Raw genomic sequence first — 70,719 nt, 5'->3', positions numbered from 1 at the left:
AATCGGTCTGGTCCTTGCGGCAGGAGAGGGAACAGCTGCCCAGTCTGCATGGGATATGGGGACCCAGAGCCTGCCCGTTCTGCTTGTTCTGACTGCCTCTCCTGCCACCAACAGCCAGCCAGAGCCACTGGGTGTAACCTGGGCAGGCACTGGGCTCCCATCGTCAACACTCCCCCCCAAATGCCCTGTGCTGCGACATGCGACAAAGGAGCCAGCCAGCAGATGGGACTGCAACATCAGGGAGCATCTTATGCTCTGGCCGGCGCCCTGCAATCCTAGGCTTTAACAACCCACCGTGCACCAAGCATCCCCTTCGACTGGTGGAAAACATCCTCCAACCCTGCAGCGTGACAGATCGGGGTGGGCGATTCAGTCAGTCTCCACCTGATGCTTCTGCCGCTATGCCCCGATCAGCTTTAGTGGCTGCAGCTGCTGCCAGCAGGAGGGGCCATTCCCCCCTGCCTGGGTTTTCCTGTCTGTCTCTCCATCTCGTGGCAACCCAGAGCAGTACAAGGTCTATGGAGTCTTCTCCCCCCAGTGACACCCTAGTCTTGCCACCCAACCCCCACAGGGGCCAAGCCCCACCCCACTGCAGGGCCATGGCCCCAGCCATTTTTGCAGCCCCCTCCGCCCACCCAGAAGGCGCCCACTCACCGGCACGGAAGGGCTGAGGCACACACAGCTCCTGCTGCTGCCATGGCCTCTTCCGCCGACTCTTCCCTGGGGGAGGTTTTGTCTCCTCCCAGGCGCGCCTGGGCTCTGGGGGGCCCTCCTCAGCCATCCTACAAGAAGCCAGGACAAGGCATTGCTTGTGAGTGACGAGAGGCGATTGCCCCGTTCAGCAGCAGGGCCAGCCCTGTTATTTCTGTCCCACCAGCACCTCCAGATGCCAGCTGAGCTCAGGGCCCTGTTGCACCAGGTGCTGCAGACAATGGCTGGGCTGTAGGGCTCAGACTCTAACTAGCCAAGGCAGCCAGCAGGGAAACAAGGGAAGGGATGTGCTCAAAGTCACCCAGGATTAGAACCCAGGTCTCCGAACTCCCAGGCCAGCAGCCCATCCCACAGGCCAAACGGCCTCCTCTGGGTCACTCCCACCTCTCCTTCTCCTGGTTCACAAGCTGCACAGCAGACAGGCTGGATCCAACCACTCAGGATTCTTCCTGCCCAATGAAATGACCCTGATCCCTTCCCCCAGGAATATTGGGGCCGTGGCAGTTTGCAGGTGGGTGAGGCCAGCGGGGTGGGGGAGCTGGGGCGGGCTCGTGAGCAGCAGGAGTTGCTCAGACACACCCGTGAAGGGGCAGAAGCAGAAGGCAGGAGAGCGGCAGGGAGGCTGGTACCTTCTCATCTAACCTCGGTGTGGTTGGCGATGCAATGGAAAAGCAGAGGCGGGCAATAGAAGATTCTCCTACCTGGAGTCAGGAGTGGGCAGAAGCTGGCGTGTATATGGGCCACCCACTTTCTGCTGCCGGTGGCGGAGCTGAAATGGCTGGCTCAGCTTTCCCAGGGGCACGTGCCAGCTCTCGCTCTGCCAGAGCCAAGCCTGGCAGTGAGGGGATGAGGCGGTGCCAGCCAGCAGGGGGCGTGTCACAATGGGCAGGCGAGTCACAAGCCAGCCAATGTGTGACTGCCCAGCCATGGGATGCCCCAGCCCAGACTAGTTCTGGCCTCGCCGGGGCTTTAGAGCTTCTCCTTCCCCACTGGGTTCATGGGAGGGACCTTCCGCTCCCCACAGTCACAGACGTTAGGCAGGAAGGGACCGCTGGGCTCATCTAGTCCCAGCTCCTGCAGACCCCAGGCCAGAGCCCCTCCCGGCGTCCATACAGCTGGAGCCAGGGGGGGGTCTCCGGATCCCCGAGTGGGAGAAGCAGTTCCATCCCGGTTCCTCCTCATTGTGACAGCGCAGAACAGGGGTTCCCGAACTCTCACCTCCCCCAGCTCCCAGCCCACGCGGGCGGCTCTTTGCGCCTGCCCAAGCTGCTGGGCGCCTTGGCCGTAGGATGTAAAATGGCCCCATCTCTGCTTCCCATCCCACCGCGGCAACAACACGGAAACTGCTTTCATAGCACCCCCCTACCCCCCCGCAGAACTGAGTCTCAGGTCTTGCTAGCCGCTCAGTGCCATGGCAGCCCCAGGAGATGATGGCTGCGGGAGTCTCAGCCCAGGGGGAGGCAGTGACTCCTAGAAGCAGGGAGAGCAGCAGCACCAGAGATCAGGGAGGTCTGGCAATGCCAGTGGCTGGCTGGGGTCTGACAGCCCAGGTACCCAGAGAAGACTGTCAAAGGCCAAACCCCTCTCACCACCGGCTCTGTAGCTCCCCCTTGCTTTTGGTCTGTCTTAGGCACCATCCTGGCCCTCATCCCCGTGGCATCAGAGCACTGCCCAACCTCGATTGCATTTATTCTAACCGCCCCCTGCAGGGCAGGGCCTGGCTGCTACCCCGACTGAACAGACAGGGAACTGCAGCACAGAGGGAATAAGGGATTTGCCCGAGGCCACACAGAGCATCTGTGGCAGAGCTGGGAAATGACCATGGGTCTCCGGGGTCCCAGGCTGCCACCTTCTCTTCCAACCTCCTGCCCCCTTTGTCCCTGGTTCAGTGTGAACTGTGAGAGCTCTCTGGGGCACAGGAGCTGGCTGGTGCCCAGATGGAACTACATTGCCTATTGCACATATCTCGCTTTTCCCGAACATTGAGTCTGCTGCTACAACCATACCAGGGCCTGCCAGGATCCTTGCAGCTGGTCAGTGCTAAGTTTTGAACTGTGCTAAGTAGGGAAGACAAAATAGATCTTCCATCACTAGCGCAGCTCTGTGTTACTGGGGACTCACTGCTGGCTCAACCCAACCAGCCCTCCTCACACGGAGCCGGTAAATCCTCCAGCCCTGCTGTTCTCCTTTGTATTTCGGCAGTGCCCAGAGGGCTCAGTCCCGGATCAGGGCCCTGCAGTGCTAGACATTGTACACACACAGCCCGATTCCCCCCACGCTGGGTCTCCTGAATGGCTCCTGCCCGAAGGCGGGACGGCTCTATTCCTCACCCAATGTCTCCTGCTGGCAGAGATGCTCTGAGAGACGTCTACGCTCTGGGTCTCTGGGCTTCCCGGGCTGGGAGGCAAGCGTGGCTGTCTCCGGGCGGTTCTGCTGACTCTCCAGCAGCTGCACTTCAGGTGTCCTAATGCAGCCCTAGTCCTCTCCAGCGCTCAGGGGCACTGTCCTGGCATCGGACTGTCCTGGTAAATAGAACAATGGCTCCTGGCAACCTGAGAATGCCTGTTCCCCCGGCAACCTCAGTGCCATTTCCTATGGAAGTGATGGTGTCAGTAAAGGTGATGGAGGTGGTCAGGCCTAGTGGTTGGAGCTGGACTCAGGGGGCGGGGCAGGGCATGGGTGGAGCAAGGCTGGAGCGAGACCAGGGCTGGAGTAGGACTAGGAACAGGGCTGGAGCAGGCTCAGCCTGTTGCCTATGTCAGGCAGGAGCGAGTTCCTGGCCCTGGAGTGATGTTGAGCAGACTGAGCTGCTGCTGTGAGACTGATATACCTGCTCTGGGAGTCACAAGGCCAGTTCCTGGCTTGTGGATTGGCTGGAGCCCAGCACAGGAGGGAATCAGCACCTTACAGATGGCTCCCGGGACGCTTGGCTCCCGGCCCCGCTGGGTATTGACATGCCAGGTGCAGGGGGCGAAGTGCAGCGCCAGGGAGGAGATTGGGGAGGCAGGAGCACTGAGGTGGGGCTGAGCGGGCAGGTGCTGAGGCGCTGCGGCTGGCTGGCCAGCAGAGAGGAGGAGCAGCAGCTCGGCTCTGGAGGGCCCAGCTGCAGCTCCACACAGGTGCCTGCCAGAGCCTGGCAGGCGTCTGGCTGAAGTGGCACTTTGTGATCTGGCACGGGCGGGAGCTAGCTCCCCACATCTGAACGCTCCGCAGCGCCGGTGGATTCAGATCCAAACCAGGATCTGGCTCCAAATTCACAGCTGGCCCCTTCCCCCGATCTGGAGCGGCCCGCACCGTGTGGGGGTGGTTGATTTCACAAGAGAGGGGGCTTCCCACAGACTCTCCAACTCCCTCACTGTGACAAAGTGGGACTGTTCTTAATGTTTCCTCTGAATACTGTAGGGGTGCCTCAGTTTCCCCTATGCATTTCTTAAGTCTCTAGGTGGGGGGATAAAGGCCAGTGTGCATAAATGGCCAACACTCTGTCTCCTGGCAACTAATGTCCGGGGCCCTTCCCCCCTGCAAGGGGATAGCTAAAGGTGTTGGAGAACAAAGATCAGGTGACCTCCTGGCCCGGGAAAGAGACAAAGGCCAGAGAGAAGGGGCTGGAGAGTTTCAGTTTGGAGCTGCCTGGGGACGAGGAGTGAAGTGCAGATGTGGGTGTCTGGCTCACTGCCCCCCAACTCCCTCACTGTGACGAAGTGGGACTGTTCTTAATGTTTCCTCTGAATACTGTAGGGGTGCCTCAGTTTCCCCTATGCATTTCTTAAGTCTCTAGGTGGGGGGATAAAGGCCAGTGTGCATAAATGGCCAACACTCTGTCTCCTGGCAACTAATGTCCGGGGCCCTTCCCCCCTGCAAGGGGATAGCTAAAGGTGTTGGAGAACAAAGATCAGGTGACCTCCTGGCCCGGGAAAGAGACAAAGGCCAGAGAGAAGGGGCTGGAGAGTTTCAGTTTGGAGCTGCCTGGGGACGAGGAGTGAAGTGCAGATGTGGGTGTCTGGCTCACTGCCCCCCAACTCCCTCACTGTGACGAAGTGGGACTGTTCTTAATGTTTCCTCTGAATACTGTAGGGGTGCCTCAGTTTCCCCTATGCATTTCTTAAGTCTCTAGGTGGGGGGATAAAGGCCAGTGTGCATAAATGGCCAACACTCTGTCTCCTGGCAACTAATGTCCGGGGCCCTTCCCCCCTGCAAGGGGATAGCTAAAGGTGTTGGAGAACAAAGATCAGGTGACCTCCTGGCCCAGGAAAGAGACAAAGGCCAGAGAGAAGGGGCTGGAGAGTTTCAGTTTGGAGCTGCCTGGGGACGAGGAGTGAAGTGCAGATGTGGGTGTCTGGCTCACTGCCCCCCAACTCCCTCACTGTGACGAAGTGGGACTGTTCTTAATGTTTCCTCTGAATACTGTAGGGGTGCCTCGGTTTCCCCTACGCATTTCTTAAGTCTCTAGGTGGGGGGATAAAGGGGCACTTGGTAGACATGCGCCGCCCAGCCAGGAGCTCGGGGAAGGCTCGGTGTGGCTGGCGATGCAATGGAAAAGCAGAGGTGGGCAATAGAAGATTCTCCTACCTGGAGTCAGGAGTGGGCAGAAGCCAGCGTGTATATGGGCCACCCACTTTCTGCTACCAGTGGCGGAGCTGAAACGGCCGGATCAGCTTTCCCAGCGGCACGTGCCAGCTCTCGCTCTGCCAGAGCCTAGCCTGGCAGTGAGGGGATGAGGCTTTGGCAGCCAGCAGGGGGCGTGTCACAATGGGCAGGCGAGTCACAAGCCAGCCAATGTGTGACTGCCCAGCCATGGGATGCCCCAGCCCAGATTACTTTTGGCCTGGCCGGGGCTTTAGAGCCTGTTCTTCCCCACCCAGAGCAGACTGTCAAAGGCCAAACCCCTCTCACCACCGGCTCTGTAGCTCCCCCTTGCTTTTGGTCTGTCTTAGGCACCATCCTGGCCCTCATCCCCGTGGCATCAGAGCACTGCCCAACCTCGATTGCATTTATTCTAACCGCCCCCTGCAGGGCAGGGCCTGGCTGCTACCCCCACTGAACAGACAGGGAACTGCAACACAGAGGGAATAAGGGATTTGCCCAAGGCCACGCAGAGCATCTGTGGCAGAGCTGGGAAATGACCATGGGTCTCGTGGGTCCCAGGCTGCCACCTTCTCTTCCATCCTCCTGCCCCCTTTGTCCCTGGTTCAGTGTAAGCTGTGAGAGCTCTCTGGGGCACGGGAGCTGGCTGGTGCCCAGATGGAACTACATTGCCTATTGCACATATCTCGCTTTTCCCGAACATTGCGTCTGCTGCTACAACCATACCAGGGCCCGCCAGGATCCTTGCAGCTGGTCAGTGCTAAGTTTTGAAATGTGCTAAGTAGGGAAGACAAAATAGATCTTCCATCACTAGCGCAGCTCTGTGTTACTGGGGACTCACTGCTGGCTCAACCCAACCAGCCCTCCTCACACAGAGCCTGTAAATCCTCCAGCCCTGCTGTTCTCCTTTGTATTTCGGCAGTGCCCAGAGGGCTCAGTCCCTGATCAGGGCCCTGCGGTGCTAGACATTGTACACACACAGCCCGATTCCCCCCACGCTGGGTCTCCTGAATGGCTCCTGCCCGAAGGCGGGACAGCTCTATTCCTCACCCAATGTCTCCTGCTGGCAGAGATGCTCTGAGAGACGTCTACGCTCTGGGTCTCTGGGCTTCCCGGGCTGGGAGGCAAGCGTGGCTGTCTCCGGGCGGTTCTGCTGACTCTCCAGCAGCTGTACTTCAGGTGTCCTAATGCAGCCCTAGTCCTCTCCAGCGCTCAGGGGCACTGTCCTGGCATCGGACTGTCCTGGTAAATAGAACAATGGCTCCTGGCACCCTGAGAATGCCTGTTCCCCCGGCAACCTCAGTGCCATTTCCTATGGAAGTGATGGTGTCAGTAAAGGTGATGGAGGTGGTCAGGCCTAGTGGTTGGAGCTGGACTCAGGGGGCGGGGCAGGGCATGGGTGGAGCAAGGCTGGAGCGAGACCAGGGCTGGAGTAGGACTAGGAACAGGGCTGGAGCAGGCTCAGCCTGTTGCCTATGTCAGGCAGGAGCGAGTTCCTGGCCCTGGAGTGATGTTGAGCAGACTGAGCTGCTGCTGTGAGACTGATATACCTGCTCTGGGAGTCACAAGGCCAGTTCCTGGCTTGTGGATTGGCTGGAGCCCAGCACAGGAGGGAATCAGCACCTTACAGATGGCTCCCGGGACGCTTGGCTCCCGGCCCCGCTGGGTATTGACATGCCAGGTGCAGGGGGCGAGGTGCAGCGCCAGGGAGGAGATTGGGGAGGCAGGAGCACTGAGGTGGGGCTGAGCGGGCAGGTGCTGAGGCGCTGCGGCTGGCTGGCCAGCAGAGAGGAGGAGCAGCAGCTCGGCTCTGGAGGGCCCAGCTGCAGCTCCACACAGGGCGTCTGGCTGAAGTGGCACTTTGTGATCTGGCACGGGCGGGAGCTAGCTCCCCACATCTGAACGCTCCGCAGCGCCGGTGGATTCAGATCCAAACCAGGATCTGGCTCCAAATTCACAGCTGGCCCCTTCCCCCGATCTGGAGCGGCCCGCACCGTGTGGGGGTGGTTGATTTCACAAGAGAGGGGGCTTCCCACAGACTCTCCAACTCCCTCACTGTGACAAAGTGGGACTGTTCTTAATGTTTCCTCTGAATACTGTAGGGGTGCCTCAGTTTCCCCTATGCATTTCTTAAGTCTCTAGGTGGGGGGATAAAGGCCAGTGTGCATAAATGGCCAACACTCTGTCTCCTGGCAACTAATGTCCGGGGCCCTTCCCCCCTGCAAGGGGATAGCTAAAGGTGTTGGAGAACAAAGATCAGGTGACCTCCTGGCCCGGGAAAGAGACAAAGGCCAGAGAGAAGGGGCTGGAGAGTTTCAGTTTGGAGCTGCCTGGGGACGAGGAGTGAAGTGCAGATGTGGGTGTCTGGCTCACTGCCCCCCAACTCCCTCACTGTGACAAAGTGGGACTGTTCTTAATGTTTCCTCTGAATACTGTAGGGGTGCCTCAGTTTCCCCTATGCATTTCTTAAGTCTCTAGGTGGGGGGATAAAGGGGCACTTGGTAGACATGCGCCGCCCAGCCAGGAGCTCGGGGAAGGCTCGGTGTGGCTGGCGATGCAATGGAAAAGCAGAGGCGGGCAATAGAAGATTCTCCTACCTGGAGTCAGGAGTGGGCAGAAGCCAGCGTGTATATGGGCCACCCACTTTCTGCTACCAGTGGCGGAGCTGAAACGGCCGGATCAGCTTTCCCAGCGGCACGTGCCAGCTCTCGCTCTGCCAGAGCCTAGCCTGGCAGTGAGGGGATGAGGCTTTGGCAGCCAGCAGGGGGCGTGTCACAATGGGCAGGCGAGTCACAAGCCAGCCAATGTGTGACTGCCCAGCCATGGGATGCCCCAGCCCAGATTACTTTTGGCCTGGCCGGGGCTTTAGAGCCTGTCCTTCCCCACCCAGAGCAGACTGTCAAAGGCCAAACCCCTCTCACCACCGGCTCTGTAGCTCCCCCTTGCTTTTGGTCTCTCTTAGGCACCATCCTGGCCCTCATCCCCGTGGCATCAGAGCACTGCCCAACCTCGATTGCATTTATTCTAACCGCCCCCTGCAGGGCAGGGCCTGGCTGCTACCCCCACTGAACAGACAGGGAACTGCAACACAGAGGGAATAAGGGATTTGCCCAAGGCCACGCAGAGCATCTGTGGCAGAGCTGGGAAATGACCATGGGTCTCGTGGGTCCCAGGCTGCCACCTTCTCTTCCATCCTCCTGCCCCCTTTGTCCCTGGTTCAGTGTAAGCTGTGAGAGCTCTCTGGGGCACAGGAGCTGGCTGGTGCCTAGATGGAACTACATTGCCTATTGCACATATCTCGCTTTTCCCGAACATTGAGTCTGCTGCTACAACCATACCAGGGCCCGCCAGGATCCTTGCAGCTGGTCAGTGCTAAGTTTTGAAATGTGCTAAGTAGGGAAGACAAAATAGATCTTCCATCACTAGCGCAGCTCTGTGTTACTGGGGACTCACTGCTGGCTCAACCCAACCAGCCCTCCTCACACAGAGCCTGTAAATCCTCCAGCCCTGCTGTTCTCCTTTGTATTTCGGCAGTGCCCAGAGGGCTCAGTCCCTGATCAGGGTCCTGCGGTGCTAGACATTGTACACACACAGCCCGATTCCCCCCACGCTGGGTCTCCTGAATGGCTCCTGCCCGAAGGCGGGACGGCTCTATTCCTCACCCAATGTCTCCTGCTGGCAGAGATGCTCTGAGAGACGTCTACGCTCTGGGTCTCTGGGCTTCCCGGGCTGGGAGGCAAGCGTGGCTGTCTCCGGGCGGTTCTGCTGACTCTCCAGCAGCTGTACTTCAGGTGTCCTAATGCAGCCCTAGTCCTCTCCAGCGCTCAGGGGCACTGTCCTGGCATCGGACTGTCCTGGTAAATAGAACAATGGCTCCTGGCACCCTGAGAATGCCTGTTCCCCCGGCAACCTCAGTGCCATTTCCTATGGAAGTGATGGTGTCAATAAAGGTGATGGAGGTGGTCAGGCCTAGTGGTTGGAGCTGGACTCAGGGGGCGGGGCAGGGCATGGGTGGAGCAAGGCTGGAGCGAGACCAGGGCTGGAGTAGGACTAGGAACAGGGCTGGAGCAGGCTCAGCCTGTTGCCTATGTCAGGCAGGAGCGAGTTCCTGGCCCTGGAGTGATGTTGAGCAGACTGAGCTGCTGCTGTGAGACTGATATACCTGCTCTGGGAGTCACAAGGCCAGTTCCTGGCTTGTGGATTGGCTGGAGCCCATCACCGGAGGGAATCAGCACCTTACAGATGGCTCCCGGGACGCTTGGCTCCCGGCCCCGCTGGGTATTGACATGCCAGGTGCAGGGGGCGAGGTGCAGCGCCAGGGAGGAGATTGGGGAGGCAGGAGCACTGAGGTGGGGCTGAGCGGGCAGGTGCTGAGGCGCTGCGGCTGGCTGGCCAGCAGAGAGGAGGAGCAGCAGCTCGGCTCTGGAGGGCCCAGCTGCAGCTCCACACAGGGCGTCTGGCTGAAGTGGCACTTTGTGATCTGGCACGGGCGGGATCTGGCTAGCTCCCCACATCTGAACGCTCCGCAGCGCCGGTGGATTCAGATCCAAACCAGGATCTGGCTCCAAATTCACAGCTGGTCCCTTCCCCCGATCTGGAGCGGCCCGCACCCTGTGGGGGTGGTTGATTTCACAAGAGAGGGGGCTTCCCACAGACTCTCCGACTCCCTCACTGTGACAAAGTGGGACTGTTCTTAATGTTTCCTCTGAATACTGTAGGGGTGCCTCGGTTTCCCCTATGCATTTCTTAAGTCTCTAGGTGGGGGGATAAAGGCCAGTGTGCATAAATGGCCAACACTCTGTCTCCTGGCAACTAATGTCCGGGGCCCTTCCCCCCTGCAAGGGGATAGCTAAAGGTGTTGGAGAACAAAGATCAGGTGACCTCCTGGCCCGGGAAAGAGACAAAGGCCAGAGAGAAGGGGCTGGAGAGTTTCAGTTTGGAGCTGCCTGGGGACGAGGAGTGAAGTGCAGATGTGGGTGTCTGGCTCACTGCCCCCCAACTCCCTCACTGTGACGAAGTGGGACTGTTCTTAATGTTTCCTCTGAATACTGTAGGGGTGCCTCAGTTTCCCCTATGCATTTCTTAAGTCTCTAGGTGGGGGGATAAAGGCCAGTGTGCATAAATGGCCAACACTCTGTCTCCTGGCAACTAATGTCCGGGGCCCTTCCCCCCTGCAAGGGGATAGCTAAAGGTGTTGGAGAACAAAGATCAGGTGACCTCCTGGCCCGGGAAAGAGACAAAGGCCAGAGAGAAGGGGCTGGAGAGTTTCAGTTTGGAGCTGCCTGGGGACGAGGAGTGAAGTGCAGATGTGGGTGTCTGGCTCACTGCCCCCCAACTCCCTCACTGTGACGAAGTGGGACTGTTCTTAATGTTTCCTCTGAATACTGTAGGGGTGCCTCAGTTTCCCCTATGCATTTCTTAAGTCTCTAGGTGGGGGGATAAAGGGGCACTTGGTAGACATGCGCCGCCCAGCCAGGAGCTCGGGGAAGGCTCGGTGTGGCTGGCGATGCAATGGAAAAGCAGAGGCGGGCAATAGAAGATTCTCCTACCTGGAGTCAGGAGTGGGCAGAAGCCAGCGTGTATATGGGCCACCCACTTTCTGCTACCAGTGGCGGAGCTGAAACGGCCGGATCAGCTTTCCCAGCGGCACGTGCCAGCTCTCGCTCTGCCAGAGCCTAGCCTGGCAGTGAGGGGATGAGGCTTTGGCAGCCAGCAGGGGGCGTGTCACAATGGGCAGGCGAGTCACAAGCCAGCCAATGTGTGACTGCCCAGCCATGGGATGCCCCAGCCCAGATTACTTTTGGCCTGGCCGGGGCTTTAGAGCCTGTCCTTCCCCACCCAGAGCAGACTGTCAAAGGCCAAACCCCTCTCACCACCGGCTCTGTAGCTCCCCCTTGCTTTTGGTCTCTCTTAGGCACCATCCTGGCCCTCATCCCCGTGGCATCAGAGCACTGCCCAACCTCGATTGCATTTATTCTAACCGCCCCCTGCAGGGCAGGGCCTGGCTGCTACCCCCACTGAACAGACAGGGAACTGCAACACAGAGGGAATAAGGGATTTGCCCAAGGCCACGCAGAGCATCTGTGGCAGAGCTGGGAAATGACCATGGGTCTTGTGGGTCCCAGGCTGCCACCTTCTCTTCCATCCTCCTGCCCCCTTTGTCCCTGGTTCAGTGTAAGCTGTGAGAGCTCTCTGGGGCACGGGAGCTGGCTGGTGCCCAGATGGAACTACATTGCCTATTGCACATATCTCGCTTTTCCCGAACATTGAGTCTGCTGCTACAACCATACCATGGCCCACCAGGATCCTTGCAGCGCCGGTGGATTCAGATCCAAACCAGGATCTGGCTCCAAATTCACAGCTGGCCCCTTCCGCCGATCTGGAGCGGCCCGCCCCTGTGGGGGTGGTTGATTTCACAAGAGAGGGGGCTTCCCACAGACTCTCCAACTCCCTCACTGTGACGAAGTGGGACTGTTCTTAATGTTTCCTCTGAATACTGTAGGGGTGCCTCAGTTTCCCCTACGCATTTCTTAAGTCTCTAGGTGGGGGGATAAAGGCCAGTGTGCATAAATGGCCAACACTCTGTCTCCTGGCAACTAATGTCCGGGGCCCTTCCCCCCTGCAAGGGGATAGCTAAAGGTGTTGGAGAACAAAGATCAGGTGACCTCCTGGCCTGGGAAAGAGACAAAGGCCAGAGAGAAGGGGCTGGAGAGTTTCAGTTTGGAGCTGGCTGGGGATGAGGAGTGAAGTGCAGATGTGGGTGTCTGGCTCACTGCCCCCCAAAATGGACCCAGCTGAGGGGTCCTGTTCTCTGTACCTACAAGCTGTTTTAGACCATGTTTCTATCATCTAATAAACCTCTGTTTTACTGGCTGGCTAAGAGTCACGTCTGACTGCGAAGTGGGGGTGCAGGACCCTCTGGCTTCCCCAGGATCCCACCTGGGCGGACTCCCTGTGGGAAGCGCAAGGAGGGGCAGAGGATGCTGAATGCTCCAAGGTCAGACCCAGGAAGGTGAAAGCCCTTTGAGCTTCTGGCCCAGAAGACAGTCTGCTCACAGAGAGGAGACTTCACCAGAGTCCTGACTGGCTTCATAGGGAGCAGCTCCAGAGCATTGTCTGGGGACTCCATGACACACACCTCTCATGCTTCTTCCCATTTGCCTTTAATCACCCCCACATGGCCCATGTTGGCCACCAGCTACCTCCCTGTCTGGACCCTTACTTGGCCCCATCATGGCAGTGGCTGAGCACGCGGGTGTTGTTGTATTTAGCCTCTCAACCCCCGGCATGGAGCAGGGACGTGCTGTCCCTAGTTTGCTGTGGCCCAGAGCGACAGGGACTCACCTGATCTCACACAGAAGACTTACAGCAGAGCTGGGAACTGAACACCGCTCTCCTGAATCCCAGCCCAATGCCTCATCTACCAGCCTGTGTCGCCTTCCCGTGCCCTGCCACCAGCCCCGCCAAACCCTCCTCCCTGTCTCTGTCCCCTCCGGACTGGACTGGTGTTACCCCTTCTGTCTGGCCACCGCAGACTCCCTCCTGTGCGCATGCCACTGCCCACTTCCTCACTGGCACCAGGCTAGACAGCTGGCACCGGGGCACTTGGTAGACGTGCGCCGCCCAGCCAGGAGCTTGGGGAAGGCTCGGTGTGGCTGGCGATGCAATGGAAAAGCAGAGGCGGGCAATAGAAGATTCTCCTACCTGGAGTCAGGAGTGGACAGAAGCCAGCGTGTATATGGGCCACCCACTTTCTGCTACCAGTGGCAGAGCTGAAACGGCTGGATCAGCTTTCCCAGCGGCACATGCCAGCTCTCGCTCTGCCAGAGCCAAGCCTGGCAGTGAGGGGATGAGGCTTTGGCAGCCAGCAGGGGGCATGTCACAATGGGCAGGCGAGTCACAAGCCAGCCAGTGTGTGACTGCCCAGCCATGGGATGCCCCAGCCCAGATTAGTTTTGGCCTGGCCGGGGCTTTAGAGCCTGTCCTTCCCCACCGGGGTCATGGGAGGGACCTGTGATGGGTTGGATCACAGAAACCCCCCGGGAGCTGCCACCTGATGTGCCAAGACTACCTCTGCTCCTGTTTTCCCTGCCAGCTCAGGACTCCAGCTGAGCCCTGTGTTGCTGAGCCAGACACTCCTGTCTGCTCCAACAAAGACCCAGGGTCTGAATTACTTGCACCAAAGCTGCAGGTTTACCTGAAAGCAGCTCACAGAAGTGTGCTTGTCTTTAGCACTCAGATGCCCAACTCCCAATGGGGTCTAAACCCAAATGAATCCGTTTTACCCTGTATAAAGCTTATGCAGGTTAAACTCATAAATTGTTCGCCCTCTATAACACTGATAGAGAGATATTCATAGATTCATAGATTCTAGGACTGGAAGGGACCTCGAGAGGTCATCGAGTCCAGTCCCCTGCCCGCATGGCAGGACCAAATACTGTCTAGACCATCCCTGATAGACATTTATCTAACCTACTCTTAAATATCTCCAGAGATGGAGATTCCACAACCTCCCTAGGCAATTTATTCCAGTGTTTAACCACCCTGACAGTTAGGAACTTTTTCCTAATGTCCAACCTAGACCTCCCTTGCTGCAGTTTAAGCCCATTGCTTCTTGTTCTATCCTTAGAGGCTAAGGTGAACAAGTTTTCTCCCTCCTCCTTATGACACCCTTTTAGATACCTGAAAACTGCTATCATGTCCCCTCTCAGTCTTCTCTTTTCCAAACTAAACAAACCCAATTCTTTCAGCCTTCCTTCATAGGTCATGTTCTCAAGACCTTTAATCATTCTTGTTGCTCTTCTCTGGACCCTTTCCAATTTCTCCACATCTTTCTTGAAATGCGGTGCCCAGAACTGGACACAATACTCCAGCTGAGGCCTAACCAGAGCAGAGTAGAGCGGAAGAATGACTTCTCGTGTCTTGCTCACAACACACCCGTTAATACATCCCAGAATCATGTTTGCTTTCTTTGCAACAGCATCACACTGTTCACTCATATTTAGCCTGTGGTCCACTATAACCCCTAGATCCCTTTCTGCCGTACTCCTTCCTAGACAGTCTCTTCCCATTCTGTATGTGTGAAACTGATTTTTTCTTCCTAAGTGGAGCAATTTGCATTTGTCTTTGTTAAACTTCATCCTGTTTAACTCAGACCATTTCTCCAATTTGTCCAGATCATTTTGAATTATGACCCTGTCCTCCAAAGCAGTTGCAATCCCTCCCAGTTTGGTATCATCCGCAAACTTAATAAGCGTACTTTCTATGCCAATATCTAAGTCATTAATGAAGATATTGAACAGAGCCGGTCCCAAAACAGACCCCTGCGGAACCCCACTCGTTATGCCTTTCCAGCAGGATTGGGAACCATTAATAACAACTCTCTGAGTACGGTTATCCAGCCAGTTATGCACCCACCTTATAGTAGCCCCATCTAAATTGTATTTGCCTAGTTTATCGATAAGAATATCATGCGAGACCGTATCAAATGCCTTACTACAGTCTAGGTATACCACATCCACAGCTTCTCCCTTATCCACAAGACTCGTTATCCTATCGAAGAAAGCTATCAGATTGGTTTGACATGATTTGTTCTTTACAAATCCATGCTGGCTGTTCCCTATCACCTTACCACCTTCCAAGTGTTTGCAGATGATTTCCTTAATTACTTGCTCCATTATCTTCCCTGGCACAGAAGTTAAACTAACTGGTCTGTAGTTTCCTGGGTTGTTTTTATTTCCCTTTTTATAGATGGGCACTATATTTGCCCTTTTCCAGTCTTCTGGAATCTCTCCCGTCTCCCATGATTTTCCAAAGATAATAGCTAGAGGCTCAGATACGTCCTCTAGTAGCTCCTTGAGTATTCTAGGATGCATTTCATCAGGCCCTGGTGACTTGCAGGCATCTAACTTTTCTAAGTGATTTTTAACTTGTTCTTTTATTTTATCTGCTAAACCTACCCCCTTCCCATTAGCATTCACTATGTTAGGCATTCCTTCAGACTTCTCGGTGAAGACCGAAACAAAGAAGTCATTAAGCATCTCTGCCATTTCCAAGTTTCCTGTTACTGTTTCTCCCTCTTCACTAAGCAGTGGGCCTACCCTGTCTTTGGTCTTCCTCTTGCTTCTAATGTATTGATAAAAAGTCTTCTTGTTTCCCTTTATTCCTGTAGCTAGTTTGAGCTCATTTTGTGCCTTTGCCTTTCTAATCTTGCCCCTGCATTCCTGTGTTGTTTGCCTATATTCATCCTTTGTAATCTGTCCTAGTTTCCATTTTTTATATGACTCCTTTTTATTTTTTAGATCATGCAAGATCTCGTGGTTAAGCCAAGGTGGTCTTTTGCCACATTTTCTATCTTTCCTACCCAGCGGAATAGCTTGCTTTTGGGCCCTTAATAGTGTCCCTTTGAAAAACTGCCAACTCTCCTCAGTTGTTTTTCCCCTCAGTCTTGATTCCCATGGGACCTTACCTATCAGCTCTCTGAGCTTACCAAAATCCGCCTTCCTGAAATCCATTGTCTCTATTTTGCTGTTCTCCCTTCTACCCTTCCTTAGAATTGCAAACTCTATGATTTCATGATCACTTTCACCCAAGCTGCCTTCTACTTTCAAATTCTCAACGAGTTCCTCCCTATTTGTTAAAATCAAATCTAGAACAGCTTCCCCCCTAGTAGCTTTTTCAACCTTCTGAAATAAAAAGTTGTCTGCAATGCAGTCCAAGAATTTGTTGGATAGTCTGTGCCCCGCTGTGTTATTTTCCCAACATATATCTGGATAGTTGAAGTCCCCCATCACCACCAAATCTTGGGCTTTGGATGATTTTGTTAGTTGTTTAAAAAAAGCCTCATCCACCTCTTCCACCTGGTTAGGTGGCCTGTAGTAGACTCCTAGCATGACATCACCCTTGTTTTTTACCCCTTTTAGCCTAACCCAGAGACTCTCAACACTTCCGTCTCCTATGTCCATCTCTACCTCAGTCCAAGTGTGTACATTTTTAATATATAAGGCAACACCTCCTCCCTTTTTCCCCTGTCTATCCTTCCTGAGCAAGCTGTATCCATCCACACCAACATTCCAATCATGTGTATTATCCCACCAAGTTTCAGTGATGCCAACAATGTCATAGTTGTATTTCTTTATTAGCACTTCCAGTTCTTCCTGCTTATTACCCATACTTCTCGCATTTGTATATAGGCATCTAAGATACTGGTTTGATCTTTCCTCCCAGTTTTGTCCTGACCCTCCTTTCTCTCTGCCAATATAGCCCACACTCCCTCTCGTTTCCGACCCATCTCCCAGGTCTCCATGTTCCCCACTTACCTGCGGGCTTTGCTCACCTGTCCCCGTCGAACCTAGTTTAAAGCCCTCCTCACTAGGTTAGCCAGTCTGTGTCCAAATAGGGTCCTTCCCGTCCTCGAAAGGTGAACGCCATCTCTGCCTAGCAGTCCTTCCTCAAATAGCATCCCGTGGTCTAGGAAGCCAAAGCCCTCCTGGCGACACCATCTTCGCAGCCAGGCATTCACCTCCATGATGCATCTGTCTCTGCCCGGGCCCCTACCTTTGACAGGAAGAATCGAAGAGAATACCACCTGCGCTCCAAACTCCTTCACCCGTACTCCCAGAGCCCTGTAGTCACTCTTGATCCGCTCAGTGTCACACCTCGCAGTATCATTTGTGCCCACATGGATGAGTAGCATGGGGTAGTAGTCAGAGGGCTGGATAATCCTCGACAATGCCTCCGTAACGTCTCGGATACGGGCTCCCGGCAGGCAGCATACCTCCCGAGATGAAATGTCAGGGCGACAGATGGGCGCCTCCGTCCCCCTCAGCAGAGAGTCTCCGACCACCACTACCCTACGTTTCCTATTCGCAGTGGTGGCAGCAGACCTCCCAGCCTTAGGGGTACGAGGCTTCTCCTCCTTTACTGTAGGGGGTGATGCCTTCTTTCCTGTATCAAGAAGAGCATAACGGTTACCTATTACCACAGCGGGAGGGTTCGGAGCAGGGGTGGAGCACTGCCTGCTGCCAGAAGTAACCAGCTGCCAGTGTCCACCCTGAGCCATCTCCTCCTCCACCAGTGGTGTATCAGCAGTCCTGTGGACTGGGACAGCTACCTCAGCTGTCTCCACATGGACACTGTCCAGGAATTGCTCGTGGATTCGGATGCTTCTCAACCTAGCCACCTCCTCCTGTAGCTCTCCCACCTGCTGCCTGAGAGATTCCACCAGCAGGCACCTTTCACATTGGATGGTCCCCCCAGCCTGGATATCAGTAAGTGGAAATTGCAAGTTACAGTCTCTGCAAAACCACACCAGGATCTGGGTAGAAGCATCCATGCTTAGGCGCTCTGTCTGGCTACAGGCGTAGGTGGAGGAGACAGAAGCAGTGCTGGCACAGGTGTTGCGGGTCTTCCTAACCATCGTAAGCCTCCCTCTGTCAAACTCCCGTCTGCAGCCCCCTGTCTGCCGAAAGGGTTGTTTAAGCAAGAAGTTTTAGGTTTTAAGGGGAATAAAGGGAAAACAGATAGAACCGGCAAGGGACCCGCGCCCCTTCCCACTCCCCTTGCGAAACTCCCTTGCGAAACTCCCTGTTAGCAGCCCCTGTTCACAAAAGCTCCCTGGTCGCTTGTGCGCTGCTTTATAAAGCCCTGGCCTGTATGAATGCCCTGCCCACTGATTAAGGCTCAGCCAATTACCAGAGTAGGGTTACCATACGTCCGGATTTTCCCGGACATGTCCGGCTTTTTGGGCTCCAAATCCCCGTCCGGGGGGAAATCCCAAAAAGCCGGACATGTCCGGGAAAATCCGGACATGCGGGGCCGGCGGTGCTGAGCCGGGGGCCGGTGGTGCTGAGCCGGGGACCGGGCCGGCGGTGCGGTGCCGGGCCGGCGGTGCCGAGCTGGGGGCCGGGGGCCGGGCCGGGGACCGGCAGTGCTGGGCGGGCCGGGGGTGCTCAGCCGGGGGCCCGGGGGCCGGCAGTGCTGGGCGGGCCGGGGGTGCTCAGCCGGGGGCCCGGGGGCCGGGCCGGGGACCGGCAGTGCTGGGCGGGCCGGGGGTGCTCGGCCGGGGGCTGGCCCGGGACCGGCACCCCAGAGCCCGAGCCGACCCAGGCTGGAGATGCCGGGGGGGCCAGACTGGGCCGCGCCTCCTCCCCCCACACCCCTCTTACCTGCTTCAGGCTTCCCGCGAATTAAATGTTCGCGGGAAGCAGGGGAGGGGGCAGAGTTGGGGCGGGGACTTTGGGGAAGGGGCGGAGTTGGGGCGGGTGCGGAGGCGGGGCTGGGGGCGGGGCCGGGGCCCCGTGGAGTGTCCTCCTTTTGGAGGCTCAAAATATGGTAACCCTAGTTCTGGCCCACTCAAGGTAGCATTTGCTCAAAGGTCAGGCCGGTTGCTTGGTAGGGGGTTAATTGTAACCGTGCTTTGTGAGCATGCTGGGGGTGTACGGAGTGGGGTTTGGGAGTGTTGGGGCGCTGGGGGGACATGTGCCCCATTACAGGTATACATGGCACCTGGACTCCACCCTCGCTTCACAATGCTCAGAAGGCAGGTTGCTTATGCGGTGCCCAGTGGAGCTTGCTCCCTGTCATGCCCCAGAGAACCTGGCTATAAAAGCCAGCAAATTTCCAGGCCTGGTGTGATTTAGGCTGCAGCTAGAGACAGGTTTATGATGCATGCTGCTGCTGCTGCCGCCAGGGCTGAGCTGATGCTCTCAAAGGGCTTCGCCGGAGTCATAAATGGAGAGAAGCCAGGAGGGAACCCTGCCCCCACAGGATCCCAAACGGCTGTATTGGTTTAACTTGGCTGCATTTCCTGCCAGCAAAAGGGGCCAGGCTGGCACCCCTCGGCACTTCAGCCACAGACGAGTTAAGACCCCAGCATGCAGCAGGTTAGGACCAGAATTAGGGACAGAGCTCCTGGCTCCCAGGCCCCTGCTCCAACCACTAGGTAATACTTCTCTAGGGAGTATCTGGGAGGGAACTACATAGAGTAAATCCCCAAATGGCAGAGGCACAGAGAACAGTCCCAGGCTCCTTCCATCCTTGCGGGACAAAAGGCAGCGCATGCAGTGGGCGAAGCAGGGGACTAGGAGTTCCTGGGTTCAGTTTCCATTTCTGCCGCTGACTTTGGGTGTGACTCCAGGCGGGTCGCTCGATCCCTGTGTCCCTCCTTTAACTCCTCTGGAGAAGGGGAGAAAAACCCGAGGGAAGGGCGGGTTTCGTTCTCTGTAACAACTCATGAGCGCTTTCCCTCTGCAGATCTCCACGCAGGGCAGCACCGTTATTTCCAGGGAGCAAATGAGGGAAACGAGATGGTGGGGAAGGGACTTGAGTTTTTCAAGGCCCGAGAGCCTGGGATGGAAGGGCTACGGGAGGCTGATGATGGTGATTGACAGTGAAGTGTGGGGTGAAATATACAGACTGCCAGCATGTCCACCTCGGGCACGCGACTAAAATTAAGGCAGCAGAGGATCATCTTTAGCAGCCATTGGCCTCCTTGTCAGCTGATTACGGCAGGTCTAGGCAGCAGGCGGATGCTGAACGGCCAGGAGATTTTATCCACGGGGCGAAGGGGTTGGTTCGTCGTCGAAAGACATCGTCGCAGATATACATGGCTTCCTTTACCAAAGATATCTAAAGAGTTCATTTGGCCTGTGTAACAGGGCAGCTTGCCCCGTTAAGGGCTGCAGGCCTGTGGCCAGCTGGCCCTGTTCACTAATAAGACCTAGCTGAGGAGAGACAGGTGCTTAGTTCACTCTAAGGAGGGGCAGGGAGGTGGGGTCTGCAGAGAGATGTTGTAGCAAAGGACAGTTGCTTGCAGGAGCCGCTGGAGAGAGGCCCTAGGCGCTGTGGCTGGGTAGAAAGCCCCAGCTGGGGCAGTTTTGTTTTCCTGGGGTGAGTTTGTGGTTGTTGGGATAATAAATGGAGCCCAGAGGGAAGGGACTAAGGATGGGGGCATCAGACCTTGTCCTCAGCGTTGCTTATGCTTTACGCAGTTACCCCCGGGTGCAGGAGCGCGTGTGAAATTGCTGCAGGACAGGCCAGCACGTGGTAATTGAAAGCTGACTCCTATCAATCCCTCCCCCTCCCCACAGCCCTCATCAGGCAGGTGCCCTGGCAGGCAGAGACTCGGGTTGGGCCCAGGTGTATTCCAGGGAGGGGAGGAGTGCCTTGTTGGGGAGCCCGGCCCCGGGGAGCCCCACTCTGAGGATCAGGCGCCAGCTAATGTCCCCTGCAGTGTGAGTGTCCCAGGAGCAGCGCGGCCTCCCGGCCGTCGGGGCCCAGCCTGTCATCACTGTGGATGGTCTCCAGCCACGCAGTAACCTCAGGTGTGATGTGATCTTTAGCCCAATGGCTGGGACTCTCCGGCTGTCACTGTCTGTAGCAGCTGACGTGTCTTAGGCCTTTGCCTCATCCCCTAGCCAGGCCACGCTGCTTCCCCCAGATTGAAGCTTCGCCGCCTTGTTCTCAGCTTGGCCCCATGAAAGCAAACCCAGCACGCTCCGTGGGTGGGATGACAGAGGGACACGAGCTGTGTGTCCTGTGACACCCTTTCCCCCAGCCTCCCCCGCTATCTCCGATCCACCTCCACATACACGGCAGGCGCAGGATGGGCAGCCGCTGGGGAGCAAACCCCCAGCACCATCCCCCCAGGCTGTCGAGCAGAGGGGTGACTGGATCTGTTAAATGGCTGGAGAGCATTTGGATTGGTTTGCCTTGCAAAATTGCCCGGCGAGCATCATTTCCCAGCCCTCCCCGCTTCCCGGGGCTCTGGGTCCTGCTGCGGCAGAGGAACAAGTGGAGACGTTTGTGCAAGACCCTGCTTTTGTTTTGCTTTTCCTGTCTCTGTTACTAGGGAGCCGAGAGCAGTCCCGGGCCAAACAGGGGGCAGGTAGGTGCTAGACAAACCCCACACACCCAGCCCTGACCTCCAGCTCCCCTGCTATCCCAGCCAGCAGACCCCCAAACACAGCTCTGCCACTGCCCCTCAATCCTGACCTGCAGCCCCCAGACTTGGCAACGCCTTGGGGCCAAAAAGCAGCAGAGTTTGAATTTGCGCAAACTTGGACAAATGTGCATGAAATACTCCCTGGCGTGGGGGTGGGGACACTTCCAGCCTCTCCCTAAATGCAAATGAATGAATTCTGTGCCCAGCCGTGACGCTTCACACGGGTACCCGGGGTTGGGAGGCACCTTGCTACAACCTGCCCTTTGCATGTGGGAGCCTTGTCTCTGCCCACCGGGGGTCAGCTCCTCACCTCCACTGGCACCCCAGGCCCTACCCTCTAGGCCTCTGCAGGTCCTGCTGTCACTGAAGGGTTAGCAATTGGCACACGCCAAGAGGACACTGGGAGGTTGGAGTGTGCTGATCACTCACTGAGTGTTCCCAGGTTCGCTGCACCCAAAGCAGCTGTACACCACACCCCCCACAGCTCCCCAGTCCCACCTCCGATCGCTGCCCTGCTTTGCACACACTGGGTGTGTCCAGAGGGACACACGCAGCAGTTTATTTGATGCAGATCGTGTAGCACGTACAGGACGCTCCCTGTTATCCGAATAGCAGGCGGGACACGGATTTTATTTGGATAATCTAGCGGGCAGGAGCCACTCAGCAGCCGGGTGACCTCTCTTGCAGCTAGGGCTTGTCTTTCTCCTCCTCCTCTCAGTTCTGGCTGGGGGTCTCTGCGCTGCTCCGCTCGCTCCCTCCCCTGACAGCAGGGCAACAGAGGAGCTCTATTGTCTGAACTGCTGTGTTAGCCAGCCTGTCTTGTCGCCCAGCATGGGAGACGTGCTGTGGGGGGCGTGTATTGGAAACCAACGGTTACATACAACGTAAAATCAGAGCGCGCATTCTAGAACCTAGACTCGATACTTTCATGTCGTACAGAGCAATGCTCACCCCAAAATCCTTCCAACCTTTTACAGCCTGTGATCCTTGTTTCATGAGACAAGTCATGCTGGCAGCTTGCCTTCTAAGTAAAGAAGCCCCCAGTGTCTCTTTTGCAGCCCAGGCTATCTCAAAACAGTCCTTTGATCTTTATTCGTAACCCAGACCCCCTGGTGCTAATTGCTCCTCCTGGTAGGTTTCAGAGTAGTTGCCGTGTTAGCCAGTATCAGCAAAAACAACGAGGAGTCCTTGGGGCACCTTAGAGACTAACACATTTATTTGGGCATAAGCTTTCGTGGGCTAGAACCCACTTCATCGGATGCATGGAGTGGAAAATAGAGGAGCAGGTATAAATACATGAAAGGATGGGGGTTGCTTTGCCAAGTGTGAGGTCAGTCTAACGAGATAAATCAATTAACAGCAGGATACCAAGGGAGGGAAAATAACTTTTGAAGTGGTAAGAGAGTGGCCCATTACAGACAGTTGACAAGAAGGTGTGAGTAACAGTAGGGAGAAATTAGTATTGGGGAAATTAAGTTTAGGTTTTGTAATGACCCAATCACTCCCAGTCTTTATTCAGGCCTAATCTGATGGTGTCCAGTTTGCAAATTAATTCCAGTTCTGCAGCTTCACGTTGGAGTCTGTTTTTGAAGTTTTTTTGTTGAAGAATTGCCACTTTTAGGTCTGTTATTGAGTGACTAGAGAGATTGAAGTGTTCTATTGGTTTTTGAATGTTATGAATTCCTGATGTCAGAGTTGTGTCCATTTATTCTTTTGCATAGAGACTGTCCAGTTTGGCCAATGTACATGGCAGAGGGGCATCGCTGGCACATGATGGCATAGATCACATTGGTAGATGTGCAGGTGAACGAGCCCCGGATGGTGTGGCTGATGTGGTTAGATCCCTATGATGGTGTCCCGCGAATAGATATGTGGACAGAGTTGGCACCGGGGTTTGCAGCAGGGTTTGGTTCCTGGGTTAGTGTTTTCGTTGTTTGGTGTGTGGTTGCTGGTGAGTATTTGGTTCAGGTTGGGGGGGCTGTCTATAGGCGAGGACTGGTAGATTTTGCAGTCTCTTGTCAATTTTGTAATCTAGATTAGTTGCATACTGAGCCACAAGCTAGACTCCTGTTGTGAAGGGACTGTACACAATACAGACAAGGACCAGACGGGGAGATACGTGTCTGTAACCCCTTCCCGAAAGGAACCTGTCTGAGATATGTCTCCTCCTGATTACCTGCCACAGCTCCCGAGGCTTTAAGAACATAATTTTAAGTATAGAGACATAATTCCTTAAATATTATCCATGCATACATTTCAAAATGATTGTGATGACCAGTGGGCTACTGGCTGTTGCTGGAGACTGTCTTCTGGAGTACTAACGTGCATAGAACTGACCCAGGAGAGCCTTGTAAAACCCCCTGCACCTGCTGTGCCAGTTGGCATCAAGAGGTCACTGGGTCACAGCAGCCCCACAGCACTTACTAATTTGCTCCCACATTTCCCCACATCAGCTCTGTGCCTCCCCATCAGTCTTGTGCTCCTCTAGCTGCCCAATCTTCCCCAGCTCCCCCTCACTGCTGAGCCCCTCCCCCAGCCCCACATTTGCTCCTCTGCTCCTTATGCAGAGGTTCTTCATCCCCCCCCCTCAAGCTTCCCCTGCCCCAAGCGCCGCCCCCGCAGCTCCCATTGGCCGGGAACCACAGCCAATGGGAGCTGCAGGGGCGGTGCCTGCAGACAGGGCAGCATGCAGAGCCACTTGGTTGTGCCTCCGCATAGGAGTCGGAGGGGGGCATGCCACCGCTTCTGGGAGCTGCTTGAGGTAAGTGCCGCCTGGAGCCTGCACCCCTGACCCACTCCCCGGCCCCAACCCCCTGCTCCAGCCCTGATCCTCCTCCTGCCCTCAAAACCCCTCAGTGCCAGCACGGAGCAGCCTCCTAAACCCCAAACCCGTCATTCCCAGCCCCACCCCAGAGTCCTCACCCCCCCCTGCACCCCAACCCCCTGCCCCAGCCCAGAGCCCCCTCCCACACCCTGAACCTCTCATTTCTGGCCCCATCCTGGAACTTGCACCCCCAGCTGGAGCCCTCACCCCCTCCCACACCCCAGCCTGGTGAAAATGAGCGAGTGAGTGAGGGTGGGGAGAGCAAGCAACAGAGGGAGGGGGGATGGAGTGAGCAGGGGCGGGGCCTTGGAGGGGGTGGGGCAGGAGGTGGGGCAAGGTTGTTCGGTTTTGTGCGAGTAGAAAGTTGGCAACCCTAGGGTGGGAGGGAGATGGGGAGAAGCGGAGGCAGGAACCCATCCCCGTTCACAGGAGAGGATAGGGGGAGCCTTCCCCAAGGGGTGGGGCAGTAGGGAAGGCAGCCAATCGGAGGCTGATTTCCCTTTAGACTGATGGGCTGTGCCCCAGATCTGTAAGAGGCTCTGAAACTGTGGGAGTGTTGGCAGGTCTGATGGCAACCGCACCCCGTGTTATTGCAGCCCTGGGTGTCCCCCCCAGCTCTGCCAGTGCCCCCAGCCCCCCTGGCTAGTCCATCCCTGGGCCTCTCCTGTGTAAATATGGCCGGTGCCATGGCATTGTACCAGCTGACGAGGTGGTTACCATTAATTGGTGCATATGCAGGGACTGTGCCTCAGTTCTGTGCTTCTCCTTAATGCCCACCCACAGACCCTTCGAGATCATTATCCTGATGACCATCTTTGCCAACTGCGTGGCGTTGGCCGTCTACCTGCCCATGCCGAACGATGATACCAACGCTTCCAACTCCAGCCTGGTAAGAGACAGCCTCGTCCTCATGTTGTACAAACCCGCCCGGCGCCGCCTCGCTCACGGCAAAGCCCCTGAGGCAAACCTTTTTCTTTCACTTGTGTTCCAAACTAACCTTTTAAAAATAGCCGGGGCATCAAGTCGAGGCAGCATGAAGGGGCTGAGCCCCTCGCCCACGAATGTTAGTGCCTGCCTGGCACTGAAATTTCACCCTCCAAGCCACCAGCACGTGAGCTGCATGATCTCCAGTTATGTAGTCGTGAAATTTGCACCTGAGCCTCTGAGTCCATAAGCAGGAAGGGAAGCTGGGACCCACAACACCAAGATACAGGCCTCTGCTCCCTGTTGTGTTGGGATGGGAGTGGCTGGCCCTACAAGTAAGAAGCTGTTTAGGGGGCTGAAATAATTAGGGGGCTGGGGCACATGACTTACGAGGAGAGGCTGAGGGAACTGGGCTTATTTAGTCTGCAGAAGAGAAGAGTGAGGGGGGATTTGATAGCAGCCTTCAACTACCTGAAGAGGGGTTCCAAAGAGGATGGAGCTCGGCTGTTCTTGGTGGTGGCAGATGACAAAACAAGGAACAATGGTCTCACGTTGCAGTGGGGGAGGTCTAGGTTGGATATTAGGAAACACTGTTTCACTAGGAGGGTGGTGAAGCACTGGAACGGGTTACCTAGGGAGGTGGTGGAATCTCCAACCTTGGAGATTTTTAAGGCCAGGCTTGACAAAGCCCTGGCTGGGATGATTTAGTTGGGGTTGGTCCTGCTTTGAGCAGCGGGTTGGACTAGATGACCTCCTGAGGTCTCTTCCAAACCAAATCTTCTATGATTCTATGTTAATAAAACATCTCTGTTGACTGTTAACAGCACTAAACCACTCCGTTATCCCCTTTGACCCGAGCAGCTACTCAAATTCTGGGGCCCTGCGGGTTGTCCAGTTGAGAACAGAAATTGACGATGGAATCTGAGATTATCTTCAATCGATGCAGTCTTGTGTGTTTGTCCCTTCCTTGTAAAGTCCTGCGTCCCTGAACACAGGAGGCACCAAAGTGGCCTCACTCATAGCACCCATTCAGCCAGCGCCCCACAAGCCCTCTCTAGGCTTTTTCCAGGGGATTGGGGTGCAGGGGGTGGTGAGGGCTCTGGGGTGGGGCTGGGAATGAGGGGTTTGGGGTTTGCCGGCTCTTTGCTCAGCATCCCTCTCTTTCTTGTCTCTCATTCTGCTCCTCTCTGTCTCTTCCCCCGCCCCCCGACAAACAGCCCCCAGTACAACCCTCTGCCCCCGTGGTGCTAATTTATGGGAGGGGGGGGGCTACCCCTTAGGTGGGGGCTTGTGAGTAATTCATTTTAAATGAAGGCTGGTGGTGAAGCTTGTAACCAGTCTGTGTGGGCCAGAGGCTCATGTCAAGTTCCTGGTCACGACTCCTATTCTAGCAACCATCTTGTAAGGCTTTCATCTGAACCATTTCCCATATTCGCTTTAGCTCTAGAGCCTTTTCTAGGGGAAAACCCTGCTTGACGGTCTTTTAGATCAGTGGTTCCGCAACTTTTTCCATCCTGCCCCCCCTTACCCATAGTGGAACCTGTCCACATCCCGCCCCTGAGAACTGGAGCTGAGGCCGGGGCCGGAGCTGGGGCTGCAGCCGGGAGCAGAGCCATGGCTGGGGTCGGGAGCGGGGCCATGGCTGGGGCCCGACCTTCAGCTGGGGCTGGGATTGGAGCCAAAGTGGAGCTGGGGGCAGAGCGGGGCGGGGTGGCATTCCCCCCCCTGCGCTCTGCCCCCCCCCAAATGTTCCTCTGTGCCCCCCTCAGTTTGGCCACTTAAGAACTGCATAGTTGTCCCTCTGTTTCACACCGTGAGCGCTTAGAATTTCATAGTGACGGCGGGCTCCTAATTCAGATCATCTTGCTTCAGAAAGCCCAGGCCCCTACTTTCAGAGCAAAATGAAAATCTCCATTAGCTGTAAGCAGAGTAGGGGCTTGGGCACACAGTTGAGCAGTTGTGATTGCATCCAGTAGAGGGCAGTGGTCTCTCTCTCTCTCTCACACACACACACACACACACTTGCTGCACCTGCTGTGTGGATACAAAAGAGCGAAATCCCCGGAGATCTCAATCCAGCCGCTATAGTCCCATGAACCTTGAAACAAGAAAAGGAATCCACACGCTCCTCTGCCTGCTCAGACCTCCCCGGAGATGATAGAGTGTCAGAGCCAGGGGCATGTGCAGGGGCTGCTATTGTTGCTTTTAAAGTGAATAAATAACTGGTAGCTGACAGTCCTGCAGCCTACCTCGGGGATCTGAGCGGGCAGCTAAGTTATGGCTGGGGGTCCCGTGTAGGTCCCAGAGTTAAGGCCCCGCTGACAGGGTTACAGAGGCCAGCCCTGACGGAGAAAAGCGGCAAGGTTTATGACTGGGAGCTAAGGAGTCCATAAAGGGAAAGGCTCCTTATCGGAAGTGGCACCTCCACTCGCTCAGCTCCCAGGGAGAGTTATTGCTGCTTTGCAGCCTGTCTCAGGAGCCCTGGGATTCATCAAGCAAGGCCCCGTCACTTGTTTATGGGAGGAGAGGAGCAGTGGATGAGGGGGCCAGAGCTCTGGGGAAAGCTGAGTGTACAAGCCAGGAACTGGTCCTCAGCTCTTTCCTATGTGTTCCCCTGTACGCATTCCTCGCCGAGATACCCCGTGATCTGCGTAGGGAGCCGTTCGAACAGGCAGCCTTCCAGCCGGGGTCTCCTAGCATCGAGAGGCTGTCTGGGTTGGAAATACTCCCCCTGGGTTCCTGCCTCCTGGGCACCGTTGGAAAAATGTCCGCCACGTGCTCTGGACCTAATGCCTGGTGCGTCCGTTCCTGCACTGGGAGCAGGGGATCAAAACCCGCTGTGTTCTCAGGCGCCACCCCGGCCCGCAGTGGAACTTAGAGCAATCTCAGGGCTCTGTGGACTTGCATTCTGCTCCTAGTGCCTCCCTATGGGCCCAGGGAAGCAGAGAATAGCTGTAGTGCAGTGCTTTCAGGTCACTCCCCGACATGCTCCACATCCCCCCCATGCCGGGCCCTGGGGAGCTGGGAGCAGAGCCTGTATAGTGAGCCAGCTCTGCCCTGGCTGGCGAGGGAGTCCCCGTTCCCATCACCCACGGCCCCTTGGCAATGCCAGACCAGGAGCTGCAGTCCGTGCCCCGGAGAGCTGACAGTTTAAGCTGTTAGGTTTGTTCGCAGGCATCCTGGCAAAAGAGAGTGTTGCGGAGGGACATGAAGGAGAAGAGGGAGCTTTGCGGGTGTTTACAGGGAGCTCCGACCCAGCGGGAGAGGAAAGCACAAAGGGGCTTGTTAGAAAACGTAACAGGAGGGCGATGGAGGCTGCCGTCATGTAGGGTGACCAGATGTCCCGATTTTATAGGGACAGTCCCGATTTTTGGGGTCTTTTCTTATATATGTAAGCGGGGGAATGGTCCCGCTATTGTGGGGAACTTTCCTGGCTTCTGCACTACCCCAGTGAAGTGGGCTAGCGAAAGGATCTGAGTCCTCGCTCCCACTTCCTTTACCCAGAGGCCTCCCTGCCCTTGAGGACTCCCCTTCCACTCTCCTGTCTGGCAGAGTCCTCGTAAACCCCGACAAGGCTGGGCCCAGGATTCCTGGGGGGCTCGATCCCCAACCCTGCTGTGGTCACCCAGGCCAGGGGCTAGGGTGTCCCCACTCCGGGGTACTCTCTCTGCTCTGGGCACCTCCCTGACCCACTGATCATTTCATACAATTTAAAGCAAATACAAGTTGTTTAATTAACAATTAATTTTAAAAAAGAATAAGGAAAAATGGGAAAGGTTAAAGGAAACACATCACCCTGCTCTGTGGCAGGGAACATCACAAACAGTGTCTCTGGAACGTCAGGGCAGGTCACAGTCTGTTCCTTGTAGGTCCCAGGTCTCCTTCTCAGGCCCGGGCTGTGCTGCAGGGATGCTGCGGGTCGGACATTTGCTCTGGCGGTGGCCACACGCTCTCAGTCTCTAGGTGGCAGGACCCTTTTTCCCAGCGTTGCCCCCGCCCTGACAGGGTTACGATCCCCCTTCAGGGGAGGGATAGCTCAGTGGTTTGAGCATTGGCCTGCTAAAGACAGAGTTGTGAGTTCAATCCTTGAGGGAGCCATTTAGGGATCTGGGGCAAAAATCTGTTTGGGGATTGGTTCTGCTTTGAGCAGGGGGTTGGACTAGATGACCTCCTGAGGTCCCTTCCAACCCTCATATTCTATGACCCAGAACCCATTGCAAGTCTGGCCTGCAGAGCCTCTTGGCTGAGGTGTCTCCCTGCACTGGGCCTGCTGCCCAGGGTCCTGCTCACCGCACCCAGCTCCACGCTGCTGCTGCTGCTCTGCCTTCAGCTCCCTGGGTGGCCTCTCTGGCTCTGGTTGCTACAGGTCTGCTCTGCAGGCTGCTTCTGTGACTCTGCTCCCAGCTCTGACCTGCTCTGACCTGCTTCCTGGCCCTTCTGGCTTTGGGGCTGCAGCTCTGCTTCCAGCAGCTTAGCTTGGGCCCCTGCTTTCTCCTTAGCTCGGCCCCACTCTGTCTGACTCAGGCAATTCCAGTTCACACGGAGGACGGGACCCCCCCTGGCCTCCTGACTCTCTGATTAGCCTGCCCGCCCTGTCAATCAGGCTGATCTGGAGCATTGGCCTCTCCCCATTGTTCCTGGGGACTGTCAGTCTCAGGCTCCTGATTTGCCATCGACCCTTCCCCTTTTAGTACTGGGAGCTAGCCAACCAAAACACCCCCACTGAGTGTTAGTAAGGGGGCAACAGTCCCCTTACATATAGGCTCCTATTACCCCCCACCCCTGTCCCGATTTTTCACATTTGCTGTCTGGTCACCCTACCGTCATGGTCCAGTCGGAGGCAGGAGTCGCCGTCTGGAATCTCGGGAGTGGGTGAGAGGGAGGGTGGGGAGAGGCCCTGGGGCTGTTGCCAATGAAGACAGTTAGCTTACCTACGATGCAGTAGAGACGAGGGAGGCAAAGAGAGGGGCAAGATGGCCCAAATGATGAGCTAGGACAGGGGTGGGCAAACTTTTTGGCCCGAGGGCCACATCGGGGTTGCGAAACTTTATGGAGGGCCGGGTAGGGAAGGCTGTGCCTCCCCAAACAGCCTGGCCCCTGCCCCATCCGCCCCCTCCCACTTCCTGCCCCCTGACCGCCGTCCTCAGAACCCCCGACCCATCCAAGCCCCCCTGCTCCTTGTCCCCTGACTGCCCCCTTCCAGGACCCCCTGTCCTAACCACCCCCCCAGTACCCCACCCCCTATCCAATCCCCCTGCTCCCTGTCCCCTGACTGCCCCGACTGCTATCCAACTTCCCCCTCCCCCCAGCCCCCTTACCACGCCGCTCAGAGCGGCAGGAGCTTGCAGCTATGCCACCGCGCTGCCCGGCTGGAGCAGTGGGCCAGAGCGCTGGCGGCGCAGCATGCTGAGGCTGCGGGAGAGGGGGGACAGCGGGGGAGGGGCCGGAGGCTAGCCTCCCGGGCCAGGAGCTTGCGGCCGGGCAGGACGGTCCCGCAGGCCGATGTGGCCTATGGGCTGTAGTTTGCCCACCTCTGGGCTAGGAGGTGATCTCTGCAGCAGCACTCTGCATGGACGTGAGCAGGGCTGGAGGGCATAGCTGGGAAACGCAGTGGCCCATCTTCTCAACCACTCTGTCTGCTGTGGGCCACTGGCCCCCTACAGCTGGGCTGAGGGGCCCTCTCTTTATCCTGATTCTGTAAAGTCCCTGCAGGTCTCCCCTCCAGGGCCTGCCTTAGCTTTGCATGTGAGACCCCTCCCAGCTCTGGGTGCTGAGGCTCCAGGAAAAGATGCCAGGGCCTGGTTCTCCTCTCGCTCCCCATTCACACCGGCGTAATCCGATTGGTGTCACACCTGATTGACAGTGGGCTGAGTAAGGAGCACAGGACCATGCTGTCCACAGACGCTCCTATCCTATACCAGCTCTGCCACTGCGCTGCTGGATGCCCTTGGGCAACTTGGGGGTTGCAATGCCATTCACTGACATGGCCTGCCGCCCCCCTGTGCTGACAGATGGCGTTGTGACCTGGCACACAGGGCGTCTGTTGCTGTGCCGTGGAACACAGGGGAGTCCACCAAGAACTTGACCCCTGGCAGCACTGGCTCATACACTGTGTGGGTCAGAAAGTGGGGAGACTTCCCGGCCGAGGGAGACCCAGGGTCCCTGCAGGAGGAGGGGGTGGGATGAGCGGGGACCGGAATTTACACCCCTCCCCAATATCTGAACTGCCGTCACTGCTAGAGGGGCATTTTGAGCTGAGGTGCCTGGCACAGACTGGCAGGTTGGTGTGACTCACACACCCAGGGGGCGTGTTGGCCTGGCAGGAGGGATGCTTACATGTGTACTTGACACGTAGGACGAATGGGTATCAGAGGTGTGAGGGTCTATCCTATCTATGCATGTCTGGATCCTGCAGGTCAGCACTCTGGCTGCCAGATTTAACTGGGCCATGGCCAATGTATGAGCAATTCCCTGCATACATCCTACCCTGGAAACCCCAATGCCTGCAGTGTCACCTACCTCCCTGCCTTGTCCCCTGTGTGTTGCCAGCGTGAATACTGTGGCAGAGGGGATAGTAGTCCACTGGCAGTAGGAGGGGTGGCCTACTGGACAGCTATGAGACAAACATGTGCCACATGGCTAGCCAGTGTTGGTCTATAAGACAGTACTTCCTTGCTACATGGAGTGTATGGGCTGTGGTACAGACCCAAAGAGACTTGTAAAAAGCAGAGCCGGGGAGGGGACTCTGCTCTGCTTAAAAAGACTATAGAGACAAGGCGGGTGAGGGAATATCTTTTATTGGACCAACATCTGTTGGCGAGAGAGATAAGCTTTGGCGCTACACAGAGCTCTTCTTCGGGTCTGGGAAAGGTGCTCTGTACTAAATACAAGGTGGAACAGATGGTTTAGCATAAGTAGTTAACACATTCACCCACCTAGTCTTGCACATATTCTAAGGGACCATTCAAGGTGAAGTGGCCCGTTACCACCTCTGCAGTCATGGGACAAACAAAGGGGGTTAGTGGGTTACAGATTGTTGTAATAAGCCATAAATCCAGTGTCATAGAATCAAAGACTTTAAGGTCAGAAGGGACCATTATGATCATCTAGTCTGACCTCCTGCACAACGCAGGCCACAGAATCTCACCCACCCACTCCTGTATCAAACCTGTGTCTGAGCCACTGAAGTCCTCAAATCATGGTTTAAAGACTTCAAGATGCAGACAATCTTCCAGCAAGTGACCCATGCCCCACGCTGCAGAGGAAGGCAAAAAAACCCCAGGGCCTCTTATTAAGATGGTGATTTTTGGTGTCTAGCAACGTTATGAATTTAAGCTCCCAGGCCTGGTCTACACTGGGGGGGGTGTCGATGTAAGATATGCAACTTCAGCTACAGGAATACCGTAGCTGAAGTCAACATATCTTATTCCAACTTACCCCCCGTCCTCACGGCGCGGTATCGACGGCCGCGGCTCCCCCGTCGACTCCACTACCGCCGCTCACTCCGGTGGAGGGTGGAGTTCCGGAATCGACGGGGAGCGCGTTTGGGGATCGATATATCACGTCTTAACGAGACTCGATATATCGATCCCCGATAAATCGATCGCTACCCGCTGATACGGCGGGTAGTCTGGACGTACCCCCAGGCTCGTCTTTTGAAAGCGTCGTGCAGGTTTCCTTTGAGGTCAACAACTGAGAGGCCAGATACGGAGTGGTCGTTTGGTGAAAAGTGTTCGCCCGCAGGTGATTGGGTGTTTTTGTTTTTTATCATTTTACTGTGCAAGTTCATTCGAGAGTGTAGTGATTGTTTGGTTTCACCCACATAGTTGTTGTTGGGCACTTAGTGCACTGGGTGAGGTACACCACTTGTTGTGATAGGCATGTGTAGGACCCATGGATCTTGAAAGGTGTGTTGTGTGGGGTGTTGGTCATTGCAGCAGTGGAGCTATGTCTGCAGGTTTTACATCTGTTGTTCTGGCAGTTCTGGTGCCACTTTGAGTCGGTGTGTCCTGGTCTGTGGGGAGCTTGCTTCTGAGGATGAGTTTGGAGAGGATGGGGGGTTGTTTGAAGGCCAGAAGAGAGAGTTCAGGAAAGCTCTTTCAGGATGTGGTCCCCATCGAGTATAGGTTGTAACTGTTCGATGATGTCCAATGATATGGGTTCCAGTGTGGGGTCGTTCCTTGATGTGATCTGTTTCTCTGGTGGAGTGCCCTTGTTTGGTGAAGGCAGTTTTAAGTTTGTAGCCCAGACTTCATAGATTTCCACCACACCTTAATCCATTCTATAAGACCATGTTTTCAGTTTATATACTTTGGTCCTGCTTTGAGCAGGGGGTTGGACTAGATGACCTCCTGAGGTCCCTTCCAACCCTGATATTCGATGATTCTATGATTCTAACTCCTTACATAATATCAGTACATACATCTCACAATGATATCAATAACCAATGTGACACCGGCTTTCAGTGGAGACCTTTCATGACATTCTTGGGTGAATGAGAAGGTGCATACTGGCCTCAGGGTACACCTGTACCCCTCTGTACCTCCTTGTTGGTTGGCATTAACAGGTTCTCGGGTCACAATATGGAATGGGGCTGCTAGCTATAAAGTGATGCCTGGCATGTTCGCTGTGTGTGGGGGGGTGAAAAGGGAGCTACGTGGGCTTTGGCCTGATTTCTTGCACTGCACCTAGAGGTGGGAGATTTCAATCCTGGGTCCCATCCTCTATTAGGGTGAATTCGCTCTTTCAGTTCTGGCATTTTCTAATCTACCAGTCAAATGAATACTTAGGAAGATATGTGTGGGCCAAACCTGGCATGCACCCCTATTGATGGCAGCAGGAGATGGGCATCTGTCTTAGAGTCTGGCCCCGAAGAGCATTCAGGGTGTAATTCCAGGTGGGGTCAGGATTTCTGCGGCCCCCAGAGCAAACTGAAAGTGGGGAATCTCCCTGCCCTGTTATTGTGGGGTGTGAATGTAAAAACATCAATATAAATACCCCCCCCCCCCATATCTGGCTGGTTCTAAAGTATTTAAATCCTGACCTGGAAGAGGCCCCAGCAACAGGCAGTGATTAGCGTCAGCTGGGGTGATGGACAGGCGGCCGGCACTGCTGTGCCCGGTGCAAAACGTAGCAACTATTCTGGGCCCTGATGGCCGCAGGCAGCTGCGCTGAGTCAGCTGAAGCGCCAGACAGCAAAGCCTCTGGACGAAGGCAGGAGAGGAGGGGGGCAGCATCCTCTCTGCCCAAATGGAGTTTAGAGTTCTCTCCCCTTCCCCTGGTTTGCCAAACCTCAGTTTCCTGCCACGAGTGGCAAGAGGGGCTCACAACACAAAGGGAGCTGGAATTAGGGTGACCAGACAGCAAGTGTGAAAAATCAGGACAGGGGGTAGAGGGTAATAGGTGCCTATATAAGAGAAAGCCACAAATATTGGGACTGTCCCTATAAAATCAGGACACCTGGTCACCCTAGCTCAAACCCATCAAGTACAGCCATGGGCAAAACCAGGGCTCAGTTTGGGTTTCGATGGGAGCGAGGGGCCCCACTGATGGGAAACTGGCTGAAGTGGGGGAAAGGGGCTCTGCTGGGGGGCCTGGCCAGAGTGGAGGTGAGGGGCCCAGATGGGAGAATTGGCCTCAGTGGGGCTGGGGGCAGCTGGGGGGACTGGCCGCAGTGGGGGTGAGGGACCCAGCTGGGGGGACTGGCCAGAGTGGGGGTGTGGGGCTCAGATGTCATATTCAACTGTACTTAATAAAGAGGGACAAGATCACGGTGGAATGGATCAGAGGGGGCCGGGCTCAGGAGGAAGACAGAGGCTACTTCTGGGGGGATTCTGCACCGAAATTTTAAAAATTCTGTGCCAAAATTTTAAAAATTCTGCATATTTTATTTGTCAAAATGACACAATATAATCACTTTAGTTTCAGTTATTTTGGTAATTTATTTCAAAATACCTGTCAACAAGTATGTCAACAAAATACAGACAACAGCAAAAAAGATTCTCCCAGGAGTAGAGAATTAAAGAAACCCCTATGATGACCCAGTTCCAGTTGCTGGAAGGAGTTGTGTGGGCCCCCTGCACTCCCATCCCCCCAGAGCCAAGCCACACTGCACCCCCTGGTCCAGACACCAGCACCGCCTCCCCGCAGAGCCCAGCCGCAGGGCACTCCCTGCCCAGAGACCAACACCCCCTCCCCCCAGAGCCCAGTCGCGGGGCAGCCCCCGGCACAGACACCAGCACCCCCAGAGCCTTTACTCCCCCCAGCTTCTTTACTGTCCCACCGGGGGACATGGTGTGGTGCAGCCCTGTCCTTCCTCAGCCTTTGCCAGAGCTGGCTGCGTCTCCAAGGCCCTCTCCGTCCCTGGGAGAATGAGGATCAAAGTGCTCCACTCTGCAGTGTCCAGCGGCCCCTAGTGGCAGGTAGAAATTCTGCAGTGGCAACAGGGAATTCTGCAAAATTTTACATTGTGTGGCAGCGCAGAATTCCCCCAAGGAGTAAGAAGCTGTGCGTGAGCAGGAGCAGCAGGTGTGGAGGTGACCTGGGAGTTGGCTGTGGAAGGAATGCTAGCTGGGTACAGAGTTATTGGGAGGCTATGGATGCAAATCACATGCAGATCAGCAAGCCACTTAGTGAGAGAGTGGGGGGCTTCTCTCAAAGAGTATTAAACTGGTTTGCTCCGTTTTCCCTCTTAACAACAGGGGATACGTGAATTAGAGATTCTCACCCAATAGCAGTATTGCCAACCTCAAGAGATCAAGAATCATAGAAGATCAGGGTTGGAGGAGACCTCAGGAGGTCATCTAGTCCAACCCCCTGCTCAAAGCAGGACCATGACTCACATCCTCTAAAATCATGTGATTGGCCACACAATCAGTGACATTTAAAAAAAAAATAATAATCAAACTCTGTTTTTCAATCTGTCTTTTGCCTTTCGAACTCTCCTCTGCGTGTGTGTGTGTGTGTGTGTGTGTGTGTGAGAGAGAGAGAGAGATAATGTCCGGTTGACAAGTCAACCTTTAATGAACACGTGCCTCTCTCTGGCTGCTTGAATGGAAGCTGCAAGTAGACAGACATACTTCAGGAGAATTCAAAAGGAGAAGATGCAGAAGATGTTGTATTTGGGCTAGTCCTCAGTACCAAGAGATTCATTTCAATATAATAGTCGTGCTTCTGGTAATGGTATCTCCTTATGAGGATGGAGCCCCTCAAAAGTATCCATTCCAAAATGGAGAGCTACCGTAGAGGGAAGCATCCATGCTGGTTGGAAAAAGGGGAGGATGTATGGGAAGTTCTTGTACACAGGTATAACCCTAAGTACTCAGTGGAGAGCTCTGTCGTGTGACAAAGTTACAATATGATAGAAAAACCTAATTCACACACATTTAGAAATAGACTGAACAAGGCCTATAACATGGAGCCGGCAAATGAGCAATGAACAGCTGAGAAACACAAAGCATTCTCTCTGTGCAGCATGTTTTCCAACGATTTTTGAATAATGAGGTGAGCTGTAAAGATCTTGACACGTAAGAAGATCTTTACAACAACAAGCCCCTTTCAGAGCTTTCCTTAGCTCAGTGTAGTAGTTACAGTCATAATCCCTGAATATGATTTTTTTTAAAAAATAATCAATTCAGTCACATTCAAAGCATTTCGACCGTCTTCTGTTGTTGTATAATTTTGATAACTACATACATATGTACACAATCCAGTAATTACAATGAATAATTTGGTTTTTAATTAATAATTGTCCAAATAACTAAAAATAAATCATTTTTTATTTTAAATAGTCTTCTCTTTCGCAGCCTCCCCATCCCCCCATCAGTTCAGGCCCCCCATCAGTCCCCAACCCCTCAATCCAGCCCCCGGAGCCTCACCTCTGCTCCTCCTAGGTTTCCTCACCCCCCTTTCCCAGGCCTGGGGGTTGTAGTGGGGTCCCCTCTCATCTCCCCTTTCCCAGGCTGGGGGGTTAGGGATGGCTCCCTCTGTCCCTTTCCAGGCCAGGTGCTGGAGGGGAAAAGAGCAGAGGTCCTGCCCTGTCCATGTTTTTCACAGGATGGGAGGAGGGAACGGAGCCAGTGCTGGCTCAGCCAGCTTCCAGCAGGACCAAACTTCGCAAGGGGGCTGTAGCTTCTTGCGTCAATGCCAGACAGGCTCCAGACCCCCCTGAAATCCGGTCACCCACTATAAAATCAGAAGCTGCACTTTGCTGCATGACTGCTGTGGGGGGTCCCAGGGCTGCTGGGTCGTTCCCCCTCACTAGACATCGCTGGTCTGTTACCCACCTCACTCCTGGTTCCCTCCTGCCCTTTGTCTCTCATAGGAGAAGATAGAGTACGTCTTCCTGATCATCTTTACCATTGAAGCCACACTCAAGATCATCGCCTATGGGTTTCTACTTCACACGGATGCCTACCTCCGAAACGGCTGGAACGTGCTGGACTTCGCCATTGTCTCTTTGGGGTAAAGGAGAGCTGGTTTGGTGGGGTGGGCAGAAGGTTTCTTAGAAAATGTCCTGTTTGTTCTTGGGGCGGGTTGTGAGACCACGGTAGGGAGAGCATGACCAGGCCCGACACCTGGAGTTGGAGCCAAAGCCCACTGAAGCCGGTGGGAGCGTTTCTAGTGACTCCCCTTGGAGGAGGCTCACTTGCCTTTTCCCACACGGCGCCCCTCTGCCTGAGACGACTCCCCTGAGCTCGCCCGCACGCCCTCTCCACTTTTAAGTCCTCCTTCGAGACCTACAGGTTCTGCACACGGGCTGGCTTGAAATCAGAGCTGGGAGAATAACCGATCTTTCGATTCACTGGCCATGCCGAAAAACAGAAAAAAAGCCGCACTGAACCGGTCTGAGATGAGGTTATGGTTTAGCTGTGCTGGCAGGGGCTCTGGTGTGAACTTCCCTGGTCCGGCCTGTACAGGGTGAGATTGACTTTCCTTGCTTGGATTTTTTTTTTTTTTACTGTCTCCTTCCCCCCTTTCCCTCCCCCTCCACGTTCCTTCTCTCGCCCCCCTCTTCCCCTTTCCCCTCTCTTCCCTGTCCCACTCCCTTCCTCACCCGCTCTGGCAGGCTGGTCACGGTGGTTGTGGAGCAGATCAACGTGATGCAGGGCATACTGCCGTCGGGGAAGGGCGGCTTTAACATGAAAGCCCTGCGATCCTTCTGCGTGCTGAGACCCCTGCGCCTGGTGTCAGGAGTGCCAAGTGGGTGAAAGCTGCCCGGACGGCAGGCGGCTCGCTGGCGGGAGGCTAGGGTCACAGCAGCTGCAGTAGGCTTCCCCTTCGCAGGGGTCTGTGGCCAGCCCCCAGCTGGGCCTCAGCGGAATTCCAACCGATCAGGAAAGTCTATATCAGGGGTGGCCAACCTGAGTCTGAGAAGGAGCCAGTATTGACCAATGTACATTGCCAGAGAGCCACAGTAATACGTCAGCAGCCCCCAATCAGCTCCCTCCCCCCCCCGCTCCCAGAGCCTCCCACCCTCTTGACAGCCCCGCCGATCAGCATCTCCCCCTACCTCCCCGCACCTCCCGATCAGCTGTTTCGTGGCGTGCAGGAGGCTCTGGGGGCAGGGCCGGCTCCAGGGTTTTGGCCGCCCCAAGCAGCCAAACAAAAAAAAAAAAAAGCCGCGATCGCGATCTGTGGCAGCAATTTGGCGGGAGGTCCTTCGCTCCGAGCCGGAGTGAGGGACCATCCGCCGAATTGCCGCCGAATAGCTGGACGTGCCGGCCCTCTCCGGAGTGGCCGCCCCAAGCACCTGCTTGACAAGCTGGTGCCTGGAGCCGGCCCTGTCTGGGTGGGAGGGGGAAGAGCGAGGGCACGGCAGGCTCAGGGGAGGGGGCAGGAAGGGGTGAAGTGGGGGCAGGGCCTATGGCAGAGCCAGGGGTTGAGCAGTGAGCACCCCCCGGCACACTGGAAAGTTGGCGCCTGTAGCTCCAGCCCCGGAGTCGGTGCCTATACAAGGAGCCGCATGTTAACTTCTGAAGAGCCGCATGTGGCTCCGGAGCCACAGGTTGGCCACCCCTGATCTAGATAGTCCCAGTGCTAGTGCCCCTCGCGGAGACAACATAACCCACCAAGACCCAGCATGCGCCAATCCCACCATAGCCTGTTGTGAAAGGAGCTGGTGGGGGTCACCCCAGTGTCTAGGAGCCAGATGCCCCCATCCTGAGACCATCTCCCAAGGAGATGGACTGCGGGGACTCAGCCTTCCCCAATCCCTCTGGGGCAGTGTGAGGGGGCCTGGAGCTGCTGCTGCCTGTAATGGGATTGAGAGATTTCAGTCACCAGGGCTTTCCTTCTCACACACACCCCTCCTGGGACATGTAGGGACACATGCTGGGGAGGAAGGATGGCCTAGTGGTTGACACCCGTGAGAGCTGGGCCCAGGTCCCTCCCTCTCTTCCCTGCCATGTGCTGCGGTGGCGAAGCAGTTCAATGTGTCTGTGAGACGCCGTGCTGCCAGTTAGGAGGGGAGGGGGTGTGACATGTTACCCTTCTTTCTCTCTCTCTCTCGGCTGCAGGCCTGCAGGTGGTCCTGAACTCCATCATCAAGGCCATGGTGCCCCTGCTCCACATCGCCCTGCTGGTCCTCTTCATGATCATCATCTACGCCATCGTCGGGCAGGAGCTGTTCAAACCACTGGGTTCCTGGGAGGAAGGCTGGTCAATGAGTAGGGACAAGTCTGAAACCTGGGAGACCCAGGTTCTATTCCCTGCTCTGCCACAGACTCCCATTGTGACCGTGGGCAAGTCTCTTAGTCGTTCTGTGTTTCAGTTCCCCATGCGTAAAGACTGTGAGATGCTCAGCTACTCCAGTAATGGGCTTACCTGAGCCAGGTGGATTTGGTTCTCTCCCTGGATCTTCATCTGCCTCTGTCCTGCTCAGGTGAACGACGCCATCGGGAACGAGTGGCCCTGGATCTATTTCGTCAGCCTCATTCTGCTGGGCTCTTTCTTCGTTCTCAACCTGGTGCTGGGCGTGCTCAGCGGGTAAGGCGTGTGGGCTGCATGGTGCCGCTCTCCTTTCTCTCTGTCCCAGCAGGGGTCTGCCCCGAGGGAGGGGCCGGGCCCTTATTGAATTTGGGGATATGAACAGAAAGTCTGAAGGGGGTTTTTAACCTTTTTCTTCCCTTTTCTTCTTCCCTTCTTCCTTGGTACCTTGGCTACCAAGGCTATCAAGCCTTGTCTTCCCTTTTCTCTTGGAGAGCTCTTTGGATGACTCAGGAATGTGGAGCAGGGGCGCTCTCAGCCCTTAATTGAAGGGACAGGATGGTGGAATTCTTAACACAGAGAGCTTTTCTCCCCAGCCTTAACAAAACCAGACAATGAACACATTGTAATTATTCAGTTGTATTGTGGTAGCACCTAGCAGCCCCCATCCTGGCCCAGGACCCCATGGTGCTAGGTGCTGTGCAAACACAGAACAAAAAGACAGTCCCTGCCCCAACAGCAGTTTTAAATAGTCCCTGTAAAATTCCCTTCCCTTCTCAGTTAACCAGGTGTCACTTCCTTGGTCCCTGCAGTGTCACAATCTTACTAGTCCTCGAGTCTTCCAGCGTAGCCAAGACATGAATTAAAGCAAACGGGTAAAATACCACTGAAAACAAACCCACCCGTCCTTTCCAGGCCTGCTTTATCCCTCAGAAGGGAGCAAAAAAAGGCCAAGCCCGATGTTTTTCCCCCTTGACAGATGGGAAAGTGGGCACAGCTGGCAATCTCTCTGCACCCTCCAGCTGTGTGAGCTTCCCCTTTAGCTCTGACACTCTGTTATGATTCCTCAAGGCTTTCCAGTATCGGATACTCCTGTGTGCCTCAAAGCAGCAGTGGGGACAGCCATTAGTGCTCCTAATGTTAACCTGCCCTCTTTACAATCTAGCTGTAGTAGTTGGTTCTGTGGTGTCCTGTGGCAAGGAGTTCCACAGGATGATAAAAAAATGAGGAATAAGGAAGCATTTCCTGTTATTAGGTCTGTATTCCTCCCCCTCCCCCCCGCAATTTTGTATTATATAACAAAGGTAAAAGGCAGGACTGATCCATTCTCAGTCTTCAGTTGAGTTAAAGGAGTAATTCCACCAGCTGGCAGCAGTAGTAGGCTCTTATCCTCTCTGGGAACTAGCCACTAGAATAGGACGTGGCACACACTTGATGAGTGTGTCCCATGAGCAAGGTCTGGATTGAAGCTGCCCGCAGAGCCCCCTCTCCATTGGCCTCATGCCAACCGTCTGGGTTTGTTCCAGGGAGTTCACCAAGGAGCGTGAGAAGGCCAAGTCACGGGGCACGTTCCAGAAGCTGCGGGAGAAGCAGCAGCTGGAGGAGGATCTGAAGGGCTACATGGACTGGATCACCTATGCCGAAGTCATGGACAGCCACCGGGCCAGGGGAGAAGGTACCATCCTCACCTGGGCAAAGCCAGGCAGGACACGCCCAGGCCTGGCTTCCCTCTCGCTTCTGGAGAATGGTTAAATCCTCCACCGGGGAGGGGGGGGGTGTCTGTGGGATGAGTGGGGTGGGAGGCTGGGGGAAGGTGTGCACTTGCTCCTAGTTTACTCATTGAGGGAGGCTGCCCCTCCCTTGACATTATCCAGGTTCAAGGATTAGAAGCTGCTTCAGACCCGCCAGAGATGAAGAGTTTTTGGAGAGGAAAGACAGTCTTATGGCATAGGACAGGCCAAGGTCTTGGGAAGCCTGTAGGCTGTTCCTGGCTCTGCCACTGACTTACTGGGTGACCTCAGGCAAGTCACTTCACCAATCCGTGCCTCCGTTTCCCCATGTGTAGTGGGATGTACTAACACTTGCCCATTTTGGGCTGAAATTAGTCACATATGCTAAGGGCTTTTGAGAACCTGAAGTGGAAGTTGCTATAGAAGAGAGTTATTGGCCCCCTTCCCCATTACCTCCCTGGGATGCTGTTATGTGCTTGGATATAATCCCTTGGCTCTTTGTTTACTCTGTGGGGCATTTTACACAGCTGTGGAGCTATATGTAATGATCACAATTCTGAACGCCATCGCTGGTCCCCTGCTCTCTATTGCCACCGGTTACACTCCCGTGGTGTCTAGTATCGCTCCATTTCTTCGCACATTACGATGCCAAAAAAACCCTCCTTCCCAAACTTGTTCTCTTGAGCGCGGACGTGTCTCTTGAGGAGGTTTGTGTCTCTTAGGGAGTTATTAGATGGGAACCCTTCCTTTGCAGATGTGCTTCTCAGGGTATACCTACACTGCAATCACTTTCATCTAGCCAGCTCGGTCACCAGAGTGGGTGAAGCCGCAATAGCCCCGTGAGTGATTATGCGCCGATTTCACCGCTCCAGTATCGGAGCTAGTGAGATTAAAGTTTGCTCGGGTGCATCTGCACAAGCTGCGATCACACCTCCGATTGCAGTGTGGACATACCCTTAGAGTTCCCCTTCCCCCCCCGGTGGGAATCCATTGCCGACGTCCCCATGTGTCTCTTGAGGGGGTCCCCAGCTCACTGAAGATCTCTCTCTTTCATAGGGATGCTGCCATCAGAGGAAGGGGGTTCAGAGACCGAGAGCCTTTATGAAATTGAGGGCATGAACAAATGGATTCTCTTCTTGTGAGTACACACACACACACACACACACACACACACACACACACACACACACACACACACACACACACACACACACACACACACACACACAGTCTCTCTCTCTCCTGCCTGATCCTGACTCTCCTGCTCTTGGAATCAATCCTGTTGTAAGAGCCCCTATCGGAAGAGCTGGTAGTTTTGTGGGGGTGGGGGGATACACCATGTTCAGTGCAGCCCACACAAAGGTGGATTTTGCTATGTCCGGCTCTGGAAAAAGGCTAGTTCAGGTGGTATCCCACCTCTTCTTTTGGGGGGCCATGCGTCAAGCTCCTCTCCACTATCCCTCCTCCTACCCAGCACACCCCAGGGCTCTGGGAACTGCGTGAGTGGTGTCAGGAAATCCAAGGTCATTCCGACTGATGAACAGGTGAGGCCAGCGCACTCTTTAAGGGGCAGTGTCCTCTCCAGAGCATGCACAGGACCGGCCGCCATGCGGAAGGGAAGGCATCTCATGGATCCTGCGCTGGGCGAGCAGCCCGGACACCTGGGTTCTATTCCTTGGGCAAGTGCCTTAGTTTCACCATCTGTAAAATGGGGATAAATGAAGCACACTTCCCCAGGGCTTTGAAACAAGTTGTTCATTAACACACCAGCGTCTCCTTTGTTACCCTGGTGCATCCCCATTTGGCGTCGTGGTGATTGAGTGGGGACTTTGACCCCGTGCTGGTAATAGTTTGGGATGGAGGAAAGGTGGTAGAGAGGGGCAAAGCGGTATCCCTGCCTGCAGAACCCCTCTCCTATGCATTTGCGTGGGTCCATAGGAGCTGGTGGGCAGGGCGCTTTGCAATGACTCTGCCCTCTGGGGCTGGGTGCTGGGGGGGCAGGGAGCCCTGAAGTCACCCCTCTTGGCCCATCTCTCTAGCCGGCAGTGGAGGTGATGGAACCGCCTGTTCCGCAGGAAGTGCCGCGAGGTGGTGAAGTCCAAGTTTTTCTATTGGCTGGTGATCCTGCTCATCTCGCTGAACACCCTGTCAATCGCCTCCGAGCATCACTGGCAGCCCGAGTGGCTGACCCATGTGCAAGGTGAGCAGGGCGGCCCGGGGCTGGGGAGCCGCTGCCGGTTCAGTGCATCCACGGGCGGGCGTGCGCACACGCCTGCCCACACGTGAACACCCACATAGACACCCACACACACCAATGCACATACGTGCATGCGCCTGCACACCACACACACACGCAAAAGTGCACGCACACCCCCGTGCCTGTGTGCACATGTAGTTTCCTCCCGGTCTTGTGTTTCCCCTCCTGCGCACAGACCCACCTCTTGCTGGGGTGGGGAAGGGAGCGTTCTGCTGCCGCTGCTCAGGGCTAGGAGCTGGGCAGGTAAGTGTGAGTCAGGCTCCTCTTCCTCCCTGCTGCGCTGCCCCAGGATCGTAGGCTGGGGGAGAGGGAGGCAGCAGGGGGTGTAGTGAGAGGGCGGAGGAGGATGTGGTCTCATGAGCAGCTGCTAGTGGTCATCGGAGGATCTGCCGCCTCAGTCCAGAGCGCTGACTGGCTGGGTTCGCTGCTTGCAGACAGCGCCAACCGGGTGCTGCTGGCGCTCTTTGCGGCCGAGATGCTGCTGAAGATGTATGCGCTGGGCCTGCGCCAGTACTTCATGTCCCTCTTCAACCGCTTCGACTGCTTCGTGGTGTGCGTCGGCATCCTGGAGATTATCCTGGTGGAGATCAACGTCATGTCACCCCTGGGCATCTCCGTCCTGCGGTGCATTCGCCTGCTGAGGATCTTCAAGATAACCAGGTGGGGGCACCTCTCCCCAGGGCCTGGGGTCAGTCAGTACAGGCAGGGGGGCTTGCACTGGGAGGCTGGGCAGTCCTTACCCCTTCTGAGGCCTCAGGCATGACTACAACTATGAGCGCCAGAGGCTGAGGAAGGGGAACTGGTGAGTTCTCTGGCCTCTGTGTGGCCAGGGTCAGGATACCTAGTGTCTGTTTACAACTCTGGGAGGGGAGTGGGGTCTAGTGGTTAGAGCAATGGCTTAGGAGTCAGGACTCCTGGGTTCTATCCCAGCCACAGGAGGGGGGTGGGGTCTAGTGGTTAGAGCAGGGAGGCTGGGAGTCAGGACTCCTGGGTTCTGTTCCCAGCTCTGGGAGGGGAGTGGGGTCTAGTGGGTTAAAGCAGGGGGCGGGGAGCCAGGACTCCTGGGTTCTCTCCCTGGTCTGGGAGGGGAGGGGGGTCTAGTGAATCAGAGCAGGGGAGGTGGAGGGCTGGGACACAGAACTCTGGGGCTCTAATCTGATACTGACTCACCGCTATCAGCCCCCAGCTGATCAGGCTGTCCTGTGAGTGGTGGGGCAAACCACACTCTGAGGGTATGTCTACACTTACCCGGTAGTTCTGCGGCGAGCGATCGAACTTCTGGGTTCGACTTATCGCGTCTTGTCTGGACGCGATAAGTCGAACCAGGAAGTGCTCGCCGTCGACTGCGGTACTCCAGCTAGACGAGAGGAGTACCGCGGAGTCGACGGGGGAGCCTGCCTGCCGCGTGTGGACCGAGGTAAGTTCGAACTAAGGTACTTTGAACTTCAGCTACGTTATTCACGTAGCTGAAGTTGCGTACCTTAGTTCGAATTAGGGGGTTAGTGTAGACCTGGCCTAAGTAGTTACCTGCGGCCCTGCTGGAAGGAGGGCGTGGAGAGTGCAGGGTCTGAGCCCTCCTGCCACGAGACAAACCAGCAGCTCAGCCTGTCCTTTGGGACCCAGCGAGGCTCCTCCCAGCTACCCGGAGCAGGAGCAGGAACCTGCTCTGCCAGAGGGGTCCCGGAGACACAACAGAGCTGGGAGCTGAGAATGCCACAGGATTCATTAACCTCATTTCCCTAGGTTGGGATATTTGGTGGCAATAATGAAAATGGGGGGAAGCTGGGCATGGGGTTTACCTGGCTCCCCAGATCTATCTAGGTAGGTACTTATCTACCCTCATCACCATAACATCAGAGCAACGGATTCCTCCTCACGCCCCCTGTGCGGCAGGGCAGCATCCTTATTCCTGTTTCATGCATGGGGAACGGAGGCACGGAGGGGCTAAGTGCCAGGCCCATGGTTGCACAAGACATCTGTGGCGAATCCAGGAACTGAGTACTAGGATGTGTTTCCTAATGGAGAGCACACTTGAATGGGAATCAGGAGACGTGGCTTCTACTCCCAGCTCTGCCACTGGCCTGCTGGGGGACCTGGGGCAAGTCATAACCCTTCCCAGTGCCTCAGTTTCCCCACTTGTGAGATGGGGACAAGGAATCTGGCCTCCTTTGCAAAGCACTTTGAGATCTACTGATGAAAAACTGCACAGAAGAGCTAGGCATTATTCTTATCATCTCCTGTCTAACACCTGGTCCCAGGACCACACGGGAGACATTTGGCCAAGCGGAGATGAGATGATGGAGTGTCCCCCTCGAACTGAGCAGGGCATTCCCCTCATCACCCTGCCCCCCATTTCTGCTTGTGCGCCCCAGCGGCGCCCCTCGACGTAAGCAGCCTGTGTGCCTCTCCTCACGCTAGGTACTGGACCTCTCTGAGCAACCTGGTGGCATCCCTGCTAAACTCGGTCCGCTCCATCGCCTCCCTGCTCCTCCTCCTCTTCCTTTTCATCATCATCTTCTCCCTGCTGGGGATGCAGCTCTTCGGCGGGAAGTTCGACTTTGAAGACATGGAGGTGCAGCGCAGCACCTTCGATAACTTCCCCCAGGCGCTCATCAGTGTCTTCCAGGTACGGGGCATGGGGTGCAGCGGGCATCAATCCCGCTGGTCTAACGCATAGAGGAGGGGCTGAAGTCAGGATACCTGGGTTCTTTTTTGGGCTCTGGGGGAAAGTGTGACTTAGTGGTTAGAGCAGGGAACAAGAAGTCAGGACTCCTGGGTTCTGTTCTTTCTGGTCCAGTGGAATGGTTCTACCTGACCTGTTCTTTCACTCACCCCGTCTCCCAGATCCTGACCGGAGAAGACTGGAATTCAATCATGTACAATGGGATCATGGCTTATAAAGGGCCCTCCTTCCCCGGCGTGCTGGTATGCATTTACTTCATCATCCTCTTTGTCTGCGGGAACTGTATCCTCTTTCTAGTCAGTTGGGAAGTAACAGCTGGGCGTTTTCTTGTCTTATCCAGCACAGTCACATCTAGGTTCAAGTACACATCGGGGAAGGGCTATGGGGCTGGGTATGGTATGTTCAGACATCATAGTACCAGGAGTGAGGGAAATGGTGAAACAGGAGTGGGGGTTAAAAGGGATGAAAAAATCAGTTGGGTAGCTCTCTTGGTCTCATGGCTTTGGATCCCACTGCTAACACCAACAGAGATTCACTGGTGACAGCCAAGCGGCAGCTGTCATGGGTACACAGAGGGCTCGTTGCTGAACCTGGGGTTCTCCCCAGCTGCCTGCGTACATTGCTTAGTGTCACCACACAGGCTCTCGCTAAGCCTGGGCCATGGAAGGGACTCATTCCTTACATATGAGCATGCTCCCTAAGCTCCTTAGCCCCACCCCCTCTCAGATATCCTGCTCAATGTCTTCCTGGCCATCGCTGTGGACAATCTGGCCGAGGCCGAGAGCCTGACGTTGGCCCAGAAAGCCAAAGCCGAGGAGAAGAAGCGGAGGAAAATGTCCAGGTCGGTGCTGCTCTCTGCTGCTTAAAAGCGGGAACCCCCAAGGGCCCAGGGCTTGCAAATCAGTGTGAGCTGCTGGTCTTGGGTATCATCTCAGCAGCATTCATTGCGTCTCTGCCATGGCCTCACTCCTCACCTCTCCTTTTCAGTTCCCCTGTCCAGAAGTTACCCAGAGAAATCTGAGGAGGAAAAGCTCCTGCTGGCCAAGAAGCTGGAGCAGAAAGCCAAGGCTGAAGCAATCCCCACCACAGCCAAGGTCAGTGCCGCGACCCCTCTGAGCTCGTCTGAACAAATGTCTAGGGGAACTTTCCCTGGCAGTTGAGGAGTACGGTACCGAGCAGTAATGTCTTCCCATTATTTGTCCTGTCGTGCATGAAAGGTGGATGGCCATGGGGGGAGGGAGGGAGATTTCCCCAGGGCCCACCGAATGACTGGGGACAAAATCCTGAGCTTCAGCAGACGCATCTCCAGAGACTTGTAGCAAGACATCCATTCTGTATGCCCTGTAGGCCCATTCCTCTGATGAGCGAGCCTGCTTTCCCTGCCCCTCCCAAAATGCGTGGCGGGGGGACGGGGAGTGGGACTCAGTGGGTACAGGCCCAGGATCAAAGGTCCTGTATCAAAGGACTGTCTCGGTGGAGTTTCCACTCAAGATCTTTCTACACACACGTGTTCACAGACACACACACATGTAGGGCCCGTCAGAGGCCCTTGTCCAACTGGCCAGTGATCCTGGCTCCCCTGCCTCGTGTTGTTTATTATTAATTATTTCTATTATGGTAGCGCCTAGGAGCAGTGGCAGATTAGTCACTGGGCCCGGGGCCCCAGCCAACTGGGGGGCCCCGGAAAAAATCTGCCGGTGGCAGCGAAAGCCTGGAGCTGCGGCCGCCGGGCGGGTGAGGCTGGAAAGCCCCCACGCACTGACCCTGTTCCATGGCAGAAGTGTTGGGCAGGGGAAGCCCCCTCCACAGCAGCCAGACCCTGGTCCCACAGAGAAGCACGGGGGTGGCGGGGGAAGCCTCAGCATCCAGACCCTGGGACTGAAGGAGCTCTCACACCCTGCTGTGGCCCCAGGGCAGTGGCACGGGACAGAGCTTCTTGGTCTTGGGGCGCAGTGGGGTGGGGGCAGAAAGGAGCAAAAGGGGTTGTGGGGCTGCAGTGGGGGGGCAGAATGAGGAGGACCCTGGGTGGAACAGGGGCGGGCCCCAGGGGAAGGGGCAGAAAGGGGTGGGGCTGTGGGTGGGGCCACAGGCAGAAGGGGTGGGGAGGGGCCCCCCACTTGCTCTGGCCCAAGGCCCCAGGGAACCTTAATCCGCCTCTGCCTAGGAGCCTCCATCGTGGGTCAGAGCCCCATTGTGCCAGGCACTGTACAAACACAGAACAAACAGATAGCTCCTGCCCCAATGGGAGATCGGGGGAGCTCTCCCTGCCTCTCGCCTGCAGCATTGTCCCGCTGGCCTGGGGAAGGCTGGCACGCAGAGCCCTGGCAGTGCCACGGGTGGTGTTTCCGGGATGCTCAGCTAGTCGCCTCTCTCTCTCCTTCTCAGTTAAAAGTGGACGAGTTTGAATCAAACGTGAATGAGATCAAAGACCCCTACCCTTCTGCTGACTTCCCAGGTAAGGCTCTGGCTTGATCCTTGCCTCCAGCTGGAGAGATTGAGGGAGCGATGGAAAGGGTTGGGGTGGCTTGCAGAGAGAAATCCCATTGGAGGGCTCTGGTCCCAAGAGTGCAGCTCAGCTAGTGGCTTATTACGATGCAGAAAGCCACATGGTTTGTTTCCAGCAGACGCCGAGCTGGAATAAACTCTGTGCAGTTCTCTGCAGCACTTGGTCTGTGTATGAGGGTAGGGGCGTGATCAGGGAGTTCTACCTCTCTCTGGGGAGGATACCAGACTCTGCACATGCCTCTTCCATTGCTTGTGGGGTGTTACTTGCCTCACTGACGGGTGAGTCCTGCTGGCCACTAGGGGGCGCACTAGGAGACATAAGATGGGGGACCCCACACACACACTGAGAACAATGGGAGCTGGGAGCTGGGTTTGGCCAGGAGGATTTGAAGTCAAGACGTCGGGGGATACCCCAGGGTTTTGTCCTATGGGTCTCTAATGGCAAGCAGCATCTTGCTCCACAGCGGGAGTGTGAGTACCCCCAGGGGCTGTGGGGTGCGAGGGGAGCCACAGCCCTTCATCTAACTGTGGTGGCCACAATCTCTCTGCCCAGCATAAAAGGAAACATGGCCAGATGTCAGGTTCCTGATCCCTGCATGGAGGGTCAGAGCTGTTCTGCTGACTCATCCTGCAGTTGGACCACGGGGGTCTCATCATCCCCAACTCCGGATGGTTAAGGAAACAATCCCTCATTGGCTGCCCAGGATGGAGAGGGGCCAAGTGATCCTTCTCTACCTCTAAGTTTCAGCTTCTGCTAAGTTGTTTGTTTGTTTTTTTTGGCTGCTGCTAAGTGAATGACCCCAACATGCGAGCTCAAAGTGACTGACTATGTTTCCCTCCCTCTGGCTGCTCCACAGGTGACGATGAGGAAGATGAGCCCGAAATCCCCGAGCCCTCGGCCACGCCCCCTGGCAGAGCTGCAGCTCAAGGAGAAAGCAGTACCCATGCCCGAAGCCAGTGCCTTCTTCATCTTCAGCCCAACCAACAAGTAGGTGCTGCTTCTCCTCCCATCTGTCAGAAACCCAGCAGTGATCAGCGAGGATAGAACCTGGAACCTCCCGACTGAGCTATAAAGTAACACCTTTAACTATAATGGGCTGTTACAGCCTCTGGAGCCAGCTGTGCCCACAAGCTGTCCCAGGGTAGAAGCATGCCGGGCACACAGAATGAGGGGTGCCACCCCCGAGACTCACGCAGGGATCTCCCCAGCTGCACCACTCCCCAAGCTCTAACCTGGGCTGTCACTCAGCCCCTTGGAGCTGACAATGCTTTGACTGCCTGCCTCCCCTCTCTCCTTTCCCCAGGATCCGAGTGCTGTGCCACCGAATCGTCAACGCCACCTGGTTCACCAACTTCATCCTGCTCTTCATCCTGCTCAGCAGCGTCTCCCTGGCGGCTGAGGATCCCATCCGGCCTGTGTCCTTCAGGAACAAGGTTCCCAGGATGGGCTGTTGGGGAAAGCAGTTTGAGCCACCAGAAACGTGCAGCTTCAGGGGAGCTGCTTGCCAGGCTATTGCCTTGTGCCCAAGGAGAGTTTAGTGCAGGGGATGAGGAATCAGGAGTCCTTGGTTCTTTTCCTGGCTCTGGAAGGAAAACCTGTTCCAGGGCTGCAGCAGGGGATTCTGGGTTCTCATTCCTGGCCTGGCACTAACTTTACTTTGTGGCCCTGGGCAAGTCACTTCCTCTCTGTGCCTCACCATCCCAGTCTGTAGCAGAGGGATGATAAAGCTGCCCTGTGAGGTTACATTCGTTCCCCGCTGGGATCTGCTCGGCCCCTGTGGTGCAGGGAGCGGTAGGGATGCCCGCAGAGCAGTCCATTGCCCTGTGAAGCACTCGGAGACCCCACAAGTGTGGATGGAGTTATTCATCAGAACTCCACAGCTGGAGGTGGGCCATTGGGCAGGGTGCAGAGGTGGCACCGAGCATTCGTGCTCTCAGGCGCTCGGCTGGCTGGTTCTTGCTCACGTGCTCAGGGTCCAACCGATCACCATATTTGGGGTCAGGAAGGAGTTTCCCCCCAGGTCAGACCGGCTGGCATCTTGGGGCTGGCTGGTTTTGCCTTCCTCTGGGGCACAGATCACTTGCAAGGACCCGCTGGGTATGTCTCAATAAAACAAATCCCTGCCATTGCAGGGGCCTGAGCCATTGGTGGGCCCCTCGATCACTGGACTGCTGGCTCAGGTTTCCGTGGAAACCTCAGCAGCGTGGGGCACACAGCTGAGGTAAAATGGGACTGCTCTAAAAAACTGGAATCAGGACTCCTGGCTTCTGCCCCTAGCACTGCCACTAACTGCCTGTGTGATCACTGGCAAGTCACTTAACATCACTCTGTGCCTCAGTTTCCCCACCTTTAAATTGTCTTGGATTGTAATACTGTGGATGTACAGAGCCTTTCATCTGAGGACCCCAAAGCACTGTCACTAACCTCGTTTTACACATAGGGAAACTGAGGCCTGGAGAGGGGAAATTACTTGCCCAAGGTCACCCAGCTAGATGCTTACAGAGCTGGGAAAAGAACCCAGGAATCCTGACACCTTAGGCCATGGTCCTTTCCCAGAACCAGGAATTGAACCCAGGAGTCCTGACCCTAAATCGCCAGCATTAACCACTAGAACACTGACTGGTGAGGCCACATCTGGAGTACTTTGTCCAGTTTTGGGCCCCCCACTACAGAAGGGATGTGGACAAATTGGAGAGAGTCCAGCGGAGGGCAATTAAAATGATCAGGGGGCTGGGGCACATGACTTACGAGGAGAGGCTGAGGGAACTGGGCTTATTTAGTCTGCAGAAGAGAAGAGTGAGAGGGGATTTGATAGCAGCCTTCAACTAGCTGAACAAGGGTTCCAAAGAGGATGAAGCTCGGCTGTTCTCAGTGGTGGCAGATGACAGAACAAGGAGTAATGGTCTCAAGTTGCAGTGGGAGAGGTCTAGGTTGGATATTAGGAAAACCTATTTCACTAGGAGGGTGGTGAAGCACTGGAATGGGTTCCCTAGGGAGGTGGTGGAATCTCCATCCTTAGTGGTTTTTAAGTTCCGGCTTGACACAGCCCTGTCTGGGATGATTTAGTTGGGGTTGTTCCTGCTCTGAGCAGGGGGTTGGACTTGATGACCTCCTGAGGTCCCTTCCAACCCTAATCTTCTATGATTCTATGAACACTCTCCCCTCCCAAAGATGGGAACAGTAGCTAGGAATCCTGGCTCCCGGGCTCTAACCCTTGGACTGCTGTGCTCTGCCAAGGATAATCCTTTCCTGACTGCTGTGGGGGCTGGGAGGCTTAATTCATTAGTGTCGTAAAGATGCTGGTGCGAAAGGAGCAGTCACAGTGCAAAGCATGTATGTATTATTGTTGTATTTATTATTAGCACCAGGTGTGCAGTTTCCATTCAGCGGGGCAGTGTGCCGTCTGTCTGCCAAAGCTCCCGGTTGTAGGACGTTCAAATAACATCTGGTCTCCCGAGTTACCAAAACCTCTGACTGATTTTTATCTTCAGATTCTGGGATATTTTGACATCGGCTTCACCTCCGTGTTCACAGTTGAAATAGTCCTGAAGGTGAGTCACACCCCATCTTTCTGGAGACGGTGCATAATGGGGTGATGCCGTGAGGGGAGCCGCTGATCGGGGCAGAGCAGAGGCAGGCGTCAGAAGTGGCTGCAGTGAATGGGGAATCTTTGATTGAGGCTGCTGCACACAGACAGACACTGGGGGGGGTCGCTGGCCAGCCTGTGTCACTTACTATCACCACTAGGACGGCCACCTCCGTACAGCTGATCAGAACATTTTCCTCAAACGTTTTTCGTTAGTTTCTCCAAAACTGAAATTTGTCATGAAATTGTGTTGATTCTGACAAAAATTCCTGCCAAAAAAAATATATTGGAAATATTCAAAATGTTGTTTAGAATTTGATGTCCTTTCTTTTTTCATGTTTACATTATTTCATACCATGGCAGGAGTAACAGCACATAATAGGTTTCCATCAATACGAACTAGCAACTGCCATTAATGTACGCCCATAATATGCCCTATTACTGTGACATGTCATAATATAATAGAAATTAGTGCTGTCAATTAATCGCAGTTAACTCATGCGATTAAATAAAAAGATCACGATTAGTCGCAGTTTTAATCGCACTGTTAATCAATAGAATGCCACTTGAAATTTGTTAAATATTTGTGGATGTTTTTCTACATTTTCAAATATATTGATTTCAATTACAACACAGAATACAAAGTGTACAGTGCTCACTTTATATTATTTTTGATTACAGATATTTGCCCTGTAAAAATGATAAATAAAAGAAATAGTATTTTTGAGTTCACCTCATACAAGTACTGGAGTGCAATCTCTTTATTGTGAAAATGCAACTTACAAATGTAGATTTTTTTGGTTCCATAATTGCATTCAAAAACAAAACAATGCAAAACTTTAGAGCAGGGGTGGCCAACCTGTGGCTCCGGAGCCACATGCAGCTCTTCAGAAGTTACTATGCGGCTCCTTGTATAGGCACCGACTCCGGGGCTGGAGCTACAGGCGCCAACTTTCCAATGTGTTGGGGGGTGCTCACTGCTCAACCCCTGGCTCTGCCACAGGCCCTGCCCCCACTCCACCCCTTCCCGCGCCCTTCCCTGAGCCTGCTGTGCCCTCGTTCCTCCCCCTACCCCCCCCCCCCCCAGAGCCTCCTGCACGCCACGAAACAGCTGATTGGGAGGTGCGGGGAGGGAGGGGGAGGCGCTGATCGGCGGGGCTGCTGGTGGGCGGGAGGTGGGGGGGGGAGCTGATGGGGGGCTGCTGACATATTACTGTGGCTCTTTGGCAATGTACATTGGTAAATTCTGGCTCCTTCTCAGGCTCAGGTTGGCCACCCTTGCTTTAGAGCAGTGGTTCTCAAACCTTTTTTACTGGTGACCCCTTTCACATAGGAAGCTTCTGAGTGCGACCCCCATTATAAATTAAGAACACTTTTTTATATATTTAACACCATTATAAATGCTGGAGGCAAAGCGGGGTTTGGGATGGAGGTTGACAGCTCACAACCCCCCATGTAATAACCTTGTGCCCCCTGAGGGGTCCCAAACCCCAGTTTGAGAACCCCTGCTTTAGAGCCTACAAGTCCACTCAATCCTACTTCTTGTTCAGCCAATCACTCAGACAAAAAAGGTTTCAAAGTAACAGCCGTGTTAGTCTGTATCCGCAAAAAGAACAGGAGTACTTGTGGCACCTTAGAGACTAACAAATTTATTTCAGCACAAGCTTTCGTGGGCTACAGCTCACTTCTTCGGATGCATAGAATGGAACACACAGACAGAAGATATTTATACATACAGAGAACATGAAAAGGTGGAAGTATGCATACCAACTGTAAGAGGCCAATCGATTGAGATGAGCTATCAGCAGCAGAAGAAAAAAAATCTTTGAAGTGATAATCGAGATGACCCATAGAAGGTGTGAAGAGAACTTAACATGGGGAAAAAAAATTCAATTAGTGTAATGACCCAACCATTCCCAGTCTCTAAAGTTTGTTTACATTGACGGGAGATACTGCTGCCTGCTTCTTATTTACAATGTCACCAGAAAGTGAGAACAGGCGTTCACATGGCACTTTTGTAGCTGGCATTACAAAGTATTTATGTGCCAGATATGCTAAATATTCGTATGCCCCTTCATGCTTCAGCCACCATTCCAGAGGACAGGCTTCCATGCTGATGACGCTCGTTAAAAAAATAACAGGAGTACTTGTGGCACCTTAGAGACTAACAAATTTATTAGAGCATAAGCTTTCGTGGGCTACAACCCACTTCTTCGGATGCATATAGAGTGAAACATATATTGAGAAGATATATATACACACAGACAGAGAGCATGAACAGGTGGGAGTTGTCTTACCAACTCTGAGAGGCCAATTAAGTAAGAGAAAAAAGACTTTTGAAGTGATAATCAAGATAGCTCAGTACAGACAGTTTGATAAGAAGCAAGTGTGAAAATACTTACAAGGGGAGATAGATTCAATGTTTGTAATGACTCAGCCATTCCCAATCTTTATTTAATCCTGAGTTGATTGTGTCTAGTTTGCATATCAATTCCAGCTCAATTCTCTCCTCAGACCCTACGCTACCAGCATTCCTAGCTATCTTCGAGACACCACTGACTTCCTGAGGAAACTACAATCCATCGGTGATCTTCCAGAAAACACCATCCTGGCCACTATGGACGTAGAAGCCCTCTACACCAATATTCCACACAAAGATGGACTACAAGCTATCAGGAACAGTATCCCCGATAATGTCACAGCTAACCTGGTGGCTGAACTCTGTGACTTTGTCCTCACCCACAACTATTTCACATTTGGGGACAATATATACCTTCAAGTCAGCGGCACTGCTATGGGTACCCGCATGGCCCCACAGTATGCCAACATTTTTATGGCTGACTTAGAACAACGCTTCCTTAGCTCTCATCCCCTAACGCCCCTACTCTACTTGCGCTACATTGATGACATCTTCATTATCTGGACCCATGGAAAAGAAGCCCTTGAGGAATTCCACCATGATTTCAATAATTTCCATCCCACCATCAACCTCAGCCTAGATCAATCCACACAAGCGGTCCATTTCCTGGACACTACTGTGCTAATAAGCGATGGTCACATAAATACCACCCTATACCAGAAACCTACTGACCGCTACACTTACCTACATGCCTCCAGCTTCCATCCAGGACACATCACACGATCCATTGTCTACAGCCAAGCTCTAAGATATAACCGCATTTGCTCCAATCCCTCAGATAGAGACAAGCACCTACAAGATCTCTATCAAGCATTCTTAAAACTACAATACCCACCTGCTGAAGTGAAAAAACAGATTGACAGAGCCAGACGAGTACCCAGAAGTCACCTCCTACAAGACAGGCCCAACAAAGAAAATAACAGAACACCACTAGCTGTCACCTTCAGCCCCCAACTAAAACCTCTCCAGCGCATCATCAGAGATCTACAACCTATCCTGAAAGATGATCCTTTACTCTCACAGATCTTGGGAGACAGACCTGTCCTCGCTTACAGACAACCCCCCAACCTAAAGCAAATACCAGCAACCACACATCACTGAACAAAAACACTGACCCAGGAACCTATCCTTGTAACAAAGCCCGATGCCAACTCTGTCCACATATCTATTCAAGTGACATCATCATAGGGCCTAATCACATCAGCCATACCATCAGGGGCTCGTTCACCTGCACATCTACCAATGTGATATATGCCATCATGTGCCAGCAATGCTCCTCTGCCATGTACATTGGCCAAACCGGACAGTCTCTACGCAAAAGAATTAATGGACACAAATCTGACATCAGGAATCATAATACTCAAAAACCAGTGGGAGAACACTTTAACCTGTCTGGCCATTCTATAACAGACCTGCGGGTGGCTATCTTAAAACAGAAAAACTTCAAAAACAGACTCCAACGAGAGACTGCTGAGCTGGAATTGATATGCAAACTAGACACAATCAACTCAGGATTAAATAAAGATTGGGAATGGCTGAGCCATTACAAACATTGAATCTATCTCCCCTTGTAAGTATTTTCACACTTGCTTCTTATCTAACTGTCTGTACTGAGCTATCTTGATTATCACTTCAAAAGTTTTTTTTCTCTTACTTAATTGGCCTCTCAGAGTTGGTAAGACAACTCCCACCTGTTCATGCTCTCTGTCTGTGTGTGTATATATATCTCCTCAATATATGTTTCACTCTATATGCATCCGAAGAAGTGGGTTGTAGCCCACGAAAGCTTATGCTCTAATAAATTTGTTAGTCTCTAAGGTGCCACAAGTACTCCTGTTCTTTTTGCAGATACAGACTAACACGGCTGCTACTCTGAAACCTGTTAAAAAAATAATGCGTTAATAAAATTTGTGACTGTACTCCTTGGGGGAGAACTGTATGTCTCTGGCTCTGTTTTACCCGCATTCTGCCATATATCATGTTATAGCAGTCTCAGATGATGACCTAGCACATGTTGTTCATTTTAAGAACACTTTTGCTGCAGATTTGACAAAACGCAAAGAAGGTACCATGTGAGATTTCTAAAGATAGCTACAACACTCAACCCAAGGTTTAAGAATCTGAAGTGCCTTCCAAAATCTGAGAGGGACAAGGTGTGGCACATGCTTTCGGAAGTCTTAAAAGTGCAATATTCTGATGCAGAAACTACAGAACCCGAACCACCAAAAAAGAAAATCAACCTTCTGCTAGTGGCATCTGACTCAGATTATGAAAATGAACATGCATCGGTCCGCTCTGCTTTGGATTGTTATCAATCAGAACCCGTCATCAGCATGGACGCATGTCCTCTGGAATGGTGGATGAAGCATGAAGGGACATATGAATCTTTAGCGCATCTGGCATGTAAATAACTAGTGACGCCGGCTACAACAGTGCCATGAGAACACCTGTTCTCACTTTCAGGTGATATTGTAAATAAGAAGCGGGCAGCATTATCTCCTGCAAATGTAAACAAACTTGTTTGTCTGAGCGATTGGCTGAACAAGAAATAGGACTGAGTGGACTTGTAGGCTCTAAAGTTTTACATTGTTTTATTTTTGAATGCAGTTATTTTTTGTACATAATTCTACATTTTTAAGTTCAACTTTCATGATAAAGAGATTGCACTACAGTACTTGTATTGGGTGAATTGAAAAATACTATTTCATTTGTTTTTTACAGTGCAAGTATTTGTAATCAAAAATAAATATAAAGTGAGCAGTGTACACTTTGTATTCTGTGTTGTAATTGAAATCAAAATATTTGAAAATGTAGAAAACATCCAAAAATATTTAAAGAAGTGGTATTCTATTGTTTAACAGCAAGATTAATCAATATTAATTTTTTTAATCGTGATTAATTTTTTTAATCGCTTGACAGCCCTAGTAGAAATATTATTTTAATATAGTTTATTTTAAAACTTATTAAGGGCAGCTGCCACTTAGCATGGATTGAAACAGCTTCGCTTTTCTTTTAGATCAAAATGTCTCCTGTTTGTGTTGTAATGAAATAGTTTGACACTGGAGTTACAATGCAAACAGCAGACGTTTTGACCTAGAAGAGAAGAGAAGATGTTTCAATCAGTGCTAAGTAGCAGCTGCCCTTAACTGTTTTAAAAATGCACAGATTAATCCATTCCAAGGCCAGAAGGGACCATTACGATCATCTGGTTTGACCTACTATGTGACACAGACCATAGAACCTAGAGAATGCCTTTAGAAAAACATCCCCTCTTGATTTAAAAATTGTCAGTGGTGGAGTCTCCACCACGTCCCTGGGTAAATTGCTCCAATGATTAATTACCTTCACTGTAAACAATTTACACCTTCTTTCCAGTCTGAATTTGTCTAGTTTCAACTTCCAGCCATGGAACTATATTATGCCTTTCTCTGCTAGACTGAAGCACCCGTTATTAAATATTTAAAATAAAATCAATAGAATAATTAAACGATTATGTCATTTTACGACACCAGTAGTAGTAGTGTATGCCACAGGCATGTCATTAAATAATAGAAAAATAAAAATATTAAACAAACAAAAAAAAGAAATAAAATAAAATAAAATAAAATAAAACAAAACAAAATTTCAGTGTTCCAGAACCAACATTTTTCAAAACTTCCATTTCATGCGATATTTTGAAAATATTTTTTTTGTTCCAATCGGGACCAAAACCAAATGATGATGTGTCGAAATTTCCCCCGAAACAGAAATGCTGAGTTTTGACCAGCTCTGCTCCTGAGTCCCGCCCTAGACGGAGCAGTCAGAGAAGGCCCTGCGGGCCGTGCTCTACTGTGGCCGGTTGGGCGCCCAGGGAAGCATTTGTTTAGTGGCTGTCAGCCCAGTTCCTAGGCCACAGGTGTCTGCGTGAGAAAAGCACCATCACAATTGGCAGCTGGGCCAAGAACGGGCTGTGGAGAATGAACTCCCTGGAGAGACTCCTGTGGGGTGGGGCTGAGGCTCGCTGGCTCGGTGGTACATGATAAGCTTCCTTTACTGTGCCTATTCTGTGGATCTAGAGAGGACTTAAGTGTCCAGGGCTCCAATCTGGCTTCTTTCATGAGCAGCAGTCACTAAAAAGAAAGAGGATCAGAGGTGATCTGCCCCGTTCCCATTAACTCCCCTCTGCTCCCCTTCAGATGACCGCATAGGGTGCATTCCTTCACAAGGGGTCCTTCTGCCGGAACTACTTCAACATCCTGGATCTGCTGGTGGTTGCTGTCTCCCTCATCTCCATGGGAATTGAGTAAGCACCCGTTGTAGCAACAGGTCTGCCTGTTCAGCAGAGGATAGGGCCATCTGCTGTGCTGTCATCTACGTTGGCAATAGAGACGTAGGATGGGTTAGGCCATTGGTCTGTCTAGCCTAGTATCTCACCTCCAGCAATGACCAGTAACTGATGCTGCAGATGGTAGGGATGCAGGGCTGTAGATGGAGGGTGGGGAGTAATTCCCTCCTGATCCCTGTGACAATCAGCCTGTGCCCAGAAGCATGTGAGTTGGTTGATTCCCCTTGCATTAGCATTCATACACTATTCAGTGCCACAAAGTCATCCAGCCACGCTGTTGGGCGTAAGGAAATAAACAACCCCTGAGAATGGGGAGGAGAGGCTATGCCATGAATTGGATACGCAAGGATTTTGTGGGCAGGCACCCACTTCAATCTGGAATTGCCTTCCTCCTCCCCCAAGTTCCTTCAGGACTCCTGGGTTCTGTTCCTCACGGTGGGTGGGAATGTGGCCTAGGGGCTAGGGCTCAGGACAGGGATGTCAGCGATCCTGGGGGCTAGGCCCAACTCTGCTACTGATGTACTGTGCAGCCTCCTGCCCCTTACAGGAATGGGGGGAAGCGCCTGGAAGTGCTGCCCTTGGGGAGCTCTGTCAAACTGGATTGCAATCCCCTCCTAGAACACATGACAGCCTGGCCCCGCCAGAGCATGCTCCCGGCCTGTCCTCCTGCCCCTGCCGCTCCGCACCCCCCGGCCTGCCCCCCAAGCATGCCCCCCAGACTGCCCCCTCCTGCCCCTGCCCCCTCCTGCCCCTGCCCCCTCCTGCCCCTGCCCCTGCCCCTGCCCCACACCGCCAGCCTGCCCCCCAGCGCGCCCCCTCCCGCTCCGCACCCCCCAGCCTGTCCCCTGCAGCACACCGCCAGCCTGCCCCCCAGCATGCCCCCTCCTGCCCCTGCTGCTCTGCAACCCCCGGCCTGCCCTCCAAGCATGTCCCCCAGCCTGCCCCCTCCAGCATGCCCCGTCCTCCCCTGTCTGTCCCCCCAGTCTGTCCCCTCCTGTCCCTGGCAGGTACAGCTCCCCTGCCCATGTTGGAGGGGCACAGGTGTTGGCTCTCCCCCGATGCATCGCTGCAGGCCGGTTTGGCTCCTGACGGCGTGTGAGGAGCTGATTTGTCTGGCCAGACCCCAAGCTGGCTGAGTCACCCTGTCTCCCCCCGCCCTCCCCAGGTCCAGCGCCATCTCCGTGGTGAAAATCCTGAGGGTGCTGAGAGTCCTGTGGCCACTGCGGGCCATTAACAGAGCGAAGGGGCTGAAGGTGAGAGCAAGGCGGGGACAAGGGCCCTCCATAGGGGGTGGACACGGCCCCCCTCAGATCTGCCACAGGAATCCAGGGCCTGCCAGATCATGGGCCATCTGAGCAGGATCCCAGGACTGCACGTCCCAGGGCTCAGGCCACCTGATTTCACTCTCACCCGGGTGTTTTGTTAGGTGTCTGTGGGCAGCTGGGAGGCAACCCATTGGTTTTGTACTAGGTCCCCTGGCTGCATCTGGAACAGCCGTTTCCCCTGCACACCAGTGTGGTGCCGGGTCCCCCGTCCGTGTCTGGGACAGCCGCGTCCCCTGCACACCGGTGTGGTGCTGTGTCCCCCGTCCGTGTCTGGGATGGCCCCTTCCCCTGCACACGGGCACGGCCGATACCCACAGCAGGTCGTGGTGCTGCAGGCCTGGCCCATCTCTGCATTGGCCTCTCTCTCTCTCTAGCACGTAGTCCAGTGCGTGTTCGTGGCCATCAAGACCATCGGCAACATTGTGATTGTCACCACCCTGCTGCAGTTCATGTTCGCCTGCATCGGGGTGCAGCTCTTCAAGGTGAGAGCCCCTCCCGGCCAGAACCCAGCGCTGGTATCCCCCAACCCTCCCTGTCCTGGGGAGAGCTGGGGTGGAGCTGAGCTCAGGGAAGCGCCAGGAAGTGGCTCCCCTTCGTTTCTTTTAAGAGAGGGGATTCTCCCATGTCAGAAATTCAGAGGGAGGCCGAGGACCATCCCCGGCCATCCCCTTGGGGGTACCAGCACGCTGCAGGCAGAAGAGGGCAGTGTATGCATAATCTGTGCCCAAGCAAGGCAGCCCCATGGCCCAGTGGGAGTCAGCCAATTTGGGGGTCTCTTCCCAGCTTTGCTGACCAGCTAGGTAGCCTTGGGCCAGTCCCTTCCCCACCTGTGACTCGGTTTCCCCCGCCCGCTCCAGCTCCCCACCGTGTTGCAGGATCACAGGTGTTTCCTCCTGACCACCCGTGGCACTGCAGGCAGTTCTGCGCTTGCGCTGTTGTGCGAATGGATGAGGTTGACGTGACTCTTTGGCTAGAAGTGCTACGGGTTGCTGCAGCAGTGGTCTGGCCTTCGGGCCCTGCAGGGCTCCTAGGGGTTGTTGGTGCTGCTGACTGCGCAGGGAGAGTTGAGGGCTGGCACATCTGGCTGGGCTCTAACCACCTCTAAGGAAAGGCCCAGCTGGGGTAGGGCCCAGACGCTCACGGCCGGCACTAACCAGCCCCCTTTCAGGCTGGAATGGGCCATGGAGATGCTGCCCCCTGGGTCAGGGCCAAGCTGTGGGGTCATGTCAGGATGTACTGCAGTTGCCAGCAGCCGCCCTTGTCCTTGCTCCCCAGGTCTATCAGTCAGGCCCCCTGCGGTTCACAGTACAATCCCTGATTCTTCTGCTCTCTGCTTAAACCTAGGGGAAGTTTAGCAGCTGTACGGATCCGGCCAAGATGACAGAAGAGGAATGCAGGTAGGCGCCCCCTGTCGTCACTGCATGTACATCGCAGCCAGAGCGCAGGGACTGGGGGTGTCATTGCCTGAGGGGGGACTGGTGGGGAAGGCGAGGAACCAGTCCTGGTCTCTTGTGCTCACAGCCTGTTCCCGGGAGCCTGCTGAGCAGAGGAGCCCAGGCGTGGGTCTCTATGCAGAGCAAAGCCTGCAGCACAGGGCAGTTTGCTCTAGGGGGCAGAGAGCCGAGGGGAGTGTTGAATGGCCAGGACCAAGGAGGAGTTGGGCTCGTAAGCCAGAGGAAGGCCAGGCCAACGGTTAAGGCACTAGCAGTGTGGCCAGGTGTCCGGGTTTTGACCGGAACGCCTGGTCGAAAAGGGACCCTGGTGGCTCCGGTCAGCACCACTGATGAGGCCATTAAAAGTCCGGTCAGCGGCACAGCGGGGATAAGTCAGCTGCAGCTTCTGGAAGCAGGAGCATGTCCCCCCTTTGGCTCCTATGCATAGGGGCAGCCAGGGGGCTCCGTACGCTGTCCCCGCCCCAAGTGCCAGCTCTGCAGCTCCCATTGGCCAGAAACTACAGCCAATGGGAGCTGCAGGGGGGGTGCCTGCGGACAGGGCAGCGCGCAGAGCCACCTGGCGGCGCCTCCGCGTAGGAGCCAGAGGGAGGACAAGCCACTGCTTCCGGGAGCTGCTTGAGGTAACTGCCGCCCAGAACCTGCACCCCTGACCCCCTCCCACGCCCCAACCCCCTGCCCCAGCCCTGATCCCCCTCACGCCCTTGGCTCGGAGCACCCTCCTGCACCCCAAACCCCTCATCCCCAGCCCCACCCCAGAGTCTGCACCTCCACCCCCCAACCCCCTTTCCCAGCCCGGAGCCCCCTCGCGCACCCTGAACCCCTCATTTCTGGCCCCACTCCAGAACACACACCCCCACGCCAGAGCCTGTACCCCCTCCCACCTCCCGGTCCCCTGCCTCAGCCCGGAACCCCCTCCCATACTCCGAACCCCTCAGCTCCATCCCCCAGCCCTGAGCCCCTCCTACACCTCAAACCCCTCATTTTTGGCCCCACCCCAGAACCCGCATCCCCAGCCGGAGCCCTCACCCCCTCACGCATCCCAACCCCCTGCCCCAGCCTGGTGGAAATGAGGGAGTGAGTAAGGGTGGGGAGAGCGAGTGACAGAGGGAGTGAGTGGGAAGCGGGGTCTGGGAGGCAGGGCAGGGCTGTTCAGTTTTGTGTGAGTAGAAAGTTGGCAACCCTAAGCCTGGGACTGTCTTATGTTTTATGGAACGACCTGGAAAAGCTCTTTCAGGCCTTCTTCACTCATCATCAAAAGCAGGAGCAGAAGATGGCAGCCCCCAGGCATGGGTGGTGGGTATAAGAGGCCAGAGGGGGCTAAGCCTCCCCAAACAGACGGCCTGCCACCTTTGGAGCGCACCGCTGCCAAAAGGGTGGGCACCCCGGCTGTGGTCCTGCCCGCACTCCACTTGAGCTCCCGCTCCCACTCATCCTCTTCCTGTCCCCAGTCTGCTTGCAGGGGAGCCTTGCGGGAGGGGGTGAAGAGACACACGCATGCACGAGGGGTGAGCGGCCGGAAGCCGGTGGGCAGGCAGGGGAACCCCAGGGGAGGGGCCAAAGAGGCGCAGGCGGGGATGAGTGGGGCAGGAGCTGGAGCAGGGGCAGGGCCATGGTCTGGGCACACGCAGCCTCCCCAAATGGAGGAGTCACGTGCCGCCCATATCCCCAGGTGTTATGTCACCTTTGCAGGTCCCCTTTCAGACACCCTAGTGGGTGGAGTACATGTCTGGGTGTATAGGGGGCTGCCCTGGGGCATGAGTCTCCCTGGCTGTGGAAGGGCAGAGCTCATCCCGGACGGCAGGATTTGCCATGCATGTGGTGGGATTTGCCAAGCTGCTCCAGCCTGTAGATCCAGGCTGCCACCTGATCCCAGGTACTCCGGGGAGAGGCACCAAGGGTGGATCTTGGTGAGGCTGCTGGGCAGGTTGTAGACGGGTTGTAGCCCTGGCATCCACAGGTGATCCTTCCTCAGCACACCCTGATTGCATGACTGCCGATTCCTGTTATTGTCAGAACTCGCATACTCGGCCATGGTGCTTGTCGCGACCAGCACAGGCCTCTGGCTTCCTGCAGCTGTGAGTTCCCCAGGTTGATTTGGTGAGACAGTAACGTGCTCTGAGCAGGATGGAGTCTTCAGCAGGCGGGCACATGTGTGTCATGGGCAAGGGGACTGGAGAGTTTCTGGGCCCAGTCCCCCGCTCGCTCACCCCTCGTCTGTAAATGCGCCGCTGCCTCCCATTCCAGAGGCAACTTCATTGTGTACATGGACAGCGGCCCCAAGCAGCAAGAGCTGTACCCGCGCAAGTGGGTGCACAATGACTTCCACTTCGACAACGTCCTCTCAGCCATGATGTCGCTCTTCACCGTCTCCACCTTCGAGGGCTGGCCGCAGTGAGTCCGCCGGGGGGAGCACGCAGCATGGGGGCCGGGCACTGGGTCAGGCTGCACGGGGGGAGATCCCAGCACCCCACTGGTGCTGCTGCCTGGCTGGGGAATGCCATGTGAGGGGACTTCTCCCGAAGATGGAGAGAGGGGTCAGACCCCCCCACCCCCGATCAGGGGCACAGAGGTGCCAGTGCAGTCAAAGGGGAAGCAGCTGTCTGGGATGTCCTGACCTCTCTGCCTTAGCTCAGCTGGACTGAGCCATCCCCCCATGCAGCCTGGTAAACTGCATGCTCTCTACTCGCCACCCCCCCAGGCTGCTGTACAAGGCCATTGACACCCACACCGAGGACATGGGCCCCATCTACAACTACCGGGTGGAGATTGCCATCTTCTTCATCATCTACATCATCCTCATTGCCTTCTTCGTGATGAACATCTTCGTCGGCTTTGTCATCGTCACCTTCCAGGAGCAGGGCGAGAGCGAATACAAGAACTGCGAGCTGGACAAGAACCAGGTACTCCCCGTGGAATCCCCCCCATGGAACCTCCCCCACCCTGCAGAGACCTCCCTCCGACCCCCCAGTCTCCTCCCACCCCAGCCCCCATGACATGGGTAACTCCCGGTTCCAGGGATGCCCAGGCTCTGGGTGCGAGGAGCCAGTTGAACCAGAGCTAGGTGCCAGGGTCTGGACGTGGCTAAGCGTGCGGGATGAGTGCCAGCCGGACAAGAGCCGGGGTGCCCTAGCTGGGTGTGAACTAGGCAAGACCAAGGTGCAGGGGACCCCAGGCAGGAGAGGCCGGGAGCCCAGGCATGAGGGTGTGTCCAAGCTGCAGAGTTGAAAGACGAGACCCCCTGTTCTTCTGTGCCTCTCTCTGTCTGCTCTCTGACACCTTCACCGACACATCCAGGCTTGGCCACCACACTGGGAGCTCAGGATGGTTCCCATAAGCCAGGCTGCACAGACCACTAACTTAGGGTTACCATATTTCCACAATCAAAAAAGAGGACACTGGGGGGGCGGGGGGAGGGGAGTCCCGCTCTAGCCCCGCCCTGCCCCCATCCACTCCAACCCACTTCCCACCCCCTGACTGCCCCCCTCAGAACCCCCAACCCCCCCCCCACTCCTTGTCCCCTGACTGCCCCCTCCTGAGAACCCCCCACCCTAACTGCCCCTCTAGGACCCTACCTGTCCCCTGACTGCCCCGACCCTTATCCACATCCCCACCCCATATTCACACCCCCGCCCCCAGACAGACCCCTGGGACTCCCATGCCCTATCCAACTGCTCCCCGCCCCCTGACAGGACCCCCAGAACTCCCGACCCATCCAACCCCCTCTGCTCCCTGCCTGCCTCGACCCCTCTCCACACCCCTGCCCCCCTGACAGCTCCCCCAGAACCCCCGACCCGTCCAACCCTCCCCCCCGCTCCCTGTCCCCTGACTGTCCCCCTTCTCCAACTCCCCGGCCCCCTTACCGTGCCGCTCGGCTTAGAGCAGGTGTCTGGCTCCGCCCCGCCCGAGCGGCGTGCTGAGGCTGTGGAGGAGGGGGGAAGCGGGGCTCTGGCCACCGCTGCCAGCCCCGCCGCCGCGTTCCCTCACAGGCGCACAGCCCCACCCCCCAGCACTGCCGGGCGGCATGGTAAGGCTGCAGGGGATGGGGGGAGCTGGGAAGGAGCTTTGACTGCCGAGGCCCCAATGTGAGCAGCTCTCGGCCGCCCTGTCAGCCGCTTTTCGCTCTTTAAATAGCCGACCGGGGGAAATCCCGGACATTTGTAGATTATTAGAAATCCCCCCCGGACGGCTATTTAAAGAGCGAAAAGCCGGACATGTCCGGGGAAACCTGGACGTATGGTAACCCTACACTAACTAGTTGTGATGGAGCGAGACTCACCACCATGGCGCCTCCTGCTGGCCGTTCTGGAATTAGCTCAAATCCTTCCACAGGGCGGCCTCCTCCGGTGGTGTCTCGCTCGCCGTTACTCCCGCTTTGCTGTCTCCACCACCCTGTGACCCGCGTTGCTCCCCGGCGTCCTCTTCTCTCCGCTGTCTCCCACCCCTTTCGGGGGGACTGGCAGTCTATAGTCCAGCCACTCGCCTCAGTGGCCTGCTGCAGTCACCAGTCTAGTCCCTTGCTCCAGGGGCAAACTGCAGTCTGTGTGGGCCACTTCCCTCAGGGCAAGTGGGGGGCAGCCCTAGCATGTTGTCTGCCCTTCCTCCGGGGCCTCAGTCTGGCAACGGTCAGCCAGAAGCTCCTTCTGCTCTGCTACCCTGCCCAGCACTGCTCTAGCCACGGTGCTCCTAGTCACCCAGGCCAGGGAGAGACTGCCTTTTGCTCTGTTGAGCAGCCCTTTATATATGGCTTCTGCTGGCCCTGATTGGCCGCTGCAACAAGCCACCTCCTGATTGGCTCGCCTCTCTAATGGGAGGGTTCTGCGCAGGCTCCCTCTGGCCTGCTTTAATCCTTCCTCCCTGTGTGGGGCAGCCGCCCCACCACACTAGCGTATTGGCTATGTGGGAGCAGCACAGTATCGACCCTTTGAGCTGCAGTGGGGGCCTGCCCCAAGTCAGTAGGGTGACCAGACGTTCCGATAAAATCGGGACTTTCCCGATATTTAACTCTCTGTCCTGTGTCCCGACCGATGTATGATGGACATGAATCCTGCATAACAGTCGTGGCGGGAACTAGCACCACTGGGAATGCTGGAGGTCCCTCATGCGGTGTGGCTCGGGCCCAGCTGCGAGGCCAGTGTGCAACGGTGGGAGCATTTTCTGCACCTTCTTAAAGGGAGCAGCAGGTCCCACTCCCGAGGGGGCTCCTCACCCCATTTGTCCCAGTATTGTAGGGCTGCCAGGCTTCCGGTTGGTGCAGAGCTGGTAGGCTCCCTACCCAGATGGCTAGTGGTAAAATCTCCCTCTGGGTCCTAGGTGCAGGGACGGCCGGGGGCTCTGCGCACTGCCCCGCCATGAGCACCGGCTCCGCAGCTCCCATTGGCTGGGGACCGCGGCCAATGGGAGATGCTGTGGCGGCACCTGTGGGCGAGGCAGTGCACAGAGCCACCTAACCGCCCCTCTGCCTAGAAGCCAGAGGGAGATGTTGCCACTTCTGGGGAGCTGCCTGATGTAAGCGCCGCCCGGAGCCCGCACCTCTGCCCCAGCCCTGAGCCCCCTCCCGCACCCAAATTCTCTCCCGGAGTCAGCACCCCGAACCCCCTTCCTGCGCCCCAACCCCCTGCACCAGCCCTGTGACCCCCTCTTGCGGCGGGGGCCAGAGCAAGGCCGTGCGTCCCCGACCTGCGGCTTGCAGAGGGGGCCGGAGCCGGGGCCGTGCGTCCCTGACCTGCGGCTTGCAGAGGGGGCTGGAACCGGGGCCATGTGTCCCCGACCCGCGGCTTGCAGAGGGGGCCGGAGCTGGGGCCATGCACCCCCCTCGCAGCTTCCTAGGGTTGTGCACTCCCCTCCCCCATGCCTCCGGTGTGCCCCCCCCATGTGTCCTGATATTTTACTCTTGAGATCTGGTCACCCTACAGGTCAGTGACTGGCGGTGGCCTGCCAACAAGGGGTGGCGGTGGGCTGGGGAGCCCCCTCGGGAGTGGGACCTGCTGCTCCCTTTAAGAAGGTGCAGAAAATGCTCCCACCGTTGCACACTGGCCTCGCAGCTGGGCCCCAGCCACACCCCATGAGGGACATCCGGCATTCCCAGTGGTGCTAGTCCCCGCCACGACTGTCATGCAGGATTCTTGCTGCCCCCGTGACCTCTCCCCCGCCCAAGGAAAGCTAGAATATGGCCCTATATGGCCCATTCCTGCCTGGGAGTGCAAGGGGCTCCGGCTTCCCACCCAGACTAATAACTGGTTAGAACTGGGTCCAGGGAGGGCAAAGTCCAGGAATGAGCCGAGGATCAGAAGCCAAATGCCAGAGCCGAAGGCATGGTAAGCCACGGGCAGAGCTAGGGATCGAAGCCAGAAATTTGAAGCTGGAAGGGAGCAGGGACTGGAACAAGGGCAAGTGCTGCTGCAGGCAAGGTACCCGGTAAGCAGCCGCTGATCTGCGGTGTGGGCCGGGCTTAGAACCGTCAGGGGCTGTGACCTCTCTGTCAGTTCCAAGGTAGTGCAGATAGGCTCACTGGATTGCTTTGCAGCGAAGTTAGTCAGGGACTAGGCCAGCGGCTGGTCCTAGCTGGTCTGATACCTGACAGCACCCCGCTTCTTTTAGGGTTGCCTCCCTGGAGCCCTTGGGCTGGATTTCTTGGGGAGCCTGCAGGAGGTCCAGGGCATGGACGTGTTCCAGGGATTCCCACAAATGCTCTTCTGGGCCGCATCCCTCCCCATCACTCAGCTATTGGAGTCGTCCCCGGACTCAGCGGGAGTCCCGAATCCGCTGGCCCATGCGTTCCTCTTGGCCCAGCCCAGTTATTGGCAGAGGGGGAGGAGTAGCATGGGGTGGGAAGGGATTCTCGGTGAAAGGTTTCAGGAAGGAGATGTGGAACAAGGGGTGGACCTTGAGGGATTCTGGCAGCTGCAATCAAAAGGTTACCGGGTCAAGTTTTTCTGTGATCACAAATGGCCCTATGGACTTGTGGTCCAGCTTCACAGATGGATGGGTGGATTCCAGATCCTGAGCTCCTGAGGTTGTTATGAGTCTCATGCCCAATGTGCAAGAACAGAGGGAGTTAACCCAGGCGACCTGGGCCAGAAGGGGCCGAGAGCAGAATGCCCAAGCGATTGCTGGTAACCGTGCACCAGGGCAGCCTGGAGCCAGAGAGGGGCAGAAATGTTTCATCACAACAGTTCTCCTGTGGAAAATGCTGATGCTGTTGAAAACGTGTCCCTTCTGATGAAATATCATTTGGAACCCCCTCCCGCAATGAAGCGTTTTGCTAGCGTCAGCCATTCAGCCATTTTCTGAATGGAATGTTTGGGGGGGTTTTGGTTTGATTTTTCATTTCAAACCAAACCACAGATTTAAGCTGACGAAGGTCGAAGGCGGCGGGAAACATTCCCGTTTTCTCAGAGCAAAACATTTAGATCGGCTCCAAACACAACTTTTGTTTCATGGGAACTTTCTAATTTTTATGTTTTCAGAACAGGGAAAAAAATGTTCAAAATCACAGGATTTCCTGCGCAGTGAGAAATCGGGTCTGGCCTGGCTCTGCAGGGGAGAGGGGCAGGGAGCGGAGCTGGAGGTTTTATAGCTGGGAGTGTTTCATAATTGCCCATGGTGCCACCTCTGCTCCACGGGTGTCAACGCTTGACCTTTTTCCTCCTGTTGCCCCAGCGCCAGTGTGTCCAGTACGCGCTGAAAGCCCGCCCTCTGAGACGCTACATCCCCAAGAACCCCTATCAGTACCAGATCTGGTATGTGGTGACCTCCTACTACTTCGAGTACCTCATGTTCTTCCTGATCATGCTGAACACCATCTGCCTGGGCATGCAGGTGAGGAGGGAGCAAAGCTAACGACCTCGCTGTTGGGTGGCAACCTTTGATCACTGTCCATGGGGCCTGGGGGTGGGGTGTCCGAGACCACCCTGCTCTTGGTAGCAGACTAGCAAGCCATCAAAGTGAGACTCAGGCTGGGCCACTGGTCGGGTGCCCCTGGATATCTGGGTTTGGATCTTGGCTTGGAATACTTCAGGCAGTTCAGCAGTTCAGCAGTTCAGCTCCAGGGAGGCCCCTCCTATGGAAAAGCCGCGGGTGCTATAGGTGAAGAGGGAGGGACGGTGGCACAGCTGTGTGTGAGTGCGGAGATGCCCCGGGCTGCGGATCAGGAGTCAGGAACATCTACAGAGCTGTGGGGCAGGACCCAGGGCTGGAACAGGGAGGGGGCTAGGGGGCAGGACTATTGGCAGAGCTGTGTGTGGAATGGGGGAAAGCATCACAACTTCTGCTCACATTCCAACCCCGCCAGAGCTCTAGGTTTGTATGTTGGTCTCAGGCTCTCACATCTGGCCCAGAATCTGAGAGCCCAGCCCCATACCTGCTCCCCATTGCCCAGTGGGCTAACCTGTGCCTCTTCCTGGCTCCCCAGCACTACAACCAGTCAGCTGAGATGAACCACCTCTCGGACAACTTGAACGTGGCCTTCACCATCCTCTTCACCCTGGAGATGTTCCTCAAGCTCATGGCCTTCAAAGCCAAGGTGAGTGTGGGGTGAAAGTCTGGGGGGCATGAGTCTGGAGAGGGGTGCTGGGGGGTGCATAACGTGACCAGGATGTGGGCAGCCGTGCCCAGTGGTTGGAGCAGGAGTCAGAGCCCAGTGTCAGAACCGAGTTACCTGAGCTGAGACAAGGCAGGAGCTGTCCCAGCCATGGACAAATGCTTTGAGTAGCCACTGGACTGCTGCTACTGCCGCTGCTGGGCT

General features: G+C 55.2%; 1 pseudogene; it reads left to right on the top strand.

Moving 5' to 3' along the window:
* The first annotated feature begins 24,831 nt into the window (after nt 1-24,831).
* LOC135885073 (voltage-dependent L-type calcium channel subunit alpha-1S-like) lies at nt 24,832-70,512 on the top strand (annotated as a pseudogene).
* The last annotated feature ends 207 nt before the right edge of the window (nt 70,513-70,719 follow it).

This window comes from Emys orbicularis, chromosome 10, assembly GCF_028017835.1.
Source record: "Emys orbicularis isolate rEmyOrb1 chromosome 10, rEmyOrb1.hap1, whole genome shotgun sequence".
In the NCBI taxonomy this organism is placed as follows: Eukaryota; Metazoa; Chordata; order Testudines; family Emydidae; genus Emys; species Emys orbicularis.
This window is presented reverse-complemented; position numbering and strand designations above follow the sequence as displayed.